At 31.7% G+C, this 72,089-nt stretch overlaps 1 protein-coding gene and 1 pseudogene across 1 annotated transcript; one reads left to right on the forward strand and one right to left on the reverse strand.

Annotated features, from left to right (window-relative positions):
* Positions 1-7,907: 7,907 nt before the first annotated feature.
* Positions 7,908-48,692, reverse strand: LOC133200332 (baculoviral IAP repeat-containing protein 3-like). The gene is made up of 6 exons (XM_061336150.1): positions 48,645-48,692; positions 46,957-48,456; positions 46,687-46,864; positions 8,459-8,650; positions 8,282-8,350; positions 7,908-8,142 (listed from the first exon to the last, which is right to left on the reverse strand). The coding sequence occupies exons 1-6, from the start codon at positions 48,690-48,692 to the stop codon at positions 7,946-7,948; spliced, it is 2,184 nt and encodes a 727-aa protein (XP_061192134.1). The 3' UTR covers positions 7,908-7,945.
* Positions 48,693-70,623: 21,931 nt separating this feature from the next.
* The window catches only part of LOC133200295 (P2X purinoceptor 7-like), a 1,867-nt pseudogene continuing 401 nt past the window's right edge, over positions 70,624-72,089 (forward strand).

Below are 72,089 nucleotides of genomic sequence, written 5' to 3' on the forward strand. Positions count from 1 at the left end.
TATTGTCTTGCGTAAAAACAGAGTAAATGCAAATGGCTAAAATGTTTAAAAATATCGTAAAAAGTAATTTTTTTCTTACTTACATTTCCACGTAAGTCATGCTATAATTGTATTTTCGAACGAGGAATGTTAGACACCTGCATCCTACACAAAAGGGTTTGATACATTATACAAATTTGGTTTTAAGAGTTTAATAAATTTGAAATGAATACTATAGACAGGCTTAACTATAGCTAAAACAGCAATCGCCGATTCGACTAATGAACCCCTGTGAGGTATTTACCTTTTTAATCCGTATGTTTGTTTCGAAAAGGGTCATTGTTTGTTCAAAGGTGTTACAACACCCCTGTCCTGCCTTTGATATGTGGTATATAGTGGCTAATTGAATTGAGGAGTATTTCTTCATTGATTCTGCATTCCTCTTGATAAAACAATATGCATATTATATCAAGTACCGAGTAGTTTCCTGAAAATTATCTTTAGTCCAAATTAATCAGGTCAATGAAAACTTAATGCATTTCTACATAGTTTTTAAGAATTATAAATCTCGATTACTCTTTAATGTTGACAATCAAAATATTCATTGCAATCGAGGAATACATTTAAACCCATATAATGTTAATGAGTGGTCTTCTGTCTTTTACATAGCGTGTTTTTAGAACAGGATCATGTAACATATAATTTTTGACCCGTCTATTTATTTCAAATTAAAAGAAAAATCTATTTTAAGTTCTTCCGCATTCTTATTTTCATTCATAAAATTCCAGTTATATTAAGAATGAACTAAAAGATAATATCTATTCTCGCTATGTTTTCTATATAATGACAAAGGGATTTTTATTGCATATTCTAAAAGTCTTCTAGCCATGGTTTTTAACACACAAACCCAGGTTTTTAATTCCTGACTAATATGCTAAGATATAGAGTGATATTAGCGCTACGTGTCCATTTTTTTTTCTCTCTGCAAATTGAATCTGCACTATTTGATTAGAATACATGATTGGCCTCAAGGTTATGGTGATTTCGAACGAGAAATTTACAATTTTCTTAGGCTGTTGATCTTAGTCACCTTTTCAATCCAGAAAGAGTTTGCAAATATATCCGTTTGATATCATGGTAGATCTTATTATTTAAGTATCGTTAATAGTTTTTCAATTGGAAACCATTACTGTTTAGTGCATTACCTAATTATTCGTTATCTAAACTACGGTAACACAAATACAAAAACCTCAGTCATTGATGGGGAAATCTCCATCGCTCAAAGTCCAAGTTTAACAATGAATTTCTTCCGTTTCCATTCATAAAAATCCCTTTAATCTAAGAATGGACTGAAAGATACTACATATCTTACTCGCGTAATCCTTATAAAAGGAAGAAGTATAATGATTTGACTCTATAATCCCGTTGAAAAATGAACATGCCAGTTATATTTCATCTACTTACAGTTTAGATACCAGTAGATTTAATAAACGATTCACAGAGAGCTAGGCTTTTCATCCTGCTTTATCTTGATGCTTTTTCTCTTTTCCCCTTAAACTACATGTAAAAGGTGATAGACCTGCTAGTACAAATTAACCTCTGTTTTATACAACATATTCATGATTGTCAGCTCAACACTCATGTAATCCTTCCTGATCAATGTTTGAAGTCTGTTTAAATCACCAGAACCGTCAACCAATGTTAAAAATACTTGGTATTAATCATTTCTGATCAATTAATAGATTGCACTCTTTCACTCAATGGACAATTAAATATACAAGCAATTCATATGTAGTAAGATTCATGTTTGTTCAAATAATGATCACCAGAGCTTGGACGAGGTCACAATAAAAGATGATGAATTAAACATATTTATCGGATTTTTATTAAGCTTCTTCATGTACATTTATAATTGTATGCCACCCTGTATAGATTGAGTTATTTGAAAACTTCTATCTCCAGGACACAATTAAGATTCATGGATTCCCATATATGCAAACAACTTTTTAATTTTTACTTCTTATGGAAGCCAAATAGTGCAAACCAAAACTAAAAAAAAAAAAAAAAAAAAAAAAAAAAAAAAAAACGAAATTATTAAGGGGAACGACTGCGGTTTTCACAGCGCAATGCTTCGCGCATCATAGTAAATTCAAGAGTATTTACAGATTTAAAGCAACCATTTTCACTTTTTTTTATTAAATTTAACAAAATTAAAACAATCACAGATTAAAAAAAAATCTTTAATTTTTTTTAAGAACTGGTCTTTTGATGATTTTTCAACTGATAGGTAGATTGACGTCGTAATAGTGTGTTTATGAAGTTATGTTAATTGAATTTCTTTAAGAGGGAGTCGTAAAAATGTTATAAAAGAAAAAGTATAAAATACATACTCTTGAAATTTTAAACACATGAATTTGAAAATCTCACAATTAGTTTCGGATACATTTTTCATAAATCATGAGTATATATCTTATTTTGTAGTTCTCCACAAAACAGGAATATTTCGTAATTTTTTACATTTTGAGATGCCTCCTCTGGAAACAAGAGGATAGAATTTTTTTTTTCTTACATATATTGTACAATTTAGTATTACTTTAAGTTGAACAATAAGACTATTATAGTATTTGTAAAATTTGCTTTGAAGAGCGAAAAACTGGCACTTTCCATATAATCCTTTAGTCATTTTTATGACTACATGTACGGCTACTTGAAGTAATAATGGTGAGTGATCATGACAAAACATCATTTTACCATGAAGTGGTGATGAAGCAATATTTTCAAACGTTTGAGTGTTGAAGCATCATTCACAAGACTGAGCAATCTGTAACAAATCATGACTAACTTTGTTTGCATCAATTTGTAGTAAATGAATTACTTCTATAAAATATGTGATATTTCTTTTTTTATTTCATTTTTTCATATAGCTAAATGGAAATATGGATATAATTTAATACTTACTATAATTTCTTTTTTATGCTGTCATCAGCAAACGCGACAGAATAAACTTGATTTGAATATTAAAATAATACACAAAAATAAATAAATAAGGTAAGTTTAAATTCAACTTCAATAGCCTATTACTCTTCAAAATTTGATTACAATGAAAATAATGTTTTTGATCAAACAAAAATAAAGTGATATACGAGGGTTGTCCGTAAAGTTCGTGGACAAGCTAAAATTTAAAAAAAAAAGTTGCGTCATAGATATTTATTATTAGCATATTTATAATCCTTTACTATATGTGAATTAAAAAATGAAAAAAATTATTCAATTTTATGTGTATAATTACAATTATGACTTCATTATTAGACTCTGGATGGTGACCCGGAGCACAACAAAGTTTTAATTAAAAAGTTTTTTATCACTTTATACATGAAATATATGGAGATAACGAACAGTATTCATGCTCAAAAGTCCATTAAACAATACAAAATAGGAGCAGAGCAAACACGGACCTCTAAACATCAGAGGTGGGATCAGGTGCCATGGAGGAGTGAGCATCCCCTGCCGACCGGTCACACCCGCCGTGTGCTCCTTGTCATGATCGGGAAATAACGGAAAAATCCGTCGACAATTCAGTGTGTAAATAATGGCCTAACAATTAGTATGAAAAAACGTCAGTCAGCATTTGACTCAATGAATTTCATTTGTATTTTGTAAAATTCCGCGGAAATTTGGATGGCTTTTACATTATAAGGTTGACAAAAGTTATAAAGTCAAACCTGTAAAATTTGAACGTTCAAAGTTTCGAAATGGCAGAGAAATCGAGGTCAGAGTTTATTAAGACAGGATCATCATTGTTCGAAAAAGGGACGTTTTCGGAAAAGGTGGAGCAGAGAGTAGTGATAAAATTTTGTGTAGACATCGGAAGAACACCAACAGAGACCCATAGTTTCCTTAATCAGTCGGGAAATCATAGTAAAGCAATCTATTCTTTAGTGTTTAAGTGGCACAGAAGATTTCTGGACCGAAGAGACAGTTTACTGGATGACATGCGTGAAGGAAAACCATCTTTCCGAGATTGTAGTGCTGTAAAAAATGAAGTTCGTAACGTGACTTTGCCGTATTTCCGTACATAATGTCGATTAACGCGGACAGAGGTTTGATGATTTGCAGGATCTGAGACAGGAAGTGTTAAATATTATTTCACGTATGAAACCAAAACAGTTTGTGCACATTTTTGATGACTGGTTGAAGCGACATAAGAAATATGTTGAGTTAAACGGTGACTACGTTGAGAAAACTTGAATGTATTTAGCTTTTGACGTCGAGTAACGTCAAGGATTTTCGTTTTAGTGCTCCGGGTATAAGTGTGTATCTTTTTTGTATCTGATAAAATATAACTATTTATGCTTTGTTTGTGATTAAAACTTGCATATTAACAAACTGAAACATGAATTTATTGAAAATAATAGTTTCATATATTTTATCAATGTTTGTCAGTAATTATCAATGTTGTCCACGAACTTTACGGACAACCCTCGTAAGTTACAAACTATAAAATCAAAAAAGGAACAATGTTACACCAGTTATGCTTTCACTGTCTCTTTCACAAACTGTCGACATGCCGGAAACTTCTTCATGGCTTGAGCACAGTCTGGACAACAGCAGAGATGACCACTGCATAACATGGCGATAGAAGTCTCATTCTCAAGGCATATTTTACAAAGTCGCAGATCATTAAGTGTTTTGATTTCTTCTGTGGGTGACATTGCCTCTTAATGACATACGGAGATAATGAACATTAATCAAGAACAAAACTCCATTGAAACAATACAAATCGAATCAATGCAAACACTGACCTCTAAAAAAATTCAGAGGTGGGATCACATGCCATGGAGGAGTAAGCATCCCCTGTCGACCTGTCACCCCCACTGAGTGCTCCTTGTCATGATCGGGAAAATGGGAAAAATCCGTAGGCAATCGTAATGAATACAATTGTAGGAATTTTGTGCGTATTTTTATATATGAAAGTTACCTGAAGAGATTTAATACAATACTTTTAACATTTTGTGTTATTAGATTATGATACATGTAGGTGATCAGCACATTTAACTGACATGGACACTTATGTTTTGTTAACACTGTTAAGATCTTTTTACTTACGCTTGTCCAAATCTACAAAATGTAGCTTTGCTTTTTGCATTCGATTTGCAATTGCATCATTTCTTTAATCTTTTTTTTTTCCTATTTCGTTAAACATATCAGAGATAACCACAGGGTAACATTGCGATTGAAGCCTCGTTCTGAAAGCATGATTGTACTAAAAACATGACTAGATAAATGGCGATAAAAAGATTATACTTTTTGTACATTGAACGATGAATTGTACCGTGGAGGAGCGCTAGCAATTCTTTTCGAGAGCTTTTTCCAGTTTAAAATACAATCAAATTATAGTACATAGCACTTTGTACTATGCCCTTTTACAAACGTACAGATAGAGAGAGATGTTCCATACACAAAAGAACACTTATTGAGCCAAGAAAGATATATATTCATATTGCAATAAATAAAATATGACAACTTCATTTTTGGTCAAATTAGACCAAAAAATTATTCAGCTAAAGGTGTCCTTCCAGAAAAGGAAACGGACCTGACTTCTAACAGATAAGCATTACTATTCTCGTAATAATTGATCATTTTTAAACATAACTAATAGCTTTCCTAATCATTAATTCTAATATATTACTTTAAATTGAAGTTTAACGTAGATACTTCACACTTTTACTTTTAAATTCTTTGTTTATACACAGGTATATATAAGTTGATACCTGATCCAGACATATTTAAGTAGTTGTGACAATTCTTACTTCTCTTTGTTATTTGCATTAAACAGAGTACGCAGCTATGTTAAGGTTGTTCAAAGGCTTAATATGCATAAGAAAAAAATTTTTTTTTTATTTCGAGCTAGGTTTTGATTTCAATTTGTAAACCATGTATACATGTACAACCAATATACAAAGAGGGTTTTATCAGATATTATAATGAAGCATATTTGTAATGTCACATGACTTTGTTGATCACGTGACGGACACTTATAATTTTTCAGAAAATTTTGTCAAAAAATATCGCATGTTACCCTGCGTTTCTTATTTCTTTCAGTATATATACATGGTTTATAAATTCTTACTCTTTGTACGGACGTGTAACGGGGAACATTTTACATTCTATTTTTTGTTATTGTTTGAAACGTTGTATATATATATATATATATATATATATATATATATATATATATATATATATATATATATATATATATATATATATCAGACAGGAGAAAGGAATATCGATATTATATCACAATAAATCTTAAAACAACAATCCAGACGTCTTAATTCAACATCAACGTAAAATATTTCTACATGTCATATGAAAAGAATGTAAAAATTATGACACTTCCCCCGTCATGTCAGCTCAGGTTTGCAGTGACTTAATCTAGGTAGTTCAGAGAAGTTACTACAGCTGGAACACTGTGATATTTTACGGACAGCTTTATCATAACCGCGTGCTTCATATTTATTTTTACTTTAGACAAGCACCACAGTGGGTTTTTTTCTTCGCCCAAAAGTAAATTGAGTAAATTAAGCACTAAAGAAAAACAGGAAAATTCACTACATTTTTAAAACAATTCCTTATAGGAAACTTGATACAGAGGCAATGTGGAAGAAAGGAGAAATGATAATGATAGTGAAAACATATAATAAAGATTTGTAAACAATATGGTTTTACACATTTTTATTTTAACATTCGATTTTGGTGGTCATTATAACTAAATGCCATTCAACATCGGAAAGGATTTTTAATGCCGTTGTGAAATTTTCTTGTCGTCTATAGACACATATAGTCGTTGGCTTTAAAAAATGTACATGTACATATGTTCATGACAATATGTGTCAACTCTCACTGCACATATTGTCGACCCACCTTTAGGGCTTCCATATGGGTGATGATGACGATGCTATTAAATTTCATATCTACAGTTTCCATGACATTGCATGTTCATAAAGAGACAAATCAATGCCAAACTGTATGCACAACTTTCATAAAAAAAACTTGATATGAATAAGGTGAATGGTGCAAATAGCATGATTAAATAAATTCATAGATAAGACAAAACTTCTCTCTTACTCTCTCTTCTTCTTTGACTTTCAGCGTCTCTTTCTCACTGTCTCTCTCTCTCTACGACCTCAGTAATTTATTCTTCAAAACAATATAAATGGCGATGAAATGTGCAATTTTTTGCAATTCAAAGCGACTCCAACAATACTGTGCCAGTGTGTGAGATACATTTTGTCGCCCGGGAAAAAGGCTTGTCTCGGTACATATTGTAGCCGGTGTCAATATGTACCAATATACGACAATTTGTGCGGTGAGGGCCGGTACGTATTGTCGCCGGCGCCAATAAGTATATGGCCAAAACTGTTTGTTTTTTTCTAATTAATATTAGTTGGATTGTAAGTCATCTTTTATTATACAGCCGACTTAGCCGACTTCTGTCAATTTAAAGTCCTTATCAAAAATTCAGTTTTCTCGGATGCGTAGCAAATGATGTAAATTTTAAAAAATGCCAATCGCACTTTCGCGACCACTTCAAGGAAATAGACGATCATCAAATTACATTTATTATGACCGATCAATACTTTACCGGCGAGGTATTATATAATACACTCTATCACCTGTTTTCCTTGAACCGATTGCATGACTTGTCTGGACTATTTTCAATTCATCCGATATATTTTCACTGTTTTTCTTAAAATCATGCACTAAAATATTTCTTAAGATAAAGGCTTCTTAGTGATATAGTGTTTCGGTAGGTAAAGAGTCGACTTATCAAACTCCCTTGTCAGGAGTAATATCAATGTTCATTCATTACCAAAACAGTATAGAAAAATAAAAATGAAATGCTATCTAACATTTTTAAAATTACATCACGGTTGTTTTAAAAAGATATCCCGGAAAATTATTAAACCAGCCATGTTTTAACTGTCCCTTTTACAAACTGTCGACATATCGGACATTTCCTCATGGCCGGAGCACAGTCTGGACAACAGCAGAGGTGACCACAAGGTAACATGGCGATAGATGCCTCGTTCTCAAGACAGATTTTACATAGCCGTAGATCCTTTAGTTTTCTGTTTTCTTCAATGAGTGACCTTGTCTCTAAATTGTAAAAAAAAGAATACAATAAAATTTCCGAGGAATGATATGGGAATTTAAAAATAAAGATTTAAATGAATAGATTAAAGTCTTTCACATTTTGTCTTCATTACATGATTACAATCAGTGATCAGTACTATACCTTCAACTGACATGGACGCCAAAGACTGGCTAACACTGTTCAGATCTCTTTGGTTTTGCGTATGAAAATCTACAAAGCATATTATTTTTTTTCTATTTGAGTTTCTAATTTATGTCTACAATGAACAAATTTCTCAACCATGTTTAGAATTGAATAGTTATATTTTTATCTACTCACCACTTCCTTCATTCATTTCTTCAGAGTCCATAGCTTTGCAAGTGTCTGTTTTAAGTTGTTTTGACTTCCCTGCGTTTGTTAATTTTTCTTCCAAGCCTCCTGATGCAGACGGCGGTAACGTGTCTTCTCCAGTTGTCTCTTCTTCAGCTAAAACTATTTCTAGAATTTCTTCAGCCTTTATATCTATCGATTCTGAAATTTTAATGTCATAAACCTAATAATAAGGGTGATTATGAGAAAATTAGAATTTTACACCTTTTATATCGCATTGTTATTTGTCTGTATCTTACTGTGTTTTCATTTACTTTAAAGAGGATTATTTCGTCCCTTTTTATTTTTGCCCTTTCACGATTTTGCCTATACACAGTTGTATTAAGAGATAACTCTTGTCGACTTTGAATTCGCCCCGTTTTAAATTCGCCCACATTCAAAAAGAATAACAGGGGTTAAATATAACGGGGTCAAAAAATACTCCTTATACTGTAAACAGTATCAATACTGTGTCTACCTTTCGTTTCTTTCAGGAGATCAAACGCTTTTTGAATAGTCGGAGATGAGTAACCCATTTCAAGCAGACTTTGAAAACCTGGGTGTGTTGTAACGCATTGCGCAGAATTCTGGGCTTGACTGGTTATGTTTTCATTTGCTAGGTCGTCGTTTTGACCATTCATTTCTCCAAATGCCTCCTAGAAATCAAAAATTTTACCGGATCATGCAAAATTAAAATCACAACAAAAATGCATGGATAAAAAACATATAGCACCATTTCCGAAAAATACGTACTTCTTGGTGTTCAATTCGCACCAACGCAACAAATTCGTCCCCTTTATTCTGTCTCAGAAAAGCACACTTCGGAAACCATCTGGCGTGTTCTGTCCAAGGATCGTCGCCAGGTTCCCAGTTTCGTAATCCTCCTCCACAAAAGAAACATCGGGTATAATCTCCATAGCCTGCATAAAGAAATCCAGCAATGGCTAGGTCTCTAGGAGTCTGTGTGATACTTGAAGGCCAGTCTGTAAAGGAACTAATTCTTACTGCTAATACTGCGTAAGAAGGATACTTCGGGCGGTCAAAGTTAATACCTAGCGGATCTAGGTCTCGAATGAATGCATTTATTTTTTCTTGTTGGGCTCTAGCTTTCGTGAGCTGATCACTTGGTGATCTATTGGAAGAATGACTTTGTAGGCAATCTCTTACGTTTCTGGATATACCTTCATTTTTGACTGAAGCTTCGGATTCAATATGTGATCCATTACTAAACGGTCCAATTATTTCTTGCTGACCTTCATTTTGGCTCACACTATTTTCGTCACTGCCATTTACTTCACTCCCTCCAATTTGAATATTACTTGTAGAATTTGAATTAAGAAGCGGACAGTTTGGCAAGGCAGCTCTGTGAATAGTTTCAACATCATCCTCTTTTTTCCAATCATTTTTTCTAAATCCACAAGCGAAACATATAACAGTGTCTTCTTCCCTTGAATAATAAAAACCCTGACGAGCAAGTTTCACCGTTGATACTGAGCTGGAGGATGGGAAATTGTGAAATGAACCCAATCTTACAAATTCTAAATTCAATGAATGGCAATAGGTTTCTTGGTCATTGCTACCCTGATTTTCATTTATTTCTCTTTCTACAAATTCGTCAAGATTTCTAGAAGCCCCATACAACGGGAAAACCTGAATAAATTCATTCCTTATTTGAGGTAATCCAAGCAGAATAAACTTTAGATCTTCCTTAAAATCCGAGTATCTGCCTTTTTTGTCAAAACCAAGATATATTTTATTCTGATAATGCTTTGAACAATACTGATGGTCAAATTTCCTAATATTTTCTTTGATTTTATCTATAATGTTGGAATATCTTATTGTAATTGGATTAGTCCTAAGATATTTTCTGTAAATCTCATTGACTATTTTATTACTTTTCCTAGAATGATACGAAGGTAAATGCCTTCCTGGGATATCTTTCTCTATACGACATTTCTCCAAATTTAACTGTGAATGTTTTTCATGGATCTTTTGGCTTTTCTTTTTCCTAGCAAATAAATCAAATTTTGAAGGGCAAAACACTTTGTATTTCTTTCTCTTAACCTTTCGAAATACTCCTTTACTTTCCTTGTGTAAAGCAGTTGGTGGAACTCTTTTAAAGTTGTTTTCAATCTTACTTACAATTGCTTCTATGCTCTGTACATTTTTCCAAAGAAGCGAACTGTGGTATATATATGATTGGTGTGGTTTATCCTCTTCTCTTCTTGAAAGCTTTGGGAAAATATTTCTCCTGCAAGCAACAAATCGTTCTCTTTTTGATTCATGTGATACTTTGCCACCTCTGCAGTACACTACGCTAAGATTAGTTCCTTCAGAATCCTTTCTATTGCCCCCATCTTGATTAACACTGGATGAAATATCAACTTTCCTGATATTTTTAAGACATTGTTTGCCAGCACATCTGTTGTCACTGATTGTGTTCCTGTGACATTCATGATTTTTACTGATGTCTTCATCTGACCCCAACTCGACCTTCAGCTGACGCCTTCTTCCTGACCTTGACCCTATCTCTTCCTCGTAACTCATCTATTTCTACGTGATTTCGCCTTTCTTTGATCTTGTAGATAGTTGTCTAAATTAAATGCATCGTGTTAATAATTTAAGAATTGCTGGAAAAAATTATCTTGTCAACATTAACTAAATATTGCATACATTACCTTGGAATTTATTCTCGGACGACCATAAAAGAATGACATGGTTCTCTTCTTAAAAAGTAATCATATTATCTCTGCAGAAAAGGTTCATTTTCGTCTATAAAAGAAAAAGTAGGTGAATTAATGATATGTCATATAATTATTATGTCTTTTTCCTTATTTCGGAAAGATATTTTCTGCGCCTGACGCGATTTATTTAGAAAGCACAGTTTTTTTTATACTTTGTTATCGTCCTTACAATAGAATGATAGGGAGAGGTTGAGAAGTTTGGAAAATACATATTTGTACATTAAGACAAGCGAGGAATATATTCTGCACAATGAAATATGAAGAAAACGAACAGTAATAAAGTTAAAAAGTCCATTGAAACAATTCAAATTGGGAGCAGAGCAAACATACATATAGACCTCTAAAATAATCAGAGGTTGGACCAGGTGCCCTGAAGGAGTAAGCATCACCTGTCAATCGGTCACACCCACTGTGTGCTCCTTGTCATAGTAAGACAAATTGAAAACTCCGTAGACAATTCAGTGTGAAAATAATGGCCTAACAATTTGTTTGAAAAAAGTCAGTAAACTTTCGATTTAACGACATATTCTATTTGCTGACAAAGTCATTGTATCCACCATAGACTTTTTCGAAAATATGAATATCCTTGTACCATCAAGAGAAGGCACACCACAATCTTAATTATATTTTGAAAATAATAAAGAGTCAGTATGAAAATTTCCCCGGAAGATTTTTTTAGCAATAAATTAAAAAAAAACATATATTTCGTTAAGGAAGTCATAAATATTTTGTTTAGATTATTGCTACTATTTCTTATAAGCACTTCCTTTCTTTAATTAATTGAATGTTATTCAATTTACCTATTTCTATATATTTTATTACTGTACTGTAAGTGCTGTCATTTACACGTTTTTGAGATTGTTAGGAGATATCTGGATACCAAGGAGTATTCCATTGCACAGATATTGTTTACGGAATTCCTTCCCTGTTTCTATTTATTGCTATTTATTTGTACTCTTGATACACTCTCAAAACCCAGTGTAAAAGGCATATAGATTAAAACATTTAATATAACTGAAATCTCTACATAAATAAAATTTACACTGGAAAGTACCAATTTAAAAAAAAATATGTTATGTTAGTTATAAAAGTTTTACTGAGTTTAAAATATACCAATTTACTCAAACATGTAATATTAGTTATACCTACTTTACAGCGTACACTCCTGTTACAAAATACACACTTTCACAGTGAGTATACTTGGCAATTTATATGTAACAGATGACGTGTCCATGGATTATTAATATCTTGGTAGTAAATAGGTTTTTTTAGAGCATATGTTCTAGCGTACCAATAGAGAGACGTGCTTTTTTTTTGTATTAAAAGTGTAAGTCTGTCTGTTATACTGTTCTACTATTTTAATATGACCATAGAACTCAAATAAAATACCCATATCGTATCATCAAAAGAACTTTTTTTTTACTTATATTCTTAGATCTACCAAATTTAAATAGAAAAGAGTAAAACGTCCAAGTGTTTTATGCTAATTTATAATACATTTTACAAACAATATTGGGAGGCTGGATAGTAATAAAAGAATTGAGTTTTATATCATTATATAATGATCAATGCAATTACATTTCTAAAAGTACTTTAAATAGGCTTAAATGATAATCTACGTGTACGTGGATTCGTATCAATCAATATGCAATCCTCATTAAAAAAAAGTTTAAATAAAGCACACAATGCCCCTAGTGGTAACGTATTGATTACTTCAATCCACACAGTAACATATTGCGAGTTCTTTTTTTTTTTTAATAATTGAAAGTCCCGATTTCAGCAAACGAACCCCTTAATAAAAGTTTAAAACAATTTATTTGGTTTGACAATACCTTTGAAAGATATATAATTGTTACATTAGATCGCTCTAAAATCTGGAACTTATACTTACTTTATCATTTTCTAAAAGTCTCATTGATTATTCCTCACACTGTATACATAAATTTAAAAATCATATCTAGTTTATAGATAAAAATGAGGAAGTGTATGTTCTTACAGGGGGAGGTTGGGAAAACTTGATAGCTATATTTTTAAATATCTATATATAAAATATTTAGATAGTTTAAATACACATGTATCTTAAAACATAAGTAATTCGTAAAATCACTTCATTAAGATATCCTTCTTGACATGAACAAGTAATTAAAATTTTGACATCGGCATAACAGGATTAGCTAAAGACACGTTTCAAATAGTAGTAACTAGTGTATATGATGGATTTATTTTAGCATATAATTGTTTTATCTCGCAATATTTTGTGGCAGTCACAAAAAATTATGAGAAATAAAATTTATAATGGGATATATTGCAGATAAAAATTCAAGATTAAATTATACAGTTTACCTTTATATAAGATGTCTTTAGACAATTGCCATTCTGTATATTCCTTATCCTTTTCAATAATTTAGAGAAACAACAACTTTCGAAGAAATATTAGATTTCTTTTGAAACGGATGCGGTTCAATGTCTTAGTGCACATCAATATCAAATATACACTTAAGTGTCCTTTTCTTAACAGGTAATCGCTATAAGAAAATATTCCAAATGCGTGCCAATCCTTTGGCTGAGTAATATTCATCCAAGAATCTTCCTTGCTTTATTATTGATTATTAATCTTTATGGTCCCATAATCCGCCCTGCCTACCTTATGATTAATTTCATTGCAAGTTACTTTGTGAGACAATGGTATTGATCAACTAATACAATGTAGCATGGTGGTGTAATATGAGTTCATCAAAAGGATCTACTTATTCATTGGTTGTAATAGACTTGAGATTATTAAGGTCTTTTAATTCAAACAGAATATTTTCCAAGAAGTTGTGTTCCTTGAATCGAAAAATAATTGAATGAAAATTTAATTTAGGTGTATTTAAAGCTATTAAATGCTATTTCAAAACAGGAAAAATCAATCTTTATGGTTTTCATGGAACTCAGATTCGCCGAAAAAATAAGTGCATAACTTAATCATTATAGCTTTTTTTCAGTTAGAATGACTCCTCATATTTAAAGTTCAAGGGCAACAAGACATGCATTCTGATACCATTTTCACAGAAATTCATGTATACCTAACAGTGGGCGCAAAAAATGTATTTTTATTTATTTAAGGCCCAACAACCTATGTTCTTATGATATAAATGATTTTTCTGTGGGAAGGTTTAAAATTAAAGTTCACATATCAGAACTGCTTTTTATGCTTGGAATAAGAAATCAATGCAATTCATATATAATCTTTAAAAAAAAATATCTACTTACTTTCAACTGAAAGACAAAAATAAAAATTCTAGAATAAGTAATATTTGTGCATTAAATAATCACGGAGCTAGGTTAAGGATATCGTTGAACTTTTGATATTTTTGAGTGGCTGAACCTGTCATTCTAGTACGTTACTGTTCAAGTGTGCCCCTCTTCGGCTTTATATAAAGTCTACACATTTTCAATTCAATTTGGCGATAAAATATGGATTAATATATTCTAGAATATGTCTCTATTTTTATATTTACAAGCTAAGAAAATAGCTTGATCCACGCCTCAAGTACAGAGAAACTACGTGTCAAACTAAGACGTGACGTCATCTCAGTAAGTACAATGAGATCAAGCTGGCTTTCAGTCTACGTTCGATAAGTGCTATAAAGACAAGATATTAAAGTTGCACATTCATTTATCTTTACAATATTTATGAAAAAAGAAAGTATTTGAGTGTGTATAAAAAAAGAACTTATAGTATTTATTCATCGAGAATCATTGTATTGTTTTAACGTGACGTCATAATTGTTTTCCCGAACATCTGCATCTAGGCTGACGTAAATATGGGAGTCCTTAATTAACCTAGCTACGCAGAATTTTTAAACGTCTATAACAGTAACAAGAAAAATTTAAAAGGTACTTCCTGATCGGAATAAATGTTATTTGAGATTTTGTTATCTATAAAAACACATTTCCGTCTTTTGGAGGATCACTTAATTCTTAAAATAAACTCTTATGCAAAGAGTAACATTAAGGTCAGAGGCCAATTGTTCTCCAAATTATGCAAGTATTAGAGAATGACTAACATGAATATTTGAGTTTCCTTTGGGATAATGAATAGCCGAATGCATTTTAAAGAAATGAGGCAAATGTCATATAATTTTTATTTATACATTTTTGACTGTAATTCTATCGTTTCTATAGGCTGCATTTTATTATTTATAAGAAAGAAAAAACTTAAGAAATATTAACATTTCTTTTCTTTAAATACCCTGAAAATGCATTAATCTATTGCTGGCAAATATGTTAGTAACTGACGCAGAGGCAAACAAGATTATATAATGGTTTAGTTCCAATTGAAAGATGGAAATTCACAAAAGATACAAAAAAGATTCTGAAATTTGGAGCACCTGTTCTGAGTAAACAAATTTCGATTCTTATAAATCAGTCCATACATAAGGATATTTTTCCCGGTAGACTAAAACAAGCTCAGGTCATCCCTTTGTACAAAAAAGAAGACCCTCTGTCAAAAACTAATTATAGACCTGTCAGTATTTTACCTACTGTGTCAAAGGTTTTTGAAAAAGTTTTGAGTGTACAACTCTCTGGCTATTTTGATGGTATTTTTAATAATGCTCTGTGTGCATTTAGAAAAGGTCATGGATGCCAAACTACACTAATGCGACTCTTAGAAGACGGGAAAATGGCTCTAGATCAAAATTTACATGTGGCTGCTATTTTAATGGACCTCTCTAAGGCTTTTGATTGTCTACCACATGATACACTATTAAGTAAACTCTCTGCTTATGGTTTATCATCAAATTCTGTTTCCATTCTGGGTAGCTACTTGTCTGAACGTTTTCAGCAAGTGAAACTTCAGGGAGTTGTCAGTAGTTGGGTTGGTATAAGAAAGGGAGTGCCACAAGGTTCTATTCTTGGACCATTACTTTTCAATGTTTTTATAAATGACATTTTTAATTTCATAAAGAATGGGTCTTTATATAACTATGCAGACGATAATACTTTAGCCTACTGGCATAAGGATTTTGACTTTCTGATAAGTACTTTGCAAGATGAAATTTCTGTATTATTGAAATGGTTTAAAGAAAACTGTATGCAGGCTAATCCAACTAAATTTCAGGCTATTGCCTTGGGTAAGAAAACTTTTGATAAGAAACCAGTATTCAGAATTGATGATGCTGAAATCTTGTGTAATGAAACTGTTAAATTATTGGGAGATGATATTGATTTTATGCTTAAATTTGATGTTCATATTAGTAATATCTGCAAAAAAGCTGCCCAACAATTAAATGTTCTAAAACGCATTGTCTCAGTATTAACTCGGACAAACAAAAGTACTATATTTTATAGTTTTATTTTGTCAAATTTTAATTTCTGTCCTCTTGTTTGGCACTTCTGCTCAAGGAAAAACAACAGAAAAATTGAAAAAATTCAGGAACGAGCTTTACGTTTTATTTATGAAGATTTGGAAAGTAGCTAGGAATCTTTGCATAAGGCAAAACTACCATCATTAAAGGTTAGAAGAATGCGCAGTATGGCTCTGGAATGTTTTAGGATTTTACATGACCTTTTCTCCAAGATGTCTGTCAGACCTACTAAGTTTTAAGAAAGTAACATACAATTTTCGATATTCAAATATTTTAGAAATACCAAAGTTAGAACCTCTTCTTATGGTAAAATGTCTTTTAGATATGCAGCACCAGTATTATGGAACTCCTTACCTGAAAATTTTAAATGTCAATCTAACTTTTTACAGTTTAGATCTATGATAGCCTCTTGGAGCGGTAAGGACTGTGGGTGCAGAGCCTGCTTCACTAGGTAAGTTATGTAATCTTTGTTTGTGTGTCTGTACTTGTGTGTTCTATATATGTTATCTGATATGTTCTCTTAATGTGACTGTGTGCTGTACTGTTTGTTTGTCTGTATATGTGTGTCTTATATATGTATCTTTATCTGGTGTGTTCTCTTAATGTGACTGTGTGCTGTACTGTTATAAGTACATGTAATTCTATGTTTATAGCGCTGCATGTTTCATTGTTTTACTGTTATGTAATTTTACTGTTATGTATATGTTAATAATGTCAGTCAAAAGCTCATTGGAGCTTGTGTTGTCTTTTTAACTACCAAACTGACTTTAAATAAAGCTTATCTTATCTAGACAAAAAATTATTTGCTTCTTTTCCGTGTATATAGTACATATCACCCCAAACAGAAATTCCATTCATAGGCATCTTGTTGAAAAGAAAGCAAAAACACACTAAAGAATCAAGTATCTGACTTGTTTTAAATGATTTAGATGACGCCTTATACAAATATTCTATTATTCAATTCATTTTAGTCTTATATTTTGAAAATGATTGTTTTATACGTGACATTTCAGAAATTATCTTGAAGTTCCTTTTTCGCTGTTCACTTTTAGAACTGAATTATGTCTGGCTTAGATTCCTTATCGGCTTAGAGCAGTTTTAACCTTTAGTATATATTGATCTGATTTCAACTTATTCTTCTTCAAGTAAAAGATTAAATCACTTCTTGGATTTCACTTTCACTACGCCTTGTTTAACAAGGAAGCTAGAATTGTGTGTAGATTACTTCCTAACAAATAAAAGATCGTATTGCTAACCGGTTTATAAATTCTTGTTCCGAGTCGTATTTTCCTTTTAGATATAAATTTGGTAAAAGTCAATATTGGGTGATATTATTGGGAAAAACTGGACTCCTATATGCAGATAAACATGTACCACGATTAAGAAATTCCATTTTTGTCCCCCCCAAAAAATTTGTTTGTCATTAACATGAATATAAATTTCAGTCCTGATGAACAAAGTGTGCTCAGTTTAAATTTATCATATGAGGGAATGTATAATGTGAGGATGTACATCTGACAGACATAATTATGTTATACCACTGAGGAGCTGAACACTGACTTCGAAAACATGTCATTCTTGCATGGACTCCTCGATTGATGAAACTTTGATAATAGTTTGAACTGAACAGCCACTTTAAACAGAATATTGACTTTTTATTTCCATCAAAAATTGTTTTTACATGAGGATACTTATAGGGGGAAGTTCGAATCTTACATTTCCTTTCTTTAATACAAATTAGCAAGCAATTCATATAATGATATTAAAGATGTTCATTCACTTTTAGAAATGAACGTATTTGAAAGTGATAATATTTGTTATAAATTGGTTATACTGGTTTTGTAGTCAATATTATAGCTCAATAAATTTCTAAATAGAATATAATATCAAGAAATGGTAAATTCAATGAATATAACGAGTTTCTAGGAAAAGAACTTAAACCAAAACCTGAAATCAGTAACGATCATGTACAAAGTCATCATGAAAACGTCTTCATTCGTTAAAAACCTTACTACTAAGGAAAGAACGTACTTGATGAAATAAATGTAGTTTGTAATTTTGTAATGTTTAAATACAGGCTTCCGTCTGTTAAAAGGATGATTTATGAAAAACTTTAAAATGAAAATTAGAGACCATAAGATTTATTAGAGACAGAAGCGTTTTCTGTTTGAATGTATATCGATAGGAGCACAAACGTTGGGAAGAGTTTTAAATGAAAGAGTTAACTTGGGGGACAATGAAAAGACTATTACCCGGTATTTTATTACAGATTATTTTAGAAGAGTGTCTTTTTTCTTAACATTATTATTATTTTTTTTTTTAAAAAAAAGGTTATTTATAGGGATATAATATAATTTGAATATCCTTAATGGACTTTCAAAGTTTTGACATATTGCTTGGAAATATATTGGTGATTGATAGCATTTATATACTGGGAGTTTTATGATCTTGGTGCTTCTTGAAGCAGGAGTAATGGACAAAATACAACTTTCAGAATAAAGGTTTTTTTAAATGGTTAACTTTGCTTGAATTCATTGTTAACTTTCCGCAACATGACATGTCTAACAGAGGTAAATTCGTCTTTCGCGGAAAGAAAATATGCTTGAAATTTGCAATAAATGAAGGGGAAAAATATTTGACATTTACTTAGTACTTGCATATTTGTTGCGATATTAATCACACAATGTACAGTAATATAATTATATATTAAAGTATTAACAAAAAAGTAGATATATAGTATGCCCACTCTGCAGGTGCATAGTTTCAAATTATCCTGTGAAGATCCATTAAATGCATATATTTTCAATAAAATGATGTAAAGGATATCGAATTCCAGTGTTATGAAATTACTTAAACAATAAAATTCTTTCTTTGGTTGTTAGTATGGGAATTAATATTGCAGCTGTTGCAGAAAAAATACATAACCCGTGTGAGTGCAAATATTTATCAATTTACAACCTACAAATTGAACGTACTTTATTGAAGCTAACGTTTGTTTTTGAAGCGAAATAGAATTCATCATTCACCTGTTTTAAGTAATGCTATAGGATTTTGCTTATTTATTTTGTGTAAATGAATTCAAGAATGCATCAGGACTCATCAAAATGTTCTCTATTTATGAGTCATGTTCTGACTCAGAGGAAATAGAACTCTTCCGAAACCCCCACATGCCCCCACCCCACCCCCTTTTTTAGAAACTAGGAATGCGACAACTACGGTACAATATGAATTTCTTGAGAGAAAAAATTATATCGTTTCTTTTTGTAATTCTCAAAAAAAAAAAAAAAAGTCTTCATCAATCGAATTGCAGAACATAAAACATTAATAAAGCAACTTACTTAGTCTGCACCATACTAAAAATCCCTTCAAAACATATGAAAATTTATTGATTGCTTTAGAAATTATTTTTCTTGATTTATATATACCTATCCAGGATACCAAAAGACGCTTATCTAGAAAAACCCCTTTGATTTTCATTCCTGCATTTATTAATTAATTCAATCAAACTCCAAGTGACACGACGTACGTATGAGGGATTTTAAGAAAGTTATTTTCGAGTGGGAATGCCTAAGATTTAAGGTTTTGTTGACTGGTTCCAAAAATAGACAAGACGACAGAGTTTTTATTATGGTTCTGACCAATGATCCTCGTTTATCAGTTACACTACATCGGAAACGTCTGGGATAGTTTACTTGATATGTTTAAGATATTTTTCATAACTTTGTAAAATAAATTGAGGTAAACAGTCACGTGTTTCCTTTTTCGATAACTGTAAGTCTTTGATTAAGAGTACAGTGATAGATAAATGCGATTACGACTTCCGACTCCGCTATCTACTTCCTAAATCTTTCTTTGTTGGTAAACAACTGTGTACAACGAAATGCCCTTTTTTATCTATATCATTTACATATAATATAATGCATAAAGCAAATCTTTTGTCGATCGAGGCCACAAAATTACTTAAATCTTTTCATGGAAAGGTATTGATATATATCGGGAATCATCATTCACCATTACTTCCAGAGAGGATAATACGATACAATGTGTTTGGTAAAATATTTTAAATGACAACAATTAAATATGCGTGTAAGTACAAGATATCAAAAGGAATGGATAACCCATATTTTGAATATCAAACATTTACATGTATAATTCTTGTTATTCTTTATTTTAAGATTTAAAAGAATTTAAAATTATCACTAAATGTATCTCTGGTGGATTTTTCTGTGCATAACATGTATACTAAAATTGCTCTGAAAATTTCAAACAATGATAATTATTTCTTCTTCGACATGTTTTCCTGAATCGGAGAATTTTACTTACAAGTGTACAACTTTTCATTTATAATAGTCATAACTTGTATCTAATAATTTGGGGGGGGGGGGGGGGAAGAACATTACATTTACATACGAAATACGTCAAATTTGGTCTTTCTCAGTCTAGAGTAAGTGAGAGAGAAAAATCGAACCATTTAGACAGTATAAGTCTTGCAAATTACATTTCTTATTCATTTGAAAATTTAAAAAAAAAAGGGTTTGTTTTGCCATTTTTTTTTTTTTTTTTTTTTTTTTTTTTTTTTTTTGAATGTTGATAAAATGGCAGCATTTAAAAGTTGACTTTAAAAAAACAATTATCTTCTGAGTTACAGATATAGCTATAGAAACATTTATAAACAAAAAATCAAGGCCATTTGAAGAGATATATGTCCAAATCAGAATATATAATTTCAACACTTCTGTATGAATAGATCCAAAGCATTTTAGCTGCATTTTTTATGAAACCAGTGAAGACATTATATAAATTCACGACAATCACAGAGCAACACGATGGGTGATATGCGTGCGACATCTGTTCAAAGCCACCTCGAACAAATGTTCTTGGTGTATAATGTACATGTAATAGCGATTATACACTCTAGTGTATACGGTCTGTGACAGCGATACATAAAACAGAAGGTCTGTTTATTACTAAACATTCATAAAATGGATATTGGGAAGTAAGGAGTTTCTTGATGAGTCATTTTTAAATGCAATATCTTATCATTCTATGTGAGATGCTGTGAAAATGTTGACAAATAGTTTCATGTATGTTTAATGGAAGTATTGCCCTTCTGGGTATTTGTCCTACCTTTTTCTGTTTTTTTTTAAATTTTTCACACTTATTTTTTTTTTATCTTGCCTGTCAAATATTTTCTAGCTGGAACCCCTATACTTAAAAAAAAAAAGATACTATGAACTAGCTGGAACCTCCACTTTGAAAAAAAAAGCTATATGTGCCTGGTTATGCAGAAGCTGTACTGGTGAAGTGAAGATGACAAAAGTGAATCAATTAATTACATATTTACACTGAAGTACTTACTGAAAATTATTGTTATATCCTGTTGCAGTTATTTACCTGGATATAATGACGTCGACGCGGTCTCTTGGGATTAGACGGTTAGTTATTGTTGTCAGAATTATAAAAACGCTTTTTATAATAGGAATTTTTATAGCCGTGGAATACCAATATTCCTTCTTTCCTTTAGACAGTATCGTTGGTTAGGTCGATGCCGCAAATTTTACGCTACGCTTTTCTACTTTCATTTTCTTTTCAAGCAAATCATCGCTTCTTCCATTTTACGAAAATGAAAGAAATTTTTTAAAAATCAAAGAATAATACGATTGTCAGCTTTATTTTCAAAGAATGTCAATTATAGCTTATTGTTTAATTATGCAAATTAGGTTTTTATCAATTTCTTTAAATAGTATGAATTGTAAGGATGAGTGATTGTGACATTACTATATGTTTAAAGGAGACGGTGATAAACCAAGAAAAGTAAGATTAAAACAGGATTAAATAGAGATTAATAAAGGCGATTTTCTTGATAGACATATTCGACCATTTGACGTATTGAAAGTTTATCAAATAGAAATGTGCTTATCTATAGATATTTTTGGGTAAACAAAAAAAAAATGGAGAAAGAATCAATAAAATATTTAAAGTACAATTTTATTACAAAATGTTTGTATATTTCCTGAGAACATTTGAATGATAAATCAAAAACAAATTCATACACTTTTATAGATGTCTTTCACTAATTGACAATTTTCAATTGACTAATTAAGCTATGTATATTAAACGGCAAGTGAAAATTGTCAGCTCAGTTAGTAATATTAGAAAATTAGGAAAAATTAGAATTTTTCTTTGACTTATTCCCTCATTCACTTTGAAGACCAAGTAAGAAAATTTTCATGAATTCCTAGAATTATAGAATCCGAAAATACACTACAAAAACTATTCCTATCCAAATAATCTTTTCTCTTAAATTAGCTCCACAAGTTTGGAAAGTATTGTTGTTATGAAAGAGAAACTATTTTACCTTGGTTTTTCAAAAACAAATGAAGTCAGCAAAGGGAAAGTGGAAAGGGTACCACATCATACCCTTCCACCCATCGTTTTAGTTTCAGCCTTTGCATTTGTAAGTTAATGTAATTACATTTCATTATTTTTTTTACAAGAAATTAACATGCATATGCCTTTTACTATTCACCGAATAACTTGATTATATCATATAGCATTATAATAGTTGCGGCACCCCTTCCGTAGGGACGTCTATACACATGATACCTACTATTATGGTGACCCCGGATGGTAAGGATCCTCTCTTGTATTTTTCTGCTTTAGTTCATGCACATCCTCATTTTATCCCCACCCCCATGCAACCCCGTACTAGACTGGTATTGCCTGTCTCTATCCTACAAAAATAATTCGCATATCAGACAGGCAAGGCCAGTCTATCCCCGGTCAGTTTGGAATTGGGCACAATAACACTCAAATTCCTTAACAAGTAAAAGAATAATTGAACACAACCTTCCTCCCACACCACCCTTTAGTTCTGTACATCCGCCTCTGCATTTGTAAGACCTTTAAAAATAATTTCATTATATTTTGATGATTATTTAAACTAGAAAATAGCATGATTTTGCCTTTAAGTTATTATAGTTGCGAAACGCCGTTGTCCGTCTGCGGGGATGTTTAATATGTGTATGACACCTACTATTATGGTGGCCCCGGATGGTAAGGATTCAGCTTCAGTTCATGCACATCCTCATTTTATTCCCATCTTGACATAAGTCGTTGTTTAAAAGTTGGACTTGTGGGTAAACATGACGTAACGGGTAATTATAAACTAACCAATGAGAATATATTATTCAAATCCGTCGTTATCAAATTGCTCAAATCCAGACCATATCTTTTTTGATTGTAAGGAGGAGATCTTCAAAAAAATAATCCCTGATGTTACATTTAAAGTAACTAGTCACAAATCCTACAATATTGACACTTTCCATTTTAAAGACGATAATATTTGTTTACAAAACTTACCTACAATAAAAGCTGTTTTCTGATTGGTTCCAGTCCTAGACAAGGAACAAATGAAATAGTAACTTCTAACTCAACTTTTAAATAACGACTTATATGTCAAGGGTTTGTGTTGAGTTCTGAAATCACAAAACCTTGACATTGGGAGGATGACCCCGTACGTAATCTGATGTATTTACCACAGTTGATTTTGAAGCTACGTTTCCTTCTTCAAAGCAATTGAAACAATTGAAATCTGAATTTGATTTTTATGCCCCTGTATCGAAGATTCGGGGGTATATAGTTTTTGCCCAGTCCGTCCTTCTGTCTGTCTAGCTGTAGGTTTGTCTGCAAAAACTTCAACATTGCTTATAACTTTTGATTGGTTGGAGCTATGGCTTTCATATTTCACATGTGTATTCCTTGTGACAAGACCTTTCTTTGGGTACCATCATATTTGACCTTTTGACCTTGACCCTTTTGTTTGACCCAGTTTTACAAAATTTTACCCAACTTTAACATTGGCCATAACTTTTGAACGGTTGGTGCTAGGGCTTTCATACTTTACATGTGTAATCATCCTTTGTATACCAACAACTTTGACCCTTTGACCTTGACCTACGAGTTAACCTACTTTTGAAAAACTTTAGCATTGGCCATATCTTTTGAACGGTTGGTGCTATGGCTTTCATTATTCACATCTGTAATCCTTGTGACAAGACCTTCCTTTGGATACCAACAACTTTGACCTTGGAGTTTGACCTACTTTTGGAAAACTTTAACCTTGGCCATAACTTTTGAACAGTTGGTGCTAGGGCTTTCATTTTTCAAATGTGTAATCCTTGTTACAAGCTCTTCCTTTAGATACCAACAATTATAGCCCATTGACCTTGACCTTGGAGTTTGACCTTCTTTTGAAAAACTTGAACCTTGGCCATTTTGATTCTAGGGGCTTTCATATTTCATATATGCAATCCTTGTGACAAGACCTTACTTTGGATACCAACAACTTTGACCCTTTGATCTTTGCTTGGATGTTTGACCTACTTTTGAAAAACTTTGACCTTGGCCATATCTTTTAAACGGTTGGTGCCAGGGTTTTCATATTTCACATGTGTATTTCTTGTGAGAAGGCTTTTCGTTGGGCACCATTAATTTTGGCCATTTGACCTTGATGTTTGACTAACTTTTGGTAAACTTCCTTTTCCTTATCTTTTCAAATGTTGCTGCCAGGGCTTTCACATTTCACAGGTATATTCCTCGGTACATGACCTTACTCGGGATACCAGCATATTTTATTTGCATTTGAGAAAGCTTGACCTTCGCTATAAGTTGCCATACGGGGCATCAGTGTTCCACAAACACATCTTGTTTTTTTTTTCCCCTTTTTTTTTCTTTTTCAGTTAGCACGGTTAATTCAGCAGCAGTAAAATTGGATAGAGTTTCATAAATACCTTGATGGATTCTTCTGAACTCACCGACTTCGAACCCACACATTGTGATCACAAATTATACCTTTTATTGTTTACAAATATACGAAAATTAAAGTGCAGTAGTGGTGAAAATTGAAAGTAATATATCATTTCACATTTTTTCCACACAATGTAACTTTTATTCTTTAACAAAGCCATTTATTCAAACGTTAATTAATACTGTATTTCTTTCAAGCATGCAGTGCAGTTTCTGGATTCAAAGTTATTCACATCTTAGACAGTAATTTAGCATTTACATATTATATGTGTACCTGCTTCAAAACAGAAAAAGATTGATACTCTGTAGTTGCTGCACTCAAGATGTATATCTGAGGTTAAAACTCCTACAAAATTCATTTTCATTCACTTTTATTTTTAAAATTGAAAAAAATAGAAAACCGGTGACCTTTTTTGCAAGTTCCTAAGAAACTGTACAATATTAGATATATCTTATGACTTATCTTAATACTTTTCATATAAAAGATAGTTTTGTGAAACGGCATTGACATATCTTATGATAGTCGTAAGTCATATCTTAAGACATAGTCTTAAGATCGTCTTAGATAGTTTTTGAAACCCAGCCCCAGCCCTGATTTGTTACCTGATATAATATGTATGTGTAAACATCTTGCCACAATGACTGTAATACGTGATTTTCAACAAAACTTTTTTTAGAAACAAAATACGTTCTTGGAGTGTTTGCCTTTCATCTGATTTGTTAGGGGTGTGCTATTTCGTATAACCCATTATATAACTTTTAAGATCAGCATTCAAATTACTGAAAATATGTGGGAATTGTTTTGAGAAGATCTTTTTCAAATACTTTTAATTCATATTTCTGATTTTATATCCGAACATGTATGCTAAATTCTAGACCATATTACTTATACCTTCCTAAATATATACATCAGTGCACAGAAAACAAAACTTCGGAGTCAACACTTCTGCTAAAACAAATGCAATATATCAAACTCTTTGTATCTATATTAATACGAGTTTGATTGAATTTCGGAATGATCTCATGGATTTCCAGGAACACAAGATTAATCGTTAATTATTAGTCCTTGTTAAACAAAATGCATTCATTTGTGTTTTTAAAGAAAATATTATCAAAGAAATTAGTTAAAAGTATAGATTTTGAAAACTTCGATAAATGGTGTGTGTGATGCCAAAATTTATGAAAAATACTGAAAGCATAATTGCATGTTAGTGACGCAAATGTAAGGCATGGCATTCAATATTGAAGTCTAATTGGCTATTATAAATTCGTTCATGGGCGTCATCACACACCTAATCTATACTAGTAAAGTATATGAATGTTTAGGTATGCGTACCAAAAATAATTACAATATCCTCCCACAATATATTGACCTTACTTTATACCTGGTAATTGTAAACTAAATTCCATTGATATTCTTTAAGCAAACGTTTTAGGAGCGTAACTATACAATGAAAATTCAAATGCATAATTATATACACCTACAAAAAAGGAGACTAAAGTATGGCATTTTACATATTTTAATCATTTTCTATATATACACACAAATACAACATACAATTTACACGCCAATTAGTAACAAAGCTCTTTCTGGGTCCATCCCGGCCTTTCCTTGTGTATCAATTTCTGGACTGGTCCCAGATGGGAGAGAAATCAATACTTAAGCTCTTAGTTATACCCCTACAAGTAAATGCCTCGATTAACGTCCCTAATTATATATATATATAGATAGATAGATAGATAGATAGATAGATAGATAAAATTAAAAAAAAAAGGCAACACAGGTTAAAACGTTAGCGCTTTTATATATATATATATATATATATATATATATATATATATATATATATATATATATATATATATATATATATATATATATATATATATATATATATATATATATATATCGCTTATAGCGTTTTAAATGTTTTCTATATTTACATGCAGATGCAATCTGATTAAAATCAGATCTTTGTTACGTTCCAAAATTCTCGCTGTACAAATCATGATCAGATTGCATGCAGATGCAACACAGTCTAAACAGGATATCTCTTTCATACAAGTCGTTTCGCACTGTAAAGAAATGTTTATAATGCGGTAATTGATATGGATTCCTTTCAGACGAATGGACGCAGTGAACCCTCCCCCTCAATTCCACTCTTTCACAAATTTAATTATATCTTCGACCTGTTCGAAATCATGTTTCTTAGTGCGTTGTACCTGAATATAGAGATGGAGAGTGAGGGTTATTGAGTAATTATTGGTCTATTACACTCCCAAAGCTTTTCGTATTTTGGACTGTATCTGAGACAAAAAAGCACCCCAGCCTACGATTTACGGTTCGAGTTGTGAAAAATATCACGAATAAAGCTCCTTCTGAGAAAGACTTTAAGTATGTACCTATTCTGAAAGGTCATCTAATGCTTAGAATATAACACCCTTCCCACCGTGGTATGGCTTTTCAAATTAACATTACATTGACTGAATTAAATATGTTTTCCTTGTATTTCAGGTAAATTGTGGACTTTATTGAATTACCTTGACTATCAATGTTATTAAGAAGTATTTATAAAGGATATAATTATGACATAACATTGTTCAACCTATAATTTTGTCCGCTAGAGATCTGGAAGACAATCTCAGTGAAATTTCACAGTATACATGTAATATTTAAAATTTTAATATTATCACTGTTGCCATTGCAACAGAGGAAAGATGATTTTTTTCCCCTAAGTAAGTGACCAGCCAATTCTTTTCGATTTTCTTTCGTCTCAGCACGGTATAATCTGTAGAAGAAGAATCGTATAATTTAAAGGTAAAAGTGCAAATGAAGTTCATTAACTTGTTTGAATATAATACTTTGTGTTAAGAATTTGTAAAGGTGTGCAATTTGATGAAAGAAAATTTGGCGAGAAAAAAATATATGAGACACGACTAAAACACACAATAAAACATTGTTTTCAAAGAGAGGAAATCGATGCATGTAACATAATTTTATTCTTGAATTCAGCACAAAAACAATACTCTCAATGAATATAATTGGCAATATTAGGAGCACAGTTGATCATTCATACACGGAAAATGAATAAAAAGTACTGTTAAAAATCAATAAAGGAATTTTGGTAATCGACTTCGTGTGATCTAAATCAGAAAGTATACACTTCTTAAAATTCTTACTTCTTATCCTGTGTTTTGTTTGTTTCAGTGACGTACCCATGAAGCATAGAACTTTTTAACTAACAAATTTCATATATATTGATTTTAAACTTAACGTAATATCTAATGACCTTCGTGTTTAAGGAGAAGTATAATAAAAATATACCTATAATTAAAATATAGATGGTAATATTATGTTAGAAAAATTATGATATTAACGTGGTTTTGTTTTTTGTTTGTTTGGTGTTTTTTTTTTTTTTTTTTTTTTTTTTTTTTTTTTTGGATTGCAGGTGTACTTGCAAGATTTTCACAGAATAATTTTGAAAATGTGAATTTTGATTGCTGAAAAATTTCAAACTAGTAATAATGACTTCATGATTTATTTAAATATTGACGTAAGGAATCATTAACCTTGTTAAAAACAAGGTAATCATTAAAATGAAATGTCCTCGTCCTTGAAATCAATGGTAAACATGTAAATCTTACCAAAAGAAAAGCGAAAAAAGCAAAAATTCTACCAACTGAGCTAACTGAGCGTATTTACTGAACTGTTCTAACTGATAAAAAGTTTGAAGATAACTAATGGTGATTTTCATAAATCAAGAGACACAGCAAAAATATGGGCCCTCTGTTACAAGGCACTTTGAAAAAAAAAATCAAAGTGCATTTAATTTGGGATCAAGTTAACTCACTTTGAGAAAATAATTACTCTTCTCAAAGTACGTTAAAATCAACCTTATTAACGCACTTTGAAAAATAAAACGTGCACGGCTAAGTCAATATTCTTGAAAATTTTAAGTATGGTATATATTTTTTGAACCTGGTTGGATAATTTTTCCATATAGGCGTTTTAAAGATTTTTAGGGCTTGTCTTGTTCGGAAAGGTTCTCATAAATGTTATAAAAGAGAAATGGTTTTTTAGAAATAATGGAGGAATGATTGTTTAATAGCAAAATTTCGTTGCTTTTTAAATTTTATCCAGTCTTTAATAATTTCCAAGTTTGTATGCTCATTACAAATAATTTTTTCGCAAAATATGATCATGATCTTTTTTTAGTTATTTGATAAGTATTTAGAAGTGTGAACAGTTGTTTATCCCCGCACAATATGATGTTTTCCCCAGTTATTTGATTAGCATAAGGAGAAATAAAAATGAGAATGCCTGTGAACGTATTGTAAAAATCTCCCTTATAAACCAACAGTAAAATTTGCATGCATGAATGTAAAATCTACATCTGTTAGTTAATGTACTCATGTGAACGGAACTTTAGTAACATGACAATCAAGCACAATACTTGTCGTTTCTACATCATATGAATTTAGAAATTACACTTAGGAATTGTAAGATTGATTGATTGTATGTTGTTTTACGTCCCATTCGAGAATTTCTCACTCATATAGAGACGTCACCATATACCGGTGAATGTCTTCAAATTTCGACCTTTAACCGGCAATCAGGGCCATTGAGCTGTGGGGGATCTTTATTGTGCAAACGCCCGCCGTGACACGGGGCCTCGGTTCTTCGGGTCTCATCCGAAAGACGCGCAACTTTCACTTCAAAGTGCCGAGGGCATGGCGAAGGAAAAGTTACTACCTAATTTTATCGACTTAGGTCAGTCGCGGCCGAGATTCGAACTCACGACCTCCCGATCACAGAGCGAGCTACTGTGAACGGTTAGGAATTGTAGGAGGAGGAAGATCTGTTTAAGTAGAAATTTCATCAGGAAGTCGTTTGTCTATAATGAGATTTTATGACTTCAATATTTGTGACCATATTGAATAAAATCAATTAAACAATTGTAAAATGAACAAGTACAATGAAGACACAACATTGTATATATATATATATATATATATATATATATATATATATATATATATATATATATATATAAATATATCTATATATATATATATATATATATATATATATATATATATATATATATATATATATATATATATATATATATATATATATATATATATATATATATGTATATTAACTAGAAAATCGCAGTTTTTAGAAACATAAAATTACCTAGACGAAAATCTTTCTAAATGATTATTAGAATGGTACATTTAGTTTTGAAAAGAATTTACATACATGATCAAAACACTGTAAAATCACAAATTTAATTCGGGATCAAATTTTCGAGGTTTGAGAACAATAATATTTGTTTGTGTAGATATTTTTTCCTGGTTAAGGAAATGCCTACATGTTTTATAATTGAATTTTTACAGTTCTTTCAGGACATGAATTCGTGGATCTTTCCTTAATGACCATAAAAACAACGAAAATGAAACATCCACGAAAATAATTGATTTCACAATACATTTAATTCATGAAAAAATAAAAATGTCAAATTGAATAAAGTTTATTTCAACTAAGATAGAAAAATACTCTCTAGGTACTTACTGTACAGAATATATATAAACGTATTTCCACATTCAGAATAATATATATTCGCTGAAAATTTGGGGGTTCTTTAAATGAAAGAAAACGAATGAATGCATTCCCGAATATAGTCATTTGTATCGTTGTCAATGGAATGTCTGATAATTATTAAGGAAATAAAACGAATACAAGTTTAAATTACTATTAAAGGTATTTTTAGTGTATGCTTACTATATTAGGTAAAATCGCTTCATATTACTATAAGGATGTTTTTCACTTTGCAGGCTGAATAATGAAAATTTTTTTATGAATCAGTATAACTTTGTGACCTAAAACGCAAATCGAAGCCATTTCTTACATGTACATACTGGCCAATACTAACGATTTACCCTCTGACACTTTAAACCGCTGTATACTCACTCCATGTCTTGAGACAAAAATTAAAAAAATATATTGCATGTTTGAAAAGATGATAATAGAAAACTTTTGAAGTGTGACGCCAGGTGGATTCCAACTATAACTCTCAAAAAAAAAAAACTAAGGTATCATTAGATAGTTGTCCAATTACTATCTTAGCTAGTCGCCCGCGTGGCGAAGTGGTAAGAGTGTCTGCTCTAGAGTCGCGGAGTAAGGAGTTGATTCTAACGTCGCGGGTTCGAATCCCACTGTGGGACGTGGAGACCGGTCCTTCGGATGAGACCGTATAAACAGAGGTCCCGTGTCGCAGTAGGTGCTGGCAAGAAAAAGATCCCCCACTGCTCATCTATGGCCGTAATTGCCGAGTATAGGTCAGAATTTGTAGCCCTCTACCGGCAAGTGGTGGCGTCTCCATACGAGTGAAAAATTCTCGAGAGGGACGTTAAACAACAAACAATCAATCAATCAATCAATCCTTAACGATTCACAATACAGAAGAAAATGTACTTATTGATACATGTAGAATAATACTTAGACACTTATTGCTTCCATTATCTCGAGGGAGGACAGTTTTAAAATAGCCGGGTTTTTTTTTTAAATCCTAATTTTGATTTTAAACATAAATATAAAATATAATATCTTATTTTGAATATAATAATTTTAAAACATTGTTCTGGCCTTTTAGGTGATTTTTATATTTAGAGCGATATCAATTAGATAAAATTTATTTAAGTATTTCGTCGCAAATTGGCTCTTGTGTAAACCAGAGTAAATTCAAGTGGCTAAAACGTTTAAAAATATCGTAAAAAGTAAAATTTTCTTACCTACATTTCCTCATAAATCATGCTATTGTATTTTCGTCCAAGGAATGTTAGACACCCGCACCCTAAAAAAAAGCTTTTGATACATTGTACAAATATGGTTTCAAGAGTTTAATATATTTGAAATGAATACTATAGACAGGCTTAACATAGCAGATCTAGCAATCGCCGATTCGACCAATGAACCTCTGTGAGGTTATTGACCTTTTTAATCCGTATGTTTGTTTAGAAATTCCGTATGTTTCTTTAGAATGGGTCATTGTTTGCTCAAAGTTGTTATAACACCCTTGTCCTGCCTTTGATATGTGGTTTATATTGGCTAATTGAATTGAGAAATTGAATTGAATTGAGAAATGTTTCTTTATTGATTCTGTATTCATCATAATAAAACAATATGTACATTGTATCACGTACCCAATAGTGTCTTGAAAATTAGTCCGTTTAAAATCAAAAATAAATCAAGTCAATGAAAACAAAATGCATTTCTACATAGTTTTCAAGAATTATAAATCTCGATTAGTCTTTAATGTTGATAATCAAAATATCATTTCTATCGAGGAATACATATAAATCCATATCAAGAATGGTCTTCCGTCATTTACATAGCATGTATTTAAACCAGGATCATGTAACATCCTCTTTTCAATCTGTTCAATTTTGGCCCCTGGTTTGGGGTGTATTTTAAAATGATGCAACAGATTATCAATAAAAACCTTTTGTCATCCCTACCACAAAATGAGTATTGGTTCTGAGTTATGGGATGCACAAAAGTCACAGGAAGGTCAGAAAATATGTCAATTTCCGAATTTTCTCATTTTTATGCAAGTTTTCGTTGATTTTACAGCACATTTTGTTTAAAAAAAAACATACAGCACAAGCTTGCATATCTACAAAATTTATATATTTCATACACTAGTATTAGATGCATCTTATGTATAAAAATCTCAGATAGGCAAGCTTGTGCTTTATGTTTCCCGAAGTAAAAGTATCTCAAATTTGACGAAATTCCATCAGAATTGAGGAAATTCTTGTGGCCTCCATGTAAGCTAAAATAAGGGACCAGATTCGGCCCTTACCATTCCTTGTCCTTTAAAACATAAGCTATTTTAAGTTCTTCCGCATTCTTTTTTTTTTTTCATTCATAAAATTCAAGTTATATTAAGAATGAACTAAAAGATAATATCTATTCTCGCTATGTATTCTTTATAACGACAAAGGGATTTTTATTGAATATTTACAAATATTTACATAGCCAATTGGTTTTCAAGACACAATCCCCAGCTTTTTAATTCCTGGTTCCCACGTACGTACTGCCTTCATTGAGACATTTTATCTAAATTACATCCCCTTAGTACCTAAGGCAATTTCCTCAGCTATTTCTATGCAATAACTATAGCTATTATTAGCACTCAATCTATGCGATAAAATATTTTTCATTCTGTAAAGAAAAACAATGGCCATGGCACAGATATTCAGATTATTTCTGTTTTGTTTAACATGAATAATATTCTAAGATATAGATTGAGATTGATGTTATGTGCTTTTTAAAAAAATCTCTTGCAAATTTAATGTGTACCATTTGTTTAGAAACCATGATTGTCCTTAAGGTTATAGCAATTTTGAACGAGAAATTTACGATTTTCTACGAGGCTGTTGATTTAAGTGAGCTTTCCAATCCAAAAGGATGTATCCTTTTATTATCATGATAAATCTTATAATTTAAATATTGTTAATATATATTTTTTTTTTTCAATTAGAAACCATAAATGTTTAGTGCATTACCCAACCATTTTTTTAACAAAATAACACAAATATATGGCCGTGGAAATCTCCAAAGTTCAAGCTCAAAGTTTAACATTAGAATACACTACTCTGTACAATGCATGTCTTGAAGAGCAGAAACGTTTAGAATTATGAGTTAATGCATGAGAGTGAACTATTTTTTATCCTAAATATATTTTGTAACGCGTTAATTCACCATGCAAGAGTCTGTTAATTAGCTGTAAAGTACTTAAGAACGTTTTTGATACTCAGTAAAACTGCTGCTGAGAATTAAGATAGGAGCAGGAAGAGTTATAATGTCATTTGCTAGCAGTATCATATTACGCCATCTTATTTAAAGTACCACCATTAAGTTTAAAGATACTGCACTTCCGTTTTCCTCTGTTTTCATTCATAAAAATCCCTTTAAACTATGAATGGACTAGTGAAACTTCTTATCTAACTCAGGTTATCTTCATAGTAAGAAGGAGATTTATGATTTGACTCGATGTTCCCACTGAAAAATGAACAACATGCCGGACTTTGTATTTCATCCACTCACAATATAGACACCAACAGATTTAATACAGGATTTAAGTGTAACACTTTATTTGAATTACATTTATTTCTAAATGTTTGTTTTTACTGATGGAAAACAAGTTAGATATTGATACCATTTAAGCCTATGTGTATATTGCACGTGTTATTTACCTAAATTTCCCACGAGGAATATCCTAGTAAGTTTATATAAATTAAGCATTCTCTGTCATATGAAAAAGAAAGGTAAAAGAAAATTGATGCATCAATAGACAAATGGACCTGCATTTTAACTTTAAGAACACATTAATGAACCATTAATATGAAGATGTCAGACTTGGTGATCACTGTTGGCAAGATAACTTACTTAGATGTGCACCTGATGAGAGTTCAGAGGGCCTGGATTTGGACCATGCTCTCTATCCCACTGCATTTTCTCTTTTCCTCTTGATGTCAAAGGTGATAGACCGGCTATTACACTTTATTACCTGTTTTATACAAAACATTCATAATTATGATTGATTGATTGTATATTGCTCAACGTCTCATTCGGAAATTTTTTACTCATTTAGAGGCGTCACCAAATGCCAATGAAGGGCTTCAAATTTAGACCTATACTTGGCACTCAGGGCCAAAGTGAGCAATGAGCGTTTATTATCATGCCAACGCCTAAGGTGACACGGGACCTTGGTTTTTAAAGTCTCCCCCAAAATACCCGTGACTTCTCATGCCGAGTGCTGGGCAAAGGAACACTCCTCACCTAGGATTACGTCTTAGGTTTGACGCGACGCGGCGAACATAACCTGGGCCTCCCAGTGACGAAGCGGCCGACGTGCTACCGCTAGGCTACCGTGGCCGGTTTCATGAGCTCAAGTAAGTCAGACACTCAAATGAGTTTTCCTGATAAACGTTTGGCGTCTGTTTGACTCAATCACAAAAACCGCCAACCAATATTAACAATTTTACTTATCAAAAGAATTAAAGGATTACGATCTTTTTCTCAAATGACAATTTAGTACACAAGCAATTCAAATGTAATTAGATGTAAAACAGGGATGGAACGAGTTCACAATAAAAGATGAAGAATTACGTGTGCATATGTCAGATATTTTTACATTCTTCTTCATAAACAATTAAAATTGTTAGCAGCCCTGTATAGTATAGATTTTGTTGTTTGGAAATTTCTACCCCCAGATTGTGGAAATAATTAGGAATCATGGCTCCACATATATGCAAAAAAACTTTTTAAATTTCCTCATTAATAAAAGTAGAGCAAAGCTTCGACAATTCTTTCTTATCATAAAAGGTTCAACGATGCAAATGCAAAAAATTCTATAGAGACCCCAAATTTTAATATTTAAAACATATGTTTTGATGGCAGAATGACCATTTCAATTAATTTCGTTAAACATTTAGACGATAGAGTGACTGCTAAATTACATGTATATTTACGATTAAAAAATTTATGCAAATATTTCCATTTGTGATTGTTTCTCTGTGATAACTCTTTGAAAGTTAGGTGAGTCGATTTTTTGATATTCAACCGGAATGTTAATTTTGCCAGGGAAAGGTCAGGAGCCTTATATGCTTGTCAATCTCGTGCCGCTGTATCTGACGTCAGTGTGCGGAGACTATTGAAATTAACATGTGAGGCCTCCTGTATTTAAAATCTTTTAGACAGCATTTTTTAAATTTATATTTACAATTTTATTTCAAAAATAAATGTTAGTATAAGATATCACTATCTAGTTTGTTGGGTATGCCAATGACATCAACGATAGTTGGAAACGTGGGACCATTTATCCATAACGGGCTTCGCACGTTACGCAAAGTGTCCCACTTTCCCAAATATCGTTGATGTCCCGGCATACCCAACAATCTAGACAGTGATTCCTTAAATATGCAGTATTTAAGGATGTGATATTACAGTTTAGTAATTATCTCATTTTTCATTGTGTAATTTTACTCAAAGCTAAATTTCTAGACAAGATAGAACTATTTAATACGGAAGCCGATAGGTGCCAGGTAGAAAAATATTTTAACTGGCGGCCGCCAGATAAATGTTTGGCGGCCGCCAGAAGCTTATCTGGTGGCCGCCAAATAATTTTCTGGCGGCCGCCAGTTAACCTTCTGGCTGCTGCCAGATCTATTTATCTGGCGGCCGCCAGAAAAATTATATGGCGGCCGCCAAATAATTATATTTTTTCTACCTGGCACCAACCGGCTTCCGTAATTTAAAACCTATTATGCTAAATATATATGTCGTCGTAAAAAAAGTTTTACTTACCTTATTTTACATGAAGGAATGCATTATAATTTTTTTTCTTAACCAATAAATCCCATAAGTAATCTTTTTTTGAACAACACTTATCAAATTTCTATATGTAATTTTTAATACATTATGACAAACAACACATCTTATACATTTTTACATTAGATTTGTTATTTTTGTCTCATTAATTATTGTTAGGTGTTATTAACAATAACACCTAACAGTGTTGTGCACCTAACGGTGTCGTGATCTTCGAACATTATAGGCATTAATAAAATATTTTCTATTATGTCTCTTCTCGGATTAATTGGGAAGACAATCAGTTTTGTAGTCATTTGTACACGTACTACTTGAAGTAATAATGATGAGTGATGATGATAAAGCATCATTTTACCATGTCTGGGTGTTGAAGCATTATTTTCAAATGTTTGAGTGATGAAGCATCATTAACAAGTCTGAGCAATCTGTGACAAATCATGACTAACCTCTTATGCATTAATTTTTCAGGAATGTGTAATTACTCAACGTATGTGAGTGATTCAAGCTCTTTTGTTAATTAATTATTTATATAAAGTATTTTTTTATTATTATTTAATTCTGCATATAGCTAAATACGAATACGGAAATAATTTAATTCTTACTATAATTTTTTTTTTATACTGTCATCAGCATACGCCACAGAATAAACTTGAAATAACTTTAAATAAATAAATACGATAAATTTAAACTTAACTTTAATAGCTTATTACTGAACAAAATTTGCTTAGAATGAAGATAATGTTTCTCGATCAAACTGAAGTAGATATATCAGTTAAAAACTACAGTGTATAGAATCAAAATGGCAATTATGTTTCACAGCCATGTTTTCACTCTCCCTTTCAGAAACTGTCGACACATTAGACACTTCTGCATGGCCTAAGCACAGTCTGGACAACAGCAGGGATGACCACAAGCAATAGAAGCCTCGTTCTCAAAACATATTTCACAAATAAAATACAATATACACTGTCATCTTTATTTTCATCAGACCACTCTACACCAGCCAAGTTCGTATTGTCCCTTTCACAAATTTCGACATATCTGACATTTCCTCGTGGCCAGGGCACAGTCTGGTGAAAACGAGGTAACATGGCGACAAAAGCGTCAATTTCAAGGCAGTTTTTACAAAGTCGCAGATCATTTTAGTGTTCTTTTGTTTTTCTTTTTCAAAGAGTGATCTTGTCACTGGGTTGTATGAAATACAATACAATTAAAGGGATTTTGTGGGCATTTACACACTGTATATGAAAAGAGTTACATGAAGAGATTAAATACATTACTTTTATATTTTTTTTTCTTTATTAGATAATAATATGTGATCATCACATTCAACTGACACGGACACTAATGTCTGGTTAACACTGTTCAGATTTTCTTTTTTACTTACGCTTGTCCAAATCCACAAAATGTAGCTTTGCATCTTGCATTCGATTTGCAATTGCATTATTTTTTTTAATATTTATTTCCATTTCTTTGCACATAAGATTTCTCTCTTAATTTTCCATTGAAATGACAAGTAAAACGACAGCGATGACCCCAGGTTAACACTGCAATAGAAGCCTCTTTCTCAAGGCATGTATTAAGAACAAAATAAATGACTATAAAAAATTACACTTTTTGTATATTGAACAATGAATTGTACTGTGGAGAAGAAAACTCTTCTTCGAGTTTTTTTTCCAGTTTGTAATACAATCAAGTTATAACACATAGTACTTTGTACTAGGTCCTTTTACAAACGCACAGATAGAGAGATGTTCCATACACGAAAGAACACTTATTGAGCCAAAAAAGATATATATTCATATTTATTATTGCAGTAAATAAAATAGGACAACTTCATTTTTGGTCAATTAGACAAAAAAAAAAATGGTTCGGCTGAAGTCGTCTTTCGGGAAAAGAAAACGGACATAAAATCTAACATATATACATAACTTTTCTCGTTTTCACAGAAAACATTATCACTTTAAACATAAATACTAACTTTCATAATCTATCAATTTTAATATATTACTTATAAAGTTTCATGGAGATACTTCACACTTTTACTTTTAAATTTATATATTTAGCCATGTCCTGCACTATACACGTTCATATAAGTTGATACATTGTACATGATCCAGACATATTTATGTAGTTATGATAATTCTTACTTCTCTTTGTTATTTGCATTAAACAGAGTATCCCATAATTATTTTTACTTTGGACAAACACTACAGTGACTTTTTTGGCACAAAAGTAAATTAAGCACTAAAGTAAAACAATAAAATTCACTGCATTTTTAAAATAATTCCTAACGGGAAAATTGATTCATAGCAAACGTGAAAGAAAGAAGAAATGATAATGAAGAAATATAATGAAGATTTATAAACAATATGGTTTTACATATGTTTATTTCATCATTTGGTTTTTGTTTCCATTATTACTAAATACCATTCAACATCGAAAAGGATTTTTAATGCTCTTAGTGCCATTGTGAAATTTCATTGTCGTCTATCGATACAAATTGTCGTCGGCTTCAAAATTATACATGACTGTACATATGCTCATGACACTATGTACCAATTCTCACTTCACATATTGTCGACCCACCTTTAGGCCTTCCATTGATATGGGTGATTATGACGCTGATATCAAAATTATTATCTACCGTTTTCATAAGATTGCATGTTTATGAAGAGACAAATCAATACTAAACAGTATGCACAACTCTCATTTTAAACTCTAAAGGAGCAACTTTAATAAAATTCAATAATAGTATTTCATAAAAAAAAATGATATGAATAAGATGTGCAATCAGCACGGTTAAATAAATTCAAAGATAAGACTAAACTTCTCTCTTACTCTCTCTTCTTCTTTTACTTTCAGCGTCTCTTTCTCACTATTTTTTTCTCTCTCTCTCCACGACCTCAATAATTTATTGTTCAAAACAATATAAATGGTGATGAAATGTTCAATTTTTCGTAATTCAAATCGACTCCGACAACAATTTGTACCAATATTTGAGATACATTTTGTCGCCCGGGAAAAAGGCTTGCCTCGGCACATATTGTAGCCGGTCACAATTCCTAGCAATGGACGACGATATGTATCGATGGACGACAATATGTGCAGTGACGATCGGTACATAATATCGCCGGACCCAATATGTATATGGCAACTAAGTGAACCGTCACTACGCAGGTAGGTTAAGGCTTCCCGTAGAATATGACAGTGCACTCTGTGCCTTCACAACTCTGAACGACGAAAATATGACGTCATAATTGAAAATGACGTCAGGTCACTGCAAACTTGAGGTGTTATGACGGGGAGAGTGTCATGAACTTTACACTTTATTTCAAACTGCATGTAAAATGCTAGATAGCTATTGCAAAATTCACGAGTCGTTCAAGGTTTTTTAAGTCTTATATGTCCGAATATTTTAAAAATACACCGCTTACCTACCCTTGATTGAAATTCATCATGTTCAAAATGCTTATGAAAAATATACTTTTGAAATGTACTCTGTTTTATACCCGTGGTTGGAGGTAGAATTTATTTTGTGTGTATAAAAGAGTCTGGCGCAGGTGATTAATGAGGATTAATCTGAGAATTTTTGTGGAAATCTGTAAGAAGAGGTTGTTCTCTAACTGAATCTTGCTTGGGAAAAATGTGTGTTGGCTTTGTTTTAATACAGATTACGATATTGTGTGGAAAATACCCTCAAATTTGTAGGTAAGTTGAGTTTCTCAGGAAATATTTTGTACCCAAGTAATACTATGACTTTTCCCAAGCACATTTCGGATACACAAAGATACGATGAGTTTATTTATATAACAAAATGTTAATAATTTTTGTGTTAATCAGCTGCGCCGAAGCGATTTATATGAAACATTTCAAAAAATTATAAATGACCGTCACGTGATCAACAAAGTCATGTGATATCATAACAAATATGCTAATATATAGCCGAGGAAACCCTTTATATAAATTGGAAGTACTAAAGTTCAATACTTATAAATTAAAACCAAAACCGACATCGCAATGACATATTATGTTTTGAGCGCATTTTAAAGCTTCGGGAAGCCTTAACATAGCTGCGTAACCCTGTTTCATTTCAATTCCAAATATGAACTAAACTAGTGATAATCTAAAATGATTACTTTGCTGTGTACTTTATTCATTTTGCATGACGGACACATCTTACAAATTACTTTCGCTTTCAGCACAGCCACGGATATAAACACTAGACCACATGAATATATTGCAAGTTATCGCTTTTTTATATATCACATAACCAACCACCTTGCACGTTTATTTTTTTTTATTTTAAGAATTTCTATTCATCGTTTTATATTTACATTTCCAATTATGTTCCTTAAGATTCTTTGCAAATTAGAAGACTGTTCATTTTCTCAAGAACTACCATGGATGAGCATGAATATCTCCATTGTTACGTCATAATACCGTACTTAACGTCAAAACTATAGTGCAATCTGTTTTGCTTTATAAATGACAGTCGAATGATGTAATCTGTGGTAACTCATCAGAAAATAATGTAAATATAAGAAATGAATTAAATTTTGAAGATTCATGAAGTACATGAACAACAACGCTTCACGCCGGTATATTTACCATGAAGCGCTAACGCGTGAAGCGTTGTAGTTGATGTCCTCATGAATCTTCAAAAATTAAATTCATTTCTTAAATAGACGAATAAAAGACGATCAAATAACTGGTGTTTGTTGTGGATGTAAACGTATATTTTCACGAGTTCTTCTTTTGTAGTATTTATTTTATTAAAGAATATACACACGCCATATAGTCATGTGGATAATATCACTGGACGTGTGATAGAATATATTTACCTTACTGTTCCAGTTTTCTCCAATCGAGGAAACTCGGAGATACAAAAATGGAAACAATAATCTAACAAAAGTGCTCAGGTAACTGTTAAGTGTAAATAATATTAACTTATGAGAGGTTTCCTGATACATAATATAAAGGCTTAAAACTCTAGAATAATCACACCTTCTTTAATTTCAAGCTAAACTCTTGTTTCTGTTAATTGTATATGAAATATCCAACTTAGAAATTAGAAATTTTTAACATTATCAAAATCTGTAAAAAAAAAAAAAAAAAAAAAAAAAAAAAAAAAAAAAAAAAAACTCTTTGAACAGATTTTGGTACCTGATTTTCCAATTCTGATTTTAATTTTACGCTTTTATTAAGAATACGTAAGATGGAAATAATCGATCCTTAAGGTTCTTTTTCTAAGCATGTTAACTGAAGTTACACAAGGTTATTTTATAGTTTAAATGATACAATATCATTGTAAAAAAATAAATGTTATCAAAATAACTTATTTTTTTCCTTTCCCGGAAGAATGTCATCTTAACATCTTTTTAAGTTTGGTTTGTGTAAAGAAAACGGCATTATATACATGATACAACAACTAGAAAGTTCAATGTCAATTTATAGAACTTTGATAAGTCTTATTATGCACATGCAAGAGTATTTTAACAGTCATGGTAATGATTCAGCATAAAAAGAAATATTATATCTACAATAAAATATTTAACAGTAATGTATATTCGAACAAAATATTTATTATCAGTATTAATAAAACTAATTTAAACCACAATAAAAGATTTGCATAGATACAGACTTATGCAAGGGCAAATGCCTTTTTTGAGCACTCTAGAGACCAAAGTTTCAAATTTCAAAATTGCTTATAAGTTTCCAAACAAATTTCAAATGTACAAAGATAAATCTGATTATATTGCTCTTAGTCTTTAATATATTTGTTTTACGTATTTTATAAACCATTGATTACTTTTCCTAAGTTATAACATCACCACCCCCAACCCCACCCCTCAGAACAATAAGTAAATTTAAAAAAAAAGAGCGTGAAGAAGTACAGTCAACTTACTTAATTCATAAAAATGTAAGAACCTGTGAAAACAGTTTTAATTTGTCTGAACAGTTTACAAATTGATAAATAGTTTCAATGTAAAATATGGTTTGTCTTTCATAGAAGCAAAGTAAGCCTTTTATTATTCTATCATTCTCCATTACGATGGAATTCCTGGTAAATGTACTAGATATGCTAAAATAGAAATATAGTTTTCCATAGGAAACATATAATAACACAACACATGGCTACTCCGTTTGATACATGTCATTAAATATGCTTCTGATATATATTACTTTGTAATAAAGTAAGGGGATAATAGGACAGTGGGTGATTAAGCCCACGAAATGTTCGGTATAAAATATTAGATGCAATATGGATATCTAATACTGTATATCTGTTTTTATCTTTATTGTAAATTAGTTTAAATATGAATCCTCAGTGTTTTGTGTTGTTTAAAACTTCCTTCCGAAAGTGTTTAGAATTTATCATAAAGTATTAATTCAAAATAAATTTTGTTTGTAAAGCTAAATACATGTATCAGCACTGATAGCAAATTTCTCTTTTGACGCTTGTTTCTATTTATAGCTTTGTCATGAACTTCGCTCTTCAGCTGGCTACCGGGAAAGTGATTTTTAAAAAATTCTGGCAATTAAAATGGTGCAGAAACCACATGCACTTACATGTACTTTTTGTACTATTAATCTGCTCTTCTAAGATATTTGCACTATAGCATGCTTCGGTGTACTTGGCTATTTTAACACGTCTATAAATATATACTTGGGGGTGTTTCGTGGGTAAGTGTATTAATTTCAAAGTCATATCCGTCACCACAATAACTCAATCTAAAATGTATAGAATGTCAAGGCGCACGAAAATTAACTCCAGAGTTTTTTTTTTTTTTTTTTTTAAAGTAGGCATTTTTGGAATTTCAGAATACACCAAAATTGTTGACACAAGAAAGTATCTTTTAAGGGTCGGTGTCAGTTAGTCTATTGAAGTCTTAGTGTAATTGTAGTGTAGTTGTTGTAGTGTTCCTTGCAAGACTATTTCACTCACATGAGATTTCATCAGATACCGGTGAAAATTTTCAAATTTGAACCTTTACCCGTCACGCAAGGCCATTCAGCAGAGAGTCAAAAGGCAGATCCAGCGCCGGCGCGCCGCCCCCCCCCCCCCCTTTGATTTTTTTTTTTTTTTTTTTTGACATTTTGTTTGTATCATCCTAAAATCAAGGGAAAAAATCTCTTATTTGTTAGATTTCGTCAGTTTCGGACCCCACCAGGGCTTTACCCTGGACCCGCTGGGGGCTTCAATCCAGCACCCAGACCCCCCTGCCTTCTACTGCCCCCCCCCCCCCCCGTTATGAAATTCCTGGATCAGCCGCTGGAGAGGGTTCTACAGCGTGTGATCGGAAAAAAAGAGGATGATGTTGAAACTATTCATAGAGCTGCCTCTCCAAACTGTGTGTGATCGCTCGTCGTGACACAGAACCTTAATTTTTAAGATTCCATCCGAAAGACCCACAACTTCACTTCCAAATGCCAAGCGCTTGATTGGCAAAGGAAAACTTTTACCTTTTCATTGATTCCGAATTCTTTGTGAATTTATATATTTTTTCTTTATATTATCATAATTCACCTATGATGTCTAAAATATAGGATACTAGAAAATCATATCAATTTGTACTCGAGCTCTCGATCAACTTTAAGATATAAAAAATTCGAATAATATTGAAAATTTAAATAAAAAGAAATATGTGGAAACAGATCTTTCTAATTTCATATCACTCCGAAAATCAATTCCATTAATTAATTAATCAAAAAGGATATTTCACAAAAGAAACCCTTCTAATATCCGAGTAATATAATTCCTTTTTAAATAAATATGAAAAGTCTCAGAATTAGGTAACATTCTGTGGTCATTCGGTAAAAATTATACCTGGTTATATGTATCAGGATAATATTTCAATATTTACTAATATTAGAAACTGAAATTGAACTCTGAATTTTTTTTTAAATTTAAATATGTTTTGTGGTGTTGTGTAGGAGTCAAATAGTAAAATGAATCCTTCATTCTTCGTACCGCTTTGAAATTTTTATTGTTTACTTATCGCACTCTAATATCTGATTTTTTAAGACAGATTTTAAACACCCAATTTTACGTTAACGCCTCCAAAGTCTACCTGGTTCAAGATCAATACTATACCGCCTGTCAATCATAAATAATACAATAGCTACTGATCTGATAGACAGGTCAGCTACTTGTGCTATCTGATGTTCTGAGATTGGATGTTTCGATAGCAATTACCTGAGCACGCGCCAACATCTTTTATGTGCCCCGCTTGATTCACAGAAATTCGCCGTCATCTGGAAACAATATACGAGCCCCCCTCCCAATAAAATGAATGAACACCAAATAGAATAAAATAATTGAAAGAAGAAAATTAGACACTGTTGGCAAGAATTAAGTTTGAAAATTATGAAGATTACTTTATCACAAATTTTATTTGTGGATGCAGATGTTAAAAAAATCACAAATAGTACACATGCGTAAGGATTGTTTTTGGTGTACAATAGATTTGAGTTTACTTTTAAATTGCATTATCTTCGGATGACATTTATTTTTATTTAAGAAATTTAAAGTACAAAAATTTTTAATAATTCTTCGCCACGTAGTGGAAGAAATGTCAAAATCATGGTTCGAATTTTCTCTAGATTCCCTTTCGTAAATGAACATCATGGGCACCAGTGTCAGCCAGGGAAATTAATAATTTCTAGATGGTTAATGTACTCAAGAGAAATGGAACTTTTTTTCAATATTTACACGTACAGTGTACCTAGTAATCATTTATTTCTTTAAATCACGCACTAAAATATTTCTTAAGAGAAATTCTTCTATGTAGCAAAATGTTCGGGAGGTTGACATTTGATTTAATTTCTTGGCACAAATAATATCAATGATCATTCATTACGAAAAAGCATAGAAAAATAAAATGAAATGTTATCTAACGTATTTTAACAAACATAATTGTTGTTAATGATATCATGCTTTAAATTAAAAAATCTCACGGGAAAATTATTAAACCAGCCATGTTTTCACTGTCCCTTTTACAAACTGTCGACATATCGGACACTTCCTCATGGCCGGAGCACAGTCTGGACAACAACAAAGATGACCACAAGGTAACATGGCGATAGAAGCCTCGTTCTCAAGACAGATTTTACAAAGCCGTAGATCCTTTAGTTTTCTGTTTTCTTCAATGAGTGACCTTGTCTCTAAATTGTAAAAAAAAAAATACAATAAAATTTTCAAGAAATTGTATGGGTACTCAAAAATAAAGATTTAAATGAAGGGATTAAAGTCTTTCACATTTTGTCTCCATTACATGATTACAGTCAATGATCAGTACCTTCAACTGTCATGGACGCCAAAGACTGGCTAACACTGTTCAGATCTCTTTGTTTTTGCGTATAAAAATCTACAAAGCATATTATAATTCTCTATATAAGATTCATGTTTACAATGAACCAATTTCTCAACCATGATTACAATTGAACAGTTATACTTTTATATACTCACCGATTTCTTCATTCAAATATTCAGAGTCCATAGCTTTGCAAGTGTCTGTTTTAAGTTGTTTTGACTTCCCTGCGTTTGTTATTTTTTCTTCCACGCCTCCTAGGCCCGATGCAGACGACGGTAAGTTGTCTTCTCCAGTTGTCTCTTCTTCAGCTAAAACTATTTCTAGTAATTCTTCAGCCTTTAGGTCTATCGATTCTGAAATTTTAATTTCATAAACGTAAAAATAATGCTGATTATGAGAGAAACTAGAATTGTACACCTTTTAAATCGCATTGTTATTTGTCTGTATCTTATTGTGTTCTCATTGACTTTAAAGAGGGTTATTTTCCCCGAGTTCAAAGAGAATGCCAGGAGTATAATATAACGGGGTCAAAAAATTCTCTTTGTACTATAAACAGTATCAATATTGTGTCTACCTTTCGTTTCTTTCAAGAGATCAAACGCTTTTTGAATAGTCGGAGATGAGTAACCCATTTCAAGCAGACTTTGAAAACCTGGATGTGTTGTAACGCATTGTACAGAACTCTGGGATTGTATTGTTATGTTATCATTTGCTAGGACGCCGATTTGACCATTCATTCCTCCTAATGCCTCCTTGAAATTACAAATTTTAAAGGAACATGCAAAATTAATTTCACAACAACAATGCATTAGATAAAAAGACAGCATTTCCGAGAAATACGTACTTCTTCTTGGTGTTCAATTTGCACTAACGCAACAAACTCGTCCCCTTTGTTCTGTCTCAGGAAAGCACACTTCGGAAACCATCTGGCATGTTCTGTCCAAGGATCGTCGCCAGGTTCCCAGTTTCGTAATCCTCCCCCACAGAAGAAACATCGCGTGTAATCTCCATATCCCGCATAAAGAAATCCTGCAATGGCCAAGTCTCTAGGAGTCTGTGTGATACTTGAGGGCCAGTCTGTGAAGGAACTAATTCTCACTGCTAATGCTGCGTAAGAAGGATACTTAGGATGGTCAAAGTTAATACCTAGCGGATCTAGGTCTCGAATGAATGCATTAATCTTTTCTTGTTGAGCTATAGTTTTTGTGAGCTGATCAAATGGGGGTCTATTGAAAGAATGATTTTGTATACAATCTCTTACGTTTCTAGATATATCTTCATTATTGACTAAAACTTGGGATGCAATATTTGATCCATTTGTAAACGGTCCAGTTATTCCTTGCTGACCTTCATTTTGGCTAACACAATTTTCGTCAATGCCATTTGCTTCATTCCTTCCAATTTGAATATTGCTCGTAGAATTTGAATTAAGAAGCAGACAGTTTGGAGAGGCAGCTCTATGAATAGTTTCAACATCATCCTCTTTTTTCCAATCATTTTTTCTAAATCCACAAGCGAAACATATAACAGTGTCTTCTTCCCTTGAATAATAAAACCCCTGACGAGCAAGTTTCACCGTTGATACTGAGCTGGAGGATGGGAAATTGTGAAATGAACTCAGTCTTACAAGTTCTAAATTCAATGAATGGCAGTAGGTTTCTTGGTCGTTGTTTCTCTGATTTTCATTTATTTCTCTTTCTACAAATTCGTCAAGATTTTTAGAAGCCCCATACACTGGGAAAAGCTGAATGAATTCATTTCTTATTTGAGGTAAGCCAAACAGAATAAACTTTAGGTCTTCCTTAATTTCTGAATATCTGCTTTTTCTGTCAAAACCAAAACGAATTTTATTGTGGAAATGCCTTGAACAACTCTGATGTTCAAATTTCTTAATAGTTTCTTTGATTTTATCTATAATGTTGGAATATCTTATTGTATTTGGATTAGTTTTAAGATATTTTCTGTAAATCTCATTGACTGTTCTATTACACTTCCTAGAAAAATATGAAGGTATATGTTTTTCTTGAAAATCTTTTTCTATACGACATTTCTCCAAATTTAAGTGTGAATGTTTTTCTGGGATCTTTTGGTTTTTCTTTTTCCTAGCACATAAATCAAATTTTGAAGGACAAAACGCTTTGTATTTCTTTCTCTGATCCTTTTGAAACTCTCCTTTACTTTTCCTGTGTAAAGTAGTTGGTGGATCTCTTTTAAAGTCACTCTCAATCTTACTTACAATTGCTTCGATGCTCTCTACATGTTTACATAGAAGAGAACTGTGGTATACATATGATTGATGCGGCTTATCCTCTTTTCTCCCTGAAAACTTTGGATAAATATTTCTCTTACAAGAAACAAATCGTTTCCTTTTTGATTCGTGTAATACTATGCTACATCTGCATTGTTTACATTCCAGTTTGCTGCAGTACACTAAGGGAAGATTAGTTACATTAGAATCCTTTTCATGATTCACATCTTCATTAACAATGGATGAAATATCAACTTTCCTGATATCTTTCAGACATTTTTTGCCTTTGCCAACACATCTATTGTCACTGATTGGGTCACTGTGACATTCATGATTTTTGCTGATGTCTTCACCTGATACCAACTCGACCTTCAGCTGAGGCCTTCTTCCTGACCTTGACCCTATCTCTTCCTCGTAACTCATCTATTTCTGCGTGATTGTGCCTTTCTTTGATCTTGTAGATAATTGTCTGAATATGTAAAGTATATATGTATGTAAAGAAGAATTAATGAACAAAATAGCAAATTTTTATCATTCAATGATAAGCACGGCCTAATATACCTTGGTATTTATTCTGCAAAGTTCATGAAAGAATGACATGGTTCTCTATCTAAAAAATAATCATATTTTCTCTGCAGAAAACATTCATCTTTGCCTGCAAAAGACAATGTCAGAGAATTAATACAACGGTTATATGGAGGATAGTCAATATGTTTTGTTGGATATGGAATTTATTTCACGAGTGGGACATGATTTTTGATATTTTCACGGGTGCAAAAACAAAACATTGAATTATCTGGGTTTTTTTTTTACATTTTCCCTTTACCTCTGTCTTTTCTTAGTGCCATAGACTGTAGCGTCATAGTTGAACAGTTGAGATGTCATAGCTTAGCAGGTTTGAGATTGAAAACATTGTAACGTGGATTTTAGCAACATATTTGGGAAGAAATTGACAGTTTTTGTTTCTATCAAGATGGTTTAGTTACTATCTCTATCTTATTACAGGCCAGAAATTATTTTTGCTTACTTTGATATCCATTCACACTGTGAGAGAATATCACTTTTATTCAATAAATAATTCACAGTTTTTTACCTTGGAAATGTAATAAATGGTTATATTTCCTTTTCTTTCTTGTAAGGACAAATTCCACGCCTCAAACTATATATTTACAAATTTTTGATAATTGTCTGTTTTCTTTCATCAAATCAAGAAGTAGAGGTTTTTGTTTAGAATCTCGGATGTTACATTAAAAAAAAAAACGGTTAATTAGAAAAAAAAAGCCACGATAGATAGTTTATTAAATCATACATATTTAAATAATTTGTTTGTTTTCTAACAGCTAATTTAAAAAAAAAAATGTAGTACTGTTAAGAGTACTATGAAGAAATCAACGGAATATAGAAGTGCATAAGTAGATTCAGTATCTTTAAACAGAATTTAGTTTTGTAAGCGCGATTATATCATTACCATATTAAAGTTTAGATAGACCAGCGTCATTAAAAAAATTGCTCAAATATGTAACGTAAGTCATGCACAAATTTTACTTACATCACTGCATACCCTCCAATTCTAACAAACACTTACACTGTTTCACAGTAATACGTGTCACTTAACTAAGATCAGTTGACAACGTGGGAATCAAATTAATCATCAAGATCTCAACTGTAGCTTTATTTATCAAATCAAAGGTTAACTAGCTTTATTAACACTCATTATATGTAATATTTACAGAAACAAGAAGTATGGAAGTCTGCAGAGCAATAAGTGAAAGAGGTATTATCTTATGATAGAGTGTTGAATTATTTTAAGTACGTAGAAATCATCGAAAATGTAACATGTGCTTTGAATAATTTGTATTAAACACCATACAATTCTTACTCAGGGACTAAAGCTTACACTGTGAGAGAATATTGATTTTTTTTCAGTCAACACAGACACATATTGCAAGTTATTTAATTTAACGAAAGTTATTTCTTCCAGCAAAAAGCTCTCCGAACAAGAGTTTGATGAAATATGTTGAGCTCGATAATAAAATAAAATAAAGGAGAAAAAATTAAGAATACTATAAATGCTTAAAGTAATACTTACTCTATCATTTATCCCATATATTTTATGTGTACTTCTAATAATTTTAAGCATTTTATATGAGGAAAATAAGGAAGTATATTTTCTAACAGGGATAGGTAAGGGAAAAACTCCAAATATCACTACGTCTTTAGAGATTTAAAACAAATTGTAAAACTTATATAGGGATATATAAATATGTTAATTGTAATTGATGACATTGTCTTCTGTGCAGAAAAATTCGTGACAAGGGCAAGGAAATAAAATTTTTGTATGTGAAGGTAAGCTTTAGATACTTTATGAACAGAAGTGAGCAGCTGATAGCACTGCTTATTAATGCAGGTATGCTCTTACTATACATTAAGGCAGTTGCAATTTTCCAGTTACTACTATTTCAAAATGGCTTTAAAAAACTCTGTTTTCCTCTATCCCCCATTGGTAGTGATTTTCAATTCCAATTAAATATTGATTCAGAGAACGGTTTTGGAACAAAGCTATTTTGAGTTCATTAAGACCGTGGGAAAAGGGCGGCATAAATAAGTTTAATAAACATGGATTAGAATACGAATAGGACAGCTCAAAATTATAATCATTTATTTATATGCGGAAAGGTTTTGAAAATATTAAAACCAAAATATCAATATTTTCCATGAAACTCAGATTCTCTGATAAAATATCGGCATGAATTAATCATCAGAGCTGTTTTTTAAAAGGTGTTATTTATACTTTAAAGTCACTATAAAATGTATTTGAACATTTTCAACGACCTATAGCTACATGTAACACGTGGGCAAAAATCTTCATGAAATGGCAGAGAAGTCCAGGTTAAGTTTGTTTTTTACAATACTAGTATTGTATTGATATTTAATTTTGAAATTTATTTTCTGTATTGGGACATAACACTTTTGCTAAAATCTCACACAAGGGTTTAAATATGCAGAAGAGTAGATATTTTGTATGAATGAAAAAGACTGCACCTTTCTTGGTCCAAATGCTCAAATCCCGCTTCTTTATAAGTCCTAGATTAAGAAATCAGAATATTATTCTTATACATGTTGTTAAAACTGGTCTTATTTATTCATGTCAAAATGGAGCTTTGAATTAATTGATTAAAATAATAATGAGAAATGTACTGTTCTTATCTTTAAATTAAGTCTTGGTTACATATGATCATTTTATTCAAACACTATAAAATAATATGTAGATGAAAATTAATTCCATAAAAAAGTACTGATACTTAATAAATATTCCATTCAACCAAATCTTGTTTAACCGTTGATTTATCTTTCACCGACCAGTCTCGATTTTTTTTTAATTGTATGCACTTCCTCATACTTAAATATATACATTTGTGGTATCTCTCTATTATATAAACATGCAGAGAGCAAATATCTTCATACCTGTATGAAGTTTTTCGAAGGTCATAGGTCATTACGTGACCTAATCACACAGCGCAGTAATATCTCTATTAAAAAGACTTACTCCACTAAGCAATATAGCATGTTTTTCATGCATAAAAATGTACAAAATACGCAAGTAAAATAATAATCATTTTATTCACAATGTAAACGAGTATTTAATACAGTTCTTGATCGATTTTACATAGAGAAAAGAAAACTACGTGTTATAAGTTTCATGTCTGAGCTGCATAGTCTCAACATTTACCCTTATTTTTCTCGCAGACCTCTGAATGCTATAATTTTTTTTCATTAAACTTTACTCACAATAAATTTGAAAATCTGTTGAAAAATATCAATGTAATGCAATCACGCCACAAACAGCTGACAAACACTGCACTTTGGAAGTTCGGTAGGCACACCTCCATCATCGAGATCGTTGTGACGTTGTCTTAACAATGTAAGCTGTCGCCAGTGTCTCCATGTCAACATCATAAATTAATAAATATGCCTTACTGAAATCGTAGAATTTATGTTTTTGATCAAATTTTGTACTTGATTTCAAGTTATCTGGTCCAGACAAGTGTCTCCATCCATCCCTTTCCGATCAAAATTCTTCCAACTTTTTAGTATCAAACATCGGACGTGTTTCTTGTGTTTTTTTAACATCGAATATGGGTTCTCATGAATACAAAAATTTCCAGACACCAATATGCTCACTATAATTGATCACAAGTAGCCTTTCACAGAATATTCCCTTCAAAACAATCCTTTGCCAGATGAATTTGAAGCGTAACCGCTTTTCAAGCCGATTTACACCTAGCGTAATTTGTCAAATTCTACGACGTACAGTTAGTGCAATATTTATATTCGATTACATTCGATTGTCCGTCTCAAATGTATATATAAGTAATAAATAACAAGTTTAAAAACTTCAATGGGAATTGAAGTGGGTCGGTACGTGATCAAATCTTCTGAGAAGGCCTTCGGCCTTCACAGGATTTGATCACGTGACCGACCCACTTCAATTCCCATTGAAGTTTTTAAACTTGTTATTTATTTCTTAAAGGACTTTTTTCATACGGCCAAATACAAACCATGAATCGTATTTTTAGTTAATACGTGCTATTTTTATACACATTCATGACGTTTATCTGACAAATACATGATATTCGAGAGAGCAAATCACGGACTTGGTACAAAGTACAATCAACTTGGACCCATTCACCGCATAAATGTTGACCAAAGTACGATCTCAACAACCACTCCCGGCAGATTATCTCTATTTTAGTTACACAGAAATAGTCTTTCTATATGTTTTTATCAAAAATTAATGTTTGAAATTTCCCTTAATTTGAGAATTTATTTTACACGATGAAATATGCTGTAAACTAGCCATATCGGAATATTTTCATAATGCAGAACCAAGAATTGATGGTGTCAATAAATTTATAAAGTTTTTATTTTCCAAAAATACGTAGTTTTCATGCTCAAAGTCTCCAAAAATTTGTACATAAAAGTGGGATCTTGAGAGGAAACGAACTTTTTGATCAAATGTTTAATGGGATTTTGTTATCCGACTTAATTCTGATAAAAACTGCAGTCTCATTAAAAAGAGACTTCAATTCAAGTGTTCTCTTTGTTATTCAACCTTTCTAGAAAGACAAACCTAACACAAATTTGTAAATGGTTAACTTTGAGAAAATGAATAACAGAACGCCTTACTACGAATAAAAGAGGCAATCAACGTATCATTTTTGTTTATTTATTTATTTATTTTTTTATTATTTTTTATTTTGTATATTTATATATATATGATTAATCTTATTATGATAAATCGTTCATTGGTGATAAGAATTGTTATTATTCTTATTTGTTCACCTTATGCTTCCAGCCTCAAATCACTGTTCCATCTCCTCAACACTTCCTTAGTGAAGTAGAGATGGGCAGGCCTCTGCATGACCGTATAGATATACTAAATATATCTATTTTTATCTTTTAAAAAATAAATAAATTATAAATAAATAAACACACCACCACGTCACCCAGCCGAGGAGACTGAAGCAATCAATTTTTTGGTGGCCGGTCATACATGTAGTATAATGTCAACTCAATAAACAGGGAAAATAAAGATGAGAGTTGATACAATTTAAATAGTAACGAAAAAAGGGAGGGGGGGGGGGTTGAATAAATATTTAACACAAGTTATAGACAAGACTGAAAATAGGGGGGTGTTAACAAACTTTCTAAATTTTTCAATGTATACTGCGATTCTGGTCACTCAACGTTAAACAATAATGTAGATTTTATAAGTTGTTTTTTAATTAGCAAATAATACTATACATATTTCTAAAAGCATGCTATTATTCTGGTAAGTAGGTAACAAATAATTCTATAAAACCAACATACAGTATTATACATTGTTTGATTATGATAGTTTATAGGAATTTGTATATGTGCGTATTTGTGAACAAAAAAGAAAATTGTAATAATGAAAACGACCAGGAAGGAGTTATGCCAAATAAAATTTAGAAATTTTGAGTTTGTGCTATAGCGTATTTATTATTCTAAAATATGCCAAAAATACCAAAAGATATAGGCTAGTATGCCAGTAATTTTGTGAGGGAACTCTCATCAGGTGCTAGTCCCAAACTCCATGCAGGTTTGTTTCGGTAATGAATTGGCCATTCATTCTAGCACGACAAACCTGTCCTCGCCATTTCCGGTAGATGTGTATTTCTATTTTCTAGTGTATAAACAAAAAAGTGCACGTGTAATATATAAGTTTTGTAATGTATCTAACACTACATTTATATCTTAGCTAAGGTACTTACCTTAAGTCTTCTATATTCTTCTATATTGAATTACATCATGGCGACTTGACAGGGTTCTTATCTGTTGATATGACGTCATTTTTCACAGTATGACGTAACAGTACTCCAAGGATTTACAGTTATTGGAGCCATAATTTACAGATATAGTATAAGGCAAATTGTTTTAAATAAAACAAATTACAGGGAATTGAGAATAACCATAAATTATTTTAATATATAGGTTTGATAAAAAAAAAAAAAAAAAAAAAAAAAAAAAAAAAAAAAAAAAATGAAAAAATTAAAAAGGACGTCTAAGAGTTAGTCATAGGTCTGAGTTACTGTAACATTCAGTGAATCACCTTGGGAGTTATTTGCATTTTGTATTTTGTATATTTATATATATATGATTAATCTTATTATGATAAATCGTTCATTGGTGATAAGAATTGTTATTATTCTTATTTGTTCACCTTATGCTTCCAGCCTCAAATCACTGTTCCATCTCCTCAACACTTCCTTAGTGAAGTAGAGATGGGCAGGCCTCTGCATGACCGTATAGATATACTAAATATATCTATTTTTATCTTTTAAAAAATAAATAAATTATAAATAAATAAACACACCACCACGTCACCCAGCCGAGGAGACTGAAGCAATCAATTTTTTGGTGGCCGGTCATACATGTAGTATAATGTCAACTCAATAAACAGGGAAAATAAAGATGAGAGTTGATACAATTTAAATAGTAACGAAAAAAGGGAGGGGGGGGGTTGAATAAATATTTAACACAAGTTATAGACAAGACTGAAAATAGGGGGGTGTTAACAAACTTTCTAAATTTTTCAATGTATACTGCGATTCTGGTCACTCAACGTTAAACAATAATGTAGATTTTATAAGTTGTTTTTTAATTAGCAAATAATACTATACATATTTCTAAAAGCATGCTATTATTCTGGTAAGTAGGTAACAAATAATTCTATAAAACCAACATACAGTATTATACATTGTTTGATTATGATAGTTTATAGGAATTTGTATATGTGCGTATTTGTGAACAAAAAAGAAAATTGTAATAATGAAAACGACCAGGAAGGAGTTATGCCAAATAAAATTTAGAAATTTTGAGTTTGTGCTATAGCGTATTTATTATTCTAAAATATGCCAAAAATACCAAAAGATATAGGCTAGTATGCCAGTAATTTTGTGAGGGAACTCTCATCAGGTGCTAGTCCCAAACTCCATGCAGGTTTGTTTCGGTAATGAATTGGCCATTCATTCTAGCACGACAAACCTGTCCTCGCCATTTCCGGTAGATGTGTATTTCTATTTTCTAGTGTATAAACAAAAAAGTGCACGTGTAATATATAAGTTTTGTAATGTATCTAACACTACATTTATATCTTAGCTAAGGTACTTACCTTAAGTCTTCTATATTCTTCTATATTGAATTACATCATGGCGACTTGACAGGGTTCTTATCTGTTGATATGACGTCATTTTTCACAGTATGACGTAACAGTACTCCAAGGATTTACAGTTATTGGAGCCATAATTTACAGATATAGTATAAGGCAAATTGTTTTAAATAAAACAAATTACAGGGAATTGAGAATAACCATAAATTATTTTAATATATAGGTTTGATAAAAAAAAAAAAAAAAAAAAAAAAAAAAATGAAAAAATTAAAAAGGACGTCTAAGAGTAAGTCATAGGTCTGAGTTACTGTAACATTCAGTGAATCACCTTGGGAGTTATTTGCATTTTGTATTTTGTATATTTATATATATATGATTAATCTTATTATGATAAATCGTTCATTGGTGATAAGAATTGTTATTATTCTTATTTGTTCACCTTATGCTTCCAGCCTCAAATCACTGTTCCATCTCCTCAACACTTCCTTAGTGAAGTAGAGATGGGCAGGCCTCTGCATGACCGTATAGATATACTAAATATATCTATTTTTATCTTTTAAAAAATAAATAAATTATAAATAAATAAACACACCACCACGTCACCCAGCCGAGGAGACTGAAGCAATCAATTTTTTGGTGGCCGGTCATACATGTAGTATAATGTCAACTCAATAAACAGGGAAAATAAAGATGAGAGTTGATACAATTTAAATAGTAACGAAAAAAGGGGGGGGGGGGTTGAATAAATATTTAACACAAGTTATAGACAAGACTGAAAATAGGGGGGTGTTAACAAACTTTCTAAATTTTTCAATGTATACTGCGATTCTGGTCACTCAACGTTAAACAATAATGTAGATTTTATAAGTTGTTTTTTAATTAGACTTTTTTCATACGGCCAAATACAAACCATGAATCGTATTTTTAGTTAATACGTGCTATTTTTATACACATTCATGACGTTTATCTGACAAATACATGATATTCGAGAGAGCAAATCACGGACTTGGTACAAAGTACAATCAACTTGGACCCATTCACCGCATAAATGTTGACCAAAGTACGATCTCAACAACCACTCCCGGCAGATTATCTCTATTTTAGTTACACAGAAATAGTCTTTCTATACGTTTTTATCAAAAATTAATGTTTGAAATTTCCCTTAATTTGAGAATTTATTTTACACGATGAAATATGCTGTAAACTAGCCATATCGGAATATTTTCATAATGCAGAACCAAGAATTGATGGTGTCAATAAATTTATAAAGTTTTTATTTTCCAAAAATACGTAGTTTTCATGCTCAAAGTCTCCAAAAATTTGTACATAAAAGTGGGATCTTGAGAGGAAACGAACTTTTTGATCAAATGTTTAATGGGATTTTGTTATCCGACTTAATTCTGATAAAAACTGCAGTCTCATTAAAAAGAGACTTCAATTCAAGTGTTCTCTTTGTTATTCAACCTTTCTAGAAAGACAAACCTAACACAAATTTGTAAATGGTTAACTTTGAGAAAATGAATAACAGAACGCCTTACTACGAATAAAAGAGGCAATCAACGTATCATTTTTGTTTATTTATTTATTTATTTTTTTATTATTTTTTATTTTGTATATTTATATATATATGATTAATCTTATTATGATAAATCGTTCATTGGTGATAAGAATTGTTATTATTCTTATTTGTTCACCTTATGCTTCCAGCCTCAAATCACTGTTCCATCTCCTCAACACTTCCTTAGTGAAGTAGAGATGGGCAGGCCTCTGCATGACCGTATAGATATACTAAATATATCTATTTTTATCTTTTAAAAAATAAATAAATTATAAATAAATAAACACACCACCACGTCACCCAGCCGAGGAGACTGAAGCAATCAATTTTTTGGTGGCCGGTCATACATGTAGTATAATGTCAACTCAATAAACAGGGAAAATAAAGATGAGAGTTGATACAATTTAAATAGTAACGAAAAAAGGGAGGGGGGGGTTGAATAAATATTTAACACAAGTTATAGACAAGACTGAAAATAGGGGGGTGTTAACAAACTTTCTAAATTTTTCAATGTATACTGCGATTCTGGTCACTCAACGTTAAACAATAATGTAGATTTTATAAGTTGTTTTTTAATTAGCAAATAATACTATACATATTTCTAAAAGCATGCTATTATTCTGGTAAGTAGGTAACAAATAATTCTATAAAACCAACATACAGTATTATACATTGTTTGATTATGATAGTTTATAGGAATTTGTATATGTGCGTATTTGTGAACAAAAAAGAAAATTGTAATAATGAAAACGACCAGGAAGGAGTTATGCCAAATAAAATTTAGAAATTTTGAGTTTGTGCTATAGCGTATTTATTATTCTAAAATATGCCTAAAATACCAAAAGATATAGGCTAGTATGCCAGTAATTTTGTGAGGGAACTCTCATCAGGTGCTAGTCCCAAACTCCATGCAGGTTTGTTTCGGTAATGAATTGGCCATTCATTCTAGCACGACAAACCTGTCCTCGCCATTTCCGGTAGATGTGTATTTCTATTTTCTAGTGTATAAACAAAAAAGTGCACGTGTAATATATAAGTTTTGTAATGTATCTAACACTACATTTATATCTTAGCTAAGGTACTTACCTTAAGTCTTCTATATTCTTCTATATTGAATTACATCATGGCGACTTGACAGGGTTCTTATCTGTTGATATGACGTCATTTTTCACAGTATGACGTAACAGTACTCCAAGGATTTACAGTTATTGGAGCCATAATTTACAGATATAGTATAAGGCAAATTGTTTTAAATAAAACAAATTACAGGGAATTGAGAATAACCATAAATTATTTTAATATATAGGTTTGATAAAAAAAAAAAAAAAAAAATTAAAAAATTAAAAAGGACGTCTAAGAGTAAGTCATAGGTCTGAGTTACTGTAACATTCAGTGAATCACCTTGGGAGTTATTTGCATTTTGTATTTTGTATATTTATATATATATGATTAATCTTATTATGATAAATCGTTCATTGGTGATAAGAATTGTTATTATTCTTATTTGTTCACCTTATGCTTCCAGCCTCAAATCACTGTTCCATCTCCTCAACACTTCCTTAGTGAAGTAGAGATGGGCAGGCCTCTGCATGACCGTATAGATATACTAAATATATCTATTTTTATCTTTTAAAAAATAAATAAATTATAAATAAATAAACACACCACCACGTCACCCAGCCGAGGAGACTGAAGCAATCAATTTTTTGGTGGCCGGTCATACATGTAGTATAATGTCAACTCAATAAACAGGGAAAATAAAGATGAGAGTTGATACAATTTAAATAGTAACGAAAAAAGGGGGGGGGGGGGGTTGAATAAATATTTAACACAAGTTATAGACAAGACTGAAAATAGGGGGGTGTTAACAAACTTTCTAAATTTTTCAATGTATACTGCGATTCTGGTCACTCAACGTTAAACAATAATGTAGATTTTATAAGTTGTTTTTTAATTAGACTTTTTTCATACGGCCAAATACAAACCATGAATCGTATTTTTAGTTAATACGTGCTATTTTTATACACATTCATGACGTTTATCTGACAAATACATGATATTCGAGAGAGCAAATCACGGACTTGGTACAAAGTACAATCAACTTGGACCCATTCACCGCATAAATGTTGACCAAAGTACGATCTCAACAACCACTCCCGGCAGATTATCTCTATTTTAGTTACACAGAAATAGTCTTTCTATATGTTTTTATCAAAAATTAATGTTTGAAATTTCCCTTAATTTGAGAATTTATTTTACACGATGAAATATGCTGTAAACTAGCCATATCGGAATATTTTCATAATGCAGAACCAAGAATTGATGGTGTCAATAAATTTATAAAGTTTTTATTTTCCAAAAATACGTAGTTTTCATGCTCAAAGTCTCCAAAAATTTGTACATAAAAGTGGGATCTTGAGAGGAAACGAACTTTTTGATCAAATGTTTAATGGGATTTTGTTATCCGACTTGATTCTGATAAAAACTGCAGTCTCATTAAAAAGAGACTTCAATTCAAGTGTTCTCTTTGTTATTCAACCTTTCTAGAAAGACAAACCTAACACAAATTTGTAAATGGTTAACTTTGAGAAAATGAATAACAGAACGCCTTACTACGAATAAAAGAGGCAATCAACGTATCATTTTTGTTTATTTATTTATTTATTTTTTTATTTTTTTTTTTTTTTTTTTTTTTTTTTTTTTTTTTTGGTCATTTATCTATTTTTTTCGGAATTCTTTCTCCATATACGTTTGCACTTTGATATTCAATTTAAAAAAAAATCAATGACATTTTTTTTTATATTATTGTACTATATTCTTAAATTCCCTTAAAATATTTTAATCTAGCAAATACGGTATAATTGACATCAAGGCTAAATATAATATTTATTGAAACAGGTAAAAATAACAAAATACAAAAATGAGACAAAAATTGGACAAAGAAAAAAAATCCCATTTATTTTGCATATATTGTTTGCATAATATCCTTTAATAGAATTCAATTCCTCTATTTGAAAAAGTGAACATATATGTATGCATGTTACACATACATGTATATCCTCTATGGAATTGAAAGAAATGTACATGTAAGTGATAATTTTTTGATGATTTCTTAATTTTGTTTTAATTTGTTGCGATCATAATCAAACAAATATGATTGTACATTGTAAAGTAATATCCACAAAATGTAGAAATATTTTAAACGTTAAACTTTTGGGTATGTAAGCTTCAGCTACGATTGGTAATATCGATTATACATGTATATTTTTTAGCATGCTATGTTAAATGTTAAATTTAAAAGACATCGGAATTCAACTTCTAACAAGAAAGCTATCCTTAAAATGGATTGCACCCTTCAGCCACACTGTCTAGTATACATATTCAGAGCGCATGCGTTAAGATGGACAGGCAGGGTTTTTAACTCTAGAGTTTTGTGTGGAAAAAAAAACATTTGTAAAGTGAGTATAATCTGTGTTTTTTGACAAACTGTGTGATATTTGTGGTTCATGAAATAGAAAATGTCAGAAGTATCGGAAAGGGAAAGGCGTAGGCTTTCGTCAGACGGACAAACTGAAAAGCCCCTAACAAAATGCTCAAAATGGCGGGTGGGAAGGAAGAACCGAATGATAAAGATTTTGAAACGAAAATAATTGATCAAATGACTGTTATAGCAGACGCGGTGAGCAGCCTTCAGAAAGGTCAAAAAGAACTAAGGTCGTCGTTTGATAGCAAACTAGATAAATTTCGAAACGAGTTTATGGCAAGCATTGACGACAAATTCAAAGCAATGAAATCAGATTTTGACCTTGAACTTGGGAGACACCAGGGACAGATTGATTCGCTGTCACGGTCTGTTGACACGCTTATTGAAAGAATACAAAGGGTTGAGAATATAGAACGCCCTGAATGCGAACCAGAATTGGTTATTAGTACAAACAAGAAAAATCATGCGAGCACACTCTATGATCCTGAGCTCACGATAATCGCCAATAACGTTACGCAGAATGAAGAGGAAACACCTAAGTGATTCTGTAAAAGTAGTTGCGGCGGCACGACTAAAGAACAGAGTTTTCGGCAAACCCGGTCTAGTCAAAATTAGTTTCCGCTCAGTTGATGAGAAAATAGAAATTCTACGAAGGAAACGGGATTTGCAGAATGTCGAAGCATATAAATCGGTCTTTCTTAGATCCTCAAAATCACACAAAGAGAGATTGATAGAGCTTAACGCAAAAACTATTTTGAATCAGATTCCAAACGGCAACCAATTTCGCATAACATCCAATGGAAGAATCGTGAAAAAAACACATAACCTACAACAAAACAATCCACCTGACTTCCCTGATCAAAATCGCGATAACCACCTGTAGGGACTTTCCCTGCCTATTGACAGTCTAATATTAGGTCATTTAAATGTCTGTGGTTGGACTAAAGAAAATGGGGAACTCAGAAATCAAATTATTTGTGCACTAAATTATGATATAATAGCTATTAGTGAAACACATTTAAATGAAGGAAATATTATTGATATCCCAGGTTATAGATGGTTTGGTTATAATAGAAAGGATATACATGTAAATGCACCGAAACCTTCGGGTGGTGTTGGAATATTGATAAAGGAATGGTTAAAAGATCAATTTGAGATAATAGTGATTGACAGAAAATTTGATGGTATCCTTGGAATAAAACTGAAAAACTGTCGTTCTGATTTTGAATTCATTGTGTTTGCATGCTACTTACCACCCGAATATTCTAACAGAGGACGGGATGCTCAAGGTTTCTATACACATCTTTTAACACAGATTTATCTAAATTGTGAAAGTAATGCTATTTTCGTGATGGGTGACCTAAATTCTAGAATAGGCAATTCGAATGACACACTTCAAGACACTGATCATATTCCGAATCGAAAAGCTATAGACAGCACTGTTAATCAACACGGGCATGAATTAATTGACTTTCTTAATGAAGCAAACTTTTGTGTATTGAATGGTAGATTCCCACATGATAACTTCACATGTATTTCAAGGAAGGGCAAATCTGTAGTAGATTATATATGCGTACCAATAGATGTATTTAGACGAATCAAGAACTTTACGGTATTAACTATACAGAACATTGTGGCGGAATTTGAACTACTGAATTTTGTAGGGGAAAAATCAAAACTTCCTGATCATTACGTCATCATGTGTGAATTTAATGTCTCCGACTGTTGTTTAGTTTCTGATACTCCAAAAATTGAACATTGTCAAAATCGGTTTCAATTTCATAGGATTCCAGATGATTTTATGTCAAGTGAATTGAGAAGGTCTGCTCTGATAGCAACAATTAATCTGATTGAAAACAGTCGTAAAACACAGGAAAGTATTGACGAGATTTATGAACAACTATGTGAAATAATTCATAATGAAATGGAAACCAAGATCCCTAAAGTTAAACCAAGTAGTAATAATAAACGTTTTAAACATAGCAAGCCATACTGGACTGACCAATGAACAGATCTATGGAACGCTACGCGGGAAACAGAAAATAAATTCATACGATATAAAGGGGAAAGAAAAGTCAAATCTGCACTTAGACGGGAATATATCAAAGCACGAGATACATTTGACAAATCTCTTAGACGCGCTGAACGCACCTACAAGAAATCATTTGCTAATGTTATTGAAGATATGAGCTCAACAAACCCTAATGAATTCTGGAATAAAATTCGAAATCTTGGCCCTAGAAATAAACACACCATACCAATGGAGGTTTTGGATGATGAAGGAAATGTTATGTCTAACGAACGGGAAATCTTGGAACGATGGAGAGTTGATTTTGAAAATCTGTACAACGGGTGTGGAAGTACAGAATTTGATAACGACCACTACAATCAATCAAAATCAGATAAATATATCAGAGAAAGTCGGATGGAAGAAGAATTTTATCAGTGTAATGAAGAAATTAATTAGGATGTATCTTTTCAGGAAATATCTGATATAGTGATGCGTGCAAAATCTAATTCCGCTTGTGGGTTCGACGAAATTCCTTACAGTGTTTTGAAATATCCAGTTGTTATTAACACAATATGTCGTCTTTTCCAACATATTTTTGATACAAGCACGATCCCATCGGTGTGGAGGAAAGCAATAATCTGTCCTATTCTTAAGGATCCTTCTTCAGACAAACGTCCTCCTATGAATTATCGCGGAGTGAGCTTATTGTCATATATATTAGTAAACTGTACAGTTCCTTTATGAATAAAAGAATTATGAGTTATTTAGAGAATAACGATATTCTAGCAGATGAACAAAATGGATTTAGAAAGGATAGATCGTGTGAAGATCATTTATTTACACTGAATAGTTTAGTCCAAAACAATAAAAATCTCTATGTTGCATTTATTGACCTTCAAAAATGTTTTGATTTTGTCGATAGAGATATGATGCTCTACAAACTTTTGTTACATAATATAGATGGTAAAATTTACAATTCGATAAAAAATATTTACCAAAGTTCAGAATCTTGTGTAAGAGTTAATAATAAGATCACAAATTGGTTTAGGTGCAAAACTGGTGTTAAACAAGGAGATAATTTATCACCTACCTTATTTTCAATTTTCATTAATGATCTGGTACCAGGGTTGGCCGGGAAATACCAGTATTGGGAATTACCAGTGGTAAATACCGGTATTTCCCGTCCCGGTAAATACTACAAATTTTCTCTAACTGGGAAATACTGGGAAATACAAAGTTGAAGTTTTCTATTTCTTTAATTCATTCAAACTTTTACAAAATTCAGAAATAAAACAAACATGAAAACAGAAGATGAATAATAATTAATATGTCTGAAACTGCAATTTAACATACTCAGAGTGTATCACTACTCCAGGTCCCCTACCCATAACCATTCTGTAGCAATACATGTATCCCTGGCTGGATATTAAAAACAAAACTGAAGTTTTCCAATTTAAGTTCCTATTCAGTTTGTAAAATTATCAAATTTATTAATTATAAATCCAAGAACAAAACAAATTTGTTTTAATCCTTCTATAAACACTATAGTAATTACAGTCAATTCATTTTGTTTTAACAAATTGCTCTGGACAGTTTTGTGCTCCTGTTCTGAGAGATAATTATCTTGAGTAGAACTGAAAGGCCTCTTCTTAGGTTTGATATTTACGCCATGCTCTACATTTAATCATGTTAACAATTTTCTTAGATCCTTGTTTAGTTAAATAAAAAACCCAAATGGGATCTTTGGGTTCATTTCATGGATCCATCCAACTCAAGCATGAAACAAATGACACTCATGTCTGATATATGAGTATACTGTGTTATGATTATATAAAATGAATTACTTGGAAACCAGAAATTTTTAAATCAGGGACAGTGATACCAGGTAGATATCTTAGCCAATAAGGTGTACTACATGTCAATATTAAAGAAATATGTAGCTATTTCTTATTTCCCAGTATTTCCCGGGAAATACCAGTAATTCCCGGTAATTACCAGTATTTCCCACCGTCCTGGGAAATATGAGTATTTCCCGGATTTTTGCCAACCCTGTCTGGTACAGGATATTGATAATCTTAATTTGGGCATAGAACTAGTAGATCGAAAATTGTCTATCTTATTATACGCAGATGACATTGCTCTAATAGCCAAGTCTCCAGAAGATTTACAAAGTATGACGTTGGAGAGTTCTTATAAACACCAATAAATCTAAGTGCGTACATTTTAATAAAACAAGGTCAAGAGCAACCAATTTTGAATTCACTATTGGACTTAATAAGTTAGAAACAGTTGAGAATTATAAGTATTTAGGTATTAATAACGTTTACGCACACTGGTAATTTCATGAAAAATGCAGAAAATCTTACTAAAGCAGGGGGACGTGCTCTCGGGAAAATTATATCTTCCATTCATAGTAATAAAGATTTCAGGTTTAATGCTTATTAAAAACTATTTTACTCTTGTGTAATACCTGTTTTGGATTATGCATCCAGTGTCTGGGGTTTCAAAAAATTCCAACCAATAGATAATATTCAAAATAGAGCGATTCGGTATTTTATTGGGGTACACCGCTTTGCTCCCACACTGGGGGTTTATGGAGACACTGGATGGATTCCCAGTCAGTATAGACGTTGGATAAATGTAATCAGATACTGGAATAGAGTTTTATCCTTTAGCAATGATCGAATTACAAGAATTGTTTTTGAAGTTGATTACAATAAGTGTAGGAATAACTGGTGCAGTGATTTGAAAGAAATATTACACCAACTAGAGCTGGATTATTATTTTGAGTCAAAGCTTATGGTAAATATAAATATGGTTCAATCAAAAATACAAATACACAATTATTATTCAAACCTTTGGAGCAATGAGATTTTAAGCATTCCTAAATTGCGGACTTACGTTTATTTTAAAACAACTTTTGGAAGGGAAAATTATGTAGTACTTGATATGCCTAAATATTTACGTTCAATTTTAGCACAATTTAGATGTGGCATTTTACCACTACGAATAGAAACCGGTAGATATCATGGGGAACCTGTTGAAGAACGAATTTGCACCTTTTGTTCTAAAAATAATGTAGAAGACGAAATTCATTTTTATTGCATTGTCCTTTGTACTCTGAATATCGTTCAAAACTTTTTGAAAACACTGGTCTTAATCAAATGGCATGGTCAGATGTGGATTTACTAAGATACTCATTTCAAATTATCCTCGACAGGTTGCAAAGTATTTATATTCTTCATTTATGCGGAGACAGTCCGTTATCTTCAGAAAATAAGAATGTATTTCAGTGTCATATTTATCTACTAATAACAGACACTACCAATCTTAGCATACAAAATACATATATATGTATATATATCACAATTATGTTTATTTACTTTTTTGTTTATCTCTTAACGTTGTGCTCTTTATTTTCTTTATATATTGTATTTCAATGTTGTGTTTAAAGTGGCTTATAGGCCCGATGGGCCGGGTGTTAATTGTTATTTTATACAGTTTGTAAACAAAGGATTTAATTATGTACACATGTCACTGTAAATAAATAAATTACTTACTTACTTACTTACTATTCAAGGTAGCAGTCATTGCTTTACCATCGACTAAATGAAAATTCAAAATAAGAGATGTGTTATACATAGTTTATTAAAATATTTTCATTTAACTGTAGCATACTGTTCTGAATTCAAAACACCTAAGTTAAAAACAAAAATGTGCACTTTAGGAATACGTTGATACATGTTTTCACCAAAATATTGGATCTATTTCTATTTATTTATTTTTATTTTTCATGAGTTGAAATGATTGATATTTAAGCAACATTTAAAACTATGTTTCAGTATTCGTGTCCTAAATTGTGGCTGAATATTTACATTTAGTAAGTGTTATATATACATGTTCATGTTTATACTATATGCTCCACGGACTATTCTGTGCAATTTTAGCTTCCTCGAAACAATAAAAAACGATAAAAAAAAAATCCCAACTAATTAAAGTGGGAAAAATCTGATCATAAAAGTTACTTATTACATTGTATGTAACATTCCGTGATATCAAAAGTAAATTTACTGTGATTGCACAAATGACATGTTTTGATTTATATACGTTTGAGATATATTTATATACACATATGCTTTTTTTCAACTGCAAAGAAACCTTGAATTTTTCCACATACGTGTCTTTCCTTTGGCCAAAATTGATTACGGACGAATTCCTCAAAGTCAAATGACGTGTAGCACGTTTGGGGAATACCTGCATTTACATCTGTTACGTTGTATAGCTATTTTCGGAACAAATCTGATGTTCATTAAATTCTTAAACAATTTTTTTAAATTTTTACCTTGATCGATATAAGTACATGTACTATAATTTGTTTTGTTTTGTCCGATATAATTGACGACTTTAAATCAAGAATGTGATCGGATAAAATTATTTCAACCTGTCAATTTTTGTCAATTTCAAAAGACATTGATGCATTTTTTAAGGTAAATCAAAACTGAAATATAAAATGCAAGCTTCAACTACGTTATATACCTCATGTACCTTTATATGGAAAAAAAAGTATATGTATCTCAGTTTTCGGTACTAACGGGACTTAATCTATCTGAAATTTTGTATGAATGAAATTTGCAAATAATGAACAGTATCAAGCTCAAAATTTCATTGAAACAATACAAATCGGGAGCAGAGCAAACACAGACCCCTAAAAACAACAGATGTGGGATTGGGTGCCATGGAGGAGTAAGCAATATACAGAACTGTAATCGATTGATTGATTGTATGCTGTTTTACGTCCCTTCGAGAATTTTTCACCCCTATAGAGACGTCACCATATATACCGGTGAGGGACTTCAAATTTAGACGGTGAACTATAATTGAAATATATATTCAATACATGAAATTGTCTTGAACAAAACATATAATAACATTTTATTAAATATCGTGACTTTCGGTATCTTTTAGTCAAATCACTTTAACAAAAGACGGGAATAAGTCAAGATTTAAAATGGCTTTCCTGTAACCTTTTGGTAAGAAACAATAACATGGGCAGGCAATCTACGGATTAAGTAAACCACAAAATTGTCAACAAATCATCAGGAGAGAGAAAAACGATTACACTACCTCACTGTATACAACAAAGCTCTTATAACAACTAAAAAGTATTGCATTCAAAGGTCCTATTTACCGTCAATCGAAGCCTTTAGTCTTGTCATACCTTAATATCAACTTTTACAATATTTTCTACTTTAAGATTCAATAAATGAAATTTAAACTGTCTAAAAAATCTAAAAGTAACGAACAGTAATTATGTTCCAACATTCTATAAAACAATATAAAAAAAATTAAAAGCTAAGCAAAGATGGAACTCTGAAAACATAAGAGAAGGGATCGGGGGCTAACTTAAGATCTATGAAACATAATTAAAGGATTGTATTCATTTTACAACTTAGGGTGCATGGGTACTAACAACCCTCTTATATCAGTTACTCTGCACCAGGGTCCCGTTTTACAAAAGAACTTACGACTAAGACCAAAATTTAATTCTGCTTATTACTTTCTATTTAACATTAATTTGTAAACGGTTTTATTTTTTTTTAAAGAAGAATTTAGAAAGATATTTCTATTTTATCCGTTTCAAACAAATTAATTAATTTTGCAAAATTTTACAGTCTAATTAAGTTTTTGGTCTTAGTCGTAAGTTCTTTTGTAAAACAAGCCCCAGAAATATATGATTATATGGCGGATTTTCCAGTTGCTGCTGATCAACTTTGTAAGATCTTGCATGTTTTAACCTAAATGCCCCTATACGTCATCCATATCATTCAAATCGGTTATATATAAGGTATTCTTTTCATAAAATGTTGTAAAGTTCAGCGATGTCAAATTCCAAAGTTATGAAACTACAAAAAATATATCCTGATAGTAATAATCATTCAATCAATAATACGTCGTCAATTGAGACATCCAGAGTGAGGACTGTGATACTCAAATGCAGTTGTTATGTAAGATCGTCAGAACTGAATGCGTCATGTGACATCACATCCCTTTAAAACCATTCATTTTTTTAACAAAATAAATGTATAAGTAAATATTTCATGAAATGCTGTAAGATTTTGATTATGCAATATGTGAGAAATCCACCAAACCCACCAGAAAGGCTACCATTTGTTCCCATTTCGAACAAAATAATCAGAGAAGGGAATATCCCTGCTAGATCGCTCTCCCCGTACATTCAGAAACCTGGCATAGGACGACTTTGATGTGCTATGTTTGTCTTCTTAGAGAAAAAAGCAATTCATACATTGAAGTGCAAAACATAAAAAGATTAATAATCTGTAATGTAGGGAAGATTCCTTTAAAACGATTGAAAATTTATGTTGATTGCTTTTCCAATTTTAATTCCTTGAGTCTATACTGTCGTGTCTAGGGTATCCCAGGAGACGCAAAATCATTTTTAAAAAATCTGATTTTTATTCCTGTATTTTCTTAATCATAGTTATTGATGGTTTAAATTAATTACCATGTAACACGACATATGCGGATTTTGTCTTAAGAAAATTATTTTCGTGAAGGAATAAATATTTCAAGTTTTTCTTGACTAGTTCCAAAAAATAGCTGTAGTTTTTTTTTCTGGTGATGACAATTAACCCTTGTATATCAGTTACACTACATCGGAAACGTATGAGATTGTTCTATTTATGGAACCTGGCCCCACCTCTGATGTTTTAGAGGACCGTGTTTGCTATGCTCCAAAATTTGTTTTGTTTAATGAACTTTTAAGCTTGAATACTGTTCGTTATTACCATATATTTCATTCTACGTTAACTTATCAGTGTAAGATATTTAACTTTCCAGAAGTCAGTCAAACAAATGAGGTATACCTTGTGTTTCTTCTGCTTTCGATCACTCAAATTTTCAGTAAGATTCTGACTCTAGACACCCTGGTTAATCCATCTTCATTGTAGACTGGCCTTGCCTAGACTGGCAGAAGTAGTTTATCTTTATTGGACAATTATTGTACTCGTATATCAGAAATGTTTTTAACTGTTATATATATATATATATAGGACCTTTTGGCAAGGTTACAAATGTACTTTTAAAAATCTTTTCCTGGAAAGATATTGAGACAGACCGAGAATATGCAACGTTAAACATAAGTTTAACCAGTATTTTCACAAAACTTTAAATTACATAAACAATACAAATATATCTCATATTTTGAATTCCGAATATTTTAGTGTGTTTTGCAATAAAAAAAAAAAAAAGTATTGCAACCTCTGAACTTTTTTAACATTCATAAAAAAATCCAACTTCGGGTAAATTTTATTGTTATGTAACAGGCATTCAAAGGGTGTGCAAAAAAGATTAAAAACTAATAAAAACTTACTTAAAGGTCAACTGAAAAGGTTCTCAAAGTCTGATTAAACTACTTATTTAGGAAGTTGATACCTAAAAAAGAATTGTCCCATGAGTATTTTTTTTTACCCGTTGAAACACAGGTAAAAATTTCTCAAATCCGAAGCTCAGGTAAAACGGTCCGATATGAGTTATCTGCCCTTTAGTGGAACATGGCGTCGCCCATAATGTACGAGTCTAACGAAAGTGACACGGACGAAAGTATGCCTGAAATAGATTTAACCCTTAAACTGACTGTGCAGCCGTATCAATACGAGCCAGTTAAAAGACAAGAAACAACAAGACAGCCGTTTGACGATGAAAGTGACTCGGGGCAGTCGGCACAAGGCAGCGTCCATAGTGATGATGAAATCTGAACAACTGCCGTCAGACATGCACTGGTATACAGTCATACATGTATTTTAAATATTAAATAAAAGTATATGAAATGATCAGCATAAAAAAAGTTTAAGAACCTTGAATTTAGAGGTAGATTTTAAGTATGCTGATTCTAGGATTAGTACTTCATGCTCATATTGGTATACTGGTCCTAAACACGATAGGACAGCTGTTGATGGACGAGAATAAATAAATAAAAAAAAAATAGGGTTTCAAAGCCTATGGAGATATAAAAGATAGTATGAATTTAAAGAAATTTAGTTGTTGTATGGACAGTGTAAATTGGATTACATTTACTACTAAGTATTTTTCATGAATTATGATTTATATAGTTATATTCATGAAAAGTATACTTTATTTACATGAATGCTAAAAAATTGCAAATATGGGTGGTAACATTTTTTTATTTTGGGGTGTAGGTGTTCCTGTAAAAATTGCATTACTATGCCAACTGCAAGAGAATGCAAATGTTGCCATTTTTATGCTGCTATTGAGTCAAGGTTGGAAGAGAGAGGAGAGACCTGCATCACAGAACACGAGGGTTTTGCAGCAAACTGTCTCAACAGATGGGTTTTAGAGACATCCTTTTATGAATATCTAGAAGAACATGGACCACTGGAAGAAAATGAATTAGTACACAAGTAGGTTTTTTTTTGTAAAATTGTAAAATGTAATCTTGATAATACAAATAAAGAAGTACTATACATGCATGTAAATACCTCTGGTCATTCTGATTGAAAGGAATATTTCATACTGTCTGAACTTATGGAGCACTCAAAAAACAGATATACTTCACAATTCTAGAAAATATTTTAAATGTTATCTTTTTAATGATCATGATTTTATGTCAAAGGATTTGGAATAAAATAAAATTAAGCAATTGTTTACTTGTAAGCATAAGCATGAATGTTTGTGTGTGGATGGGGGGGGGGGAGGGGGGGGAGTTGTACCTGGTACTGCAACTGTAAAGACATGTATTATAGATTATACATTTCAAATAATAGCTTATTTAAAACAAAAAAAAAAAATCACTGAATCTAACTGCAAGTGTCGTTAGTTCTGATTATTTTTAAAAAGTTTGTCTGTTCTTAGTGTTTACAGGCATCTAGCATATCGACGATTTGTGCGATGGATATGGCAATGTTTGGGGAAAAACAACAGGAAGATCTTGCCATCATGTGTAGTA

The sequence above is a fragment of the Saccostrea echinata genome, unplaced genomic scaffold (genome assembly GCF_033153115.1).
Source record: "Saccostrea echinata isolate AGI-Se365-2 ecotype Australia unplaced genomic scaffold, CSIRO_AGI_Sech_v1 ptg000038l, whole genome shotgun sequence".
Classification (NCBI taxonomy): domain Eukaryota; kingdom Metazoa; phylum Mollusca; class Bivalvia; order Ostreida; family Ostreidae; genus Saccostrea; species Saccostrea echinata.

Coding starts and splice junctions, on each gene's coding strand:
- LOC133200332 (XM_061336150.1), bottom strand. CDS start 48,692: ATGAATGTCACAGTGACCCAATCAGTGACAATAGATGTGTTGGCAAAG. Junction 48,457..48,644: donor CAATAGATGTGTTGGCAAAG/GCAAAAAATGTC, acceptor GTTTCTTGTAAG/AGAAATATTTATCCAAAGTT. Junction 8,143..8,281: donor GGCGTCCATGTCAGTTGAAG/GTATAGTACTGA, acceptor TTTACAATTTAG/AGACAAGGTCACTCATTGAA.